Raw genomic sequence first — 72,089 nt, 5'->3', positions numbered from 1 at the left:
CTTCATGGAAAAAGGTACAAAGGTACCGAATGACACTTCCTCCTTTGATTCAAGTGACTGTGAACCTGATGATTATAAAAAACCCAGTTAAAGTAAACTTGCCAACATTGCAACTAAACAACAAACTGCCCTTGAAAAGCTTCAGAAACTGCTACACAGAAGCGATGACTTGTTGAGTGATGAAATAAATCTTACCCAAATACTCATTAAGATATAAACAGTCCTCAGTCCAGATTTGATAATCTTCAAGATCGTCATGGCACACTCCTTGTTGATCATGAGAAACTTTGCTATGAATTTCTTCAAAGGAAACTTGATCTTGAGAAGCTGAGGATGTCTCATGATAATCTTCGAATGGAAAATGATTCATTTCTTGCTAAACAGATCAGTGCCGCTCAGGTTGAATTCATTCCTCCATGTATTAAATGCATCGAACGTGAAACTACCAATTCTTCACCAGAATCATCAAATGCTTCTATTGATGAACTCTTTACCACCCCTTACGATGTGGGTGGTGAAGAAATTGAACTAATCACTTCTGGAGGACAGGTCTCCAGATGAAAATCATCATCTGAAGAATTTGCTGGAGACCTGAGGAAAATGCTTGATAGGACGCAAGCTAACATTGCTGAAATGAAAACATTTCACACGTCCTCAAAATTACTGTTTATGATGAAATTCCTATCTAATGAAATTGATATCATATTCTTCAAGTCTGAAGCATATGAGATGGTAAGATGTACTAATTCATCAACAGGATGACAAACCCAAGAGTACTGAGTGGGTTCTTGATAGTGGCTGCACACACCACATGACTGGTGACAAAATCCCGCTGATGAATATGCCACTAACTCCATCACCACTGAAGCAAATCACTTATGTTGACAAAGGTAAAAGCAAGGTATTTGGACTTGGCAAAGTAGCTATTTCCAAGGACAGGCACATGGACAAAGTGATGCTTGTTGAATCCCTTGGGTTTAACCTCATGTCAGTCTCAATCCTTTGTGATCTTGATATGGTTGTTATCTTTGGAAAATATAGATGTGTTGTCATCATGGAATCTGACAGATCCAAAGTCTTCGAAGGTGTTAGAAGAGGGGATATGTACATTGTCGATTTGTCTACAGGTCCTCAACCAGCCACTTGCTTATTAGCAAAAAGCTCAGAAGGATGGCTATGGCATCGAAGACTTGGTGTGACAGCCCGAGACCGACGTTCCAGAAGATTCCCCCCTTTATTTCTGTTTCCATCGTGTGGCTATTTTATTTTGTTGATTGCATCATCATGTAGTTGCATCATCGCATCATGCATGGCATCTTGCATCGTCTGTTGCGTGGTGTGATCTGAGTGGTGAGTGCTCTCGGAGTCTCGCAATAGGAAACCCCCTTCTCTCCTCTCTCTTTTGTTTTTGTGGTTTTGCTAAAGATTTCAAACTTAACCCCTCTTTTAAAAATTCGTCTTCTTTTAAAAGTCCTTTTATTAAATGCGGGGGCAACCCTTAGGTTTTATTTTATTTCTCTGTTTGTGTTATTTTAAAAACCCTCCCATTTTATTTTCTCTTTTAAAAGGCTTTTATTTACCCTTTAAATAAAGAGTTTTATTTTAATTCTTTTTAAAAGGGTTGTGATTTTTAATTCTTTTAAAAAAGGGTTTTGATTTTTTTTAATTCTTTTAACAAGGGTTTTATTTTAATTCTTAAAAGGGTTTCATTTTATTTGTTTAAAAGTGCCCAAGCTATTTAGAGTTGGGGTATAATTTTCAAAGGGGTGAAACATTTTTTTATTTTGTTAAAAGCCTTACCTTATTTTAAAAATTTCTATTTGAAGAAAAAAAAAGGTTTTAAAAAAAACTTAGAGGGAGAAGAGGCCTCTTGGGCCATAGCCCAGCTGCCCCGTTACCCTAGCGAGCAGGGGGCCTCCCTCGCCTCGTTCCCGTGCATCTCCCTCCTCCCGCAGCGCCGCCTCCTTTCCTCTCTCGCGCAGCTCGTTCCCCCTCCTGTCGTCGCCTCCTCCTCTCGCGTGCTACGCCACCGCCGTGCCGCCCGTCCCGTGCGCTCTCCCCTCGCCTCCGGTCGCCGCTCGCGGGCCCCGCGCGCAGCCGCCTCCAGCAGCCGCTCCGTTCCTTGCCCAGCACCGCGCCAGCAGCCCCGTGCCTCCCGTCGTCGCGCCGCCTCGCTGGCCGTCCGTCGGCGCGCCCCTCTCGCGCCAGCCCGGCCTCCTCCTCTTGAGCCCTAGGCCACCGTGCTCGGCAGCCCCGCCGGCCGCCTCCCTCCTCGCGAGCCGGCTTGCTGCTGCCCACGCTCCCCTGCAGGTGCCGACCTCCTCTGCCTTGTCGTGTTGTTGCCGTTCTATAGCTGTCGGGCTGTAGTTGATAGTTGCGTTGCCGAAGCCAGCTACTGTTGGATGCTTGGCATGCTCGCTGTATGTGCTGTTAGATGCTAGCCGCATATTTGTTTGATGGTTGCTTTGCCAGTTAGATGTAGTTACTTGCTGCTTAGCTGCTGCTAGGAGTGCCTGCCGCCGCTAGGTAGTTGTTGTGCTTGCGTTTTCTGTTGTTGTCCCGTGCTGCTTGTTGCTGTTGCCGCATGTTGCTGCGTAGCCTGCCGAGCCGGTTGCTAGTTTGCGTTGCCATAGTTGTGTTGCTTGTAGCTTTTGCTGTTAGCTGCTATTGCATGCCGCTTAGCTAGCTTGCTTGCCTGCGTTATGCTTGCTTTGCTGCTGCTAGGTGGATTTTGCTAGTTGTTGCCTGCTAGATGCATGCCGTCGCCAAAGACCACGTGCACCATCCTCGCCTTCCGTGGGTCGACGTCAAGTTCGTCGAGCACCACGTCGTCCTCGACGAACCCCCGATTTCGTGTACGACTACCGACGTCGAGAGAACGACTACCGTCGACGAGGCCGTGTACCACTACTTCAACTACCGGCGCGTGTACGACTACTTCCACGACGACCACGACGTCCGCTTCGACCGAACCCCTCCAATTCGCACGCGTCAAAGGTATACTGATGGGACATGTCGTGTACCGTGTGCTAATGATGTACGAATGTATGAGTTGTTCAAGTTGAATGCATGTATGCACTGTTTGTTTGCTCCTGCACGTTGTCTTCCTTTTCGTCGTGCCCTCGACACATGGGAACCCGAGATACGGGATCACCCCATTCTTTATTTAACGTTCCCGCACGAGCTTCAATTCGTTGTCACCGATACCCCGTTGAGTTATCGGGATAGGAATGTTGTCGTGGCATCGTTTCCGTCTTGCCGCCATGGTTCCCTCTCGCTTGACGTGGCGACACATGTTTCTTTCTCTTCTTGCCCATGATGTTTGAACTCGCATGCATGACGCATTCATGGCATATATATATTGTGTTGCATGTCTCTTGGCCGTAGCTCCGATCTATGTTTCGCGTGGTAACCGACTAGGATGACTTGTAGGATCATCGCTTCACCCTTGCCATGTTAAAACCATTTAATATTGCCGTGTAAATAATCGGGAGCGAGCTAAATAATCAATTGTGGAGTTTCGTCGATATGCAACCCGTTGCATATCGAGCTTCACTTAATGTGTAGAGTTTGCGTGAGATGAATTGCCATGCCATCCCTTGCATCTTTGAACTGGTCATCTATCATATTAGGGTGTGCATCATGTCTTGCATTTGCCGTGGTGAATATTTGTGTTGATGTTTGTTTCCGGTTTGCTCCGTCTCGATAGAGTTCCGCAAGCGTGTCGGAATGTGAGGACCCGTTCGACTACGTTGGTTCGCCGACCTCTCGGAGTTGTTCTTCTTCCAAGCGGGATCTCAGGCAAGATGATCATTTCCCCAGATACCATTACTATCATTGCCATGCTAGTTATTTCGATGCTATCGATTATGTCTCATCGCCTACCACTTGTTAAATATCAGCCTCTCAACAATGCCATGATTACCTTCAACCTGTTCGACCTAGCAAACCACTTATTGGCTATGTTACCGCTTGCTTATCCATGCTGTTAGTGTTGCTAGTTGCAGGTGTAGATGCTTCCATGTGATAACATGGGTTCCTTGTCATATCACCATATTTAAATGCTATTTAATTTAATGCACCTATATACTTGGTAAAAGGTGGAAGGCTCGGCCTTTCTAGTCTGGTGTTTTGTTCCACTTTTGCACCCTTAGTTTTCGGCTACCGGTGTTATGTTCCATAAATGAGCGCTCCTAACACGATCGGGGTTGTTATGGGGACCCCCTTGATAATCCATTTTAGATTAAGACTGGTCTGGCAAGGCCCAACTTTGGTACTACATTTGCCCAATCACTAATAAACTGCATAGGGAGTAATTAACCCGAGGAAATTTAATCAACCCCCGGGCCAGTGCTCCTCATGAGTGTTGGTCCAAAACAGAGCACTGTGCGGGGCCACCACGAGGAAACTCGAGCTTTGGCACTTGTACGCGTCGCTTATCCGGCGTGTCCTGAGAACGAGGTACGCGACTCCTATCGGGATCGTTGACACGTCGGGTGGCCTTGCTGGATTAGTTTTACCTTTGATGAAATATCTTGTGCATCGCGATTCCGGTGACGCTTTGGGTAACCTCAGAGTTGAGGTTTTCCACTAGGGAATCCGACGAGATCGTGAGCTTCGTGATTGAGGATTTCTATGCGGCTTGTGGTAATTTGTGATGGACTAGTTGGAGCACCCCTGCAGGGTTAAATCTTTTCGGAAAGCCGTGCCCGCGGTTATGTGGCAACGTGGAAACTTTGTTTAACACTGGTTCTAGATAACTTGAAGTTAATTTAATTAAAATATGCCAACTGTGTGCGTAACCGTGACTGTCTCTTTCGTGAGTTCCTTCTCCGATCGAGGACACGGTGGGGTTATGTCTGACGTAGGTAGGTGTTCAGGATCATTCATTTGATCATCTGTAGATCACGTCCGTTATGCGTAGATCTTTCCCCTCTTATTTCTTGTACTCATAAGTTAGCCACCACATATATGCTTAGCCACTGCTGCAACCTCACCACTTAACCTTACCTCACCCATTAAGCTTTGCTAGTCTTGATACCTTTGGAAATGAGATTGCTGAGTCCCCTGTGGCTCACAGATTACTACAACAAAGTTGCAGGTACAGGTAAAGGTTACTTGGCGCAAGCGCGTTGATTGTTCATTTGGAGCTTCTTCTTCTTCTTCTTCTTCTTCATCGATCTAGGATGGGTTCCAGGCCGGCAGCCTGGGATAGCAAGGATGGACGTCGTTCCTCTTTTGTCGTTTGTTTTCGTCTGTAGTCTGACCCTGCTCTTACTCTTGATGATTATGTAATGTACTGATGTGACTCTGATGTAGCATGTGGCGAGTGTAAGCCAATTCTTTATATATATCTCTTCTTTTCAGTACATGTACTTGTAACGATATCCATTCTTGCGACACGACGAGATGCGCTTCTATCCCTGACGAGGCCTTCATGCCAAATTGAGGATAGGGTCGCATCTTGGGCATGACAAGTTGGTATCAGAGCAAGGACCGACCTAGGAGCCCCCTTGATTGATCGAACATGGCCGAGTCGAGTCTAGTGAAAAACTACTTTGAGTCTAGTTATATATCGGAGAGTAGGATTCTTTTTAATCCTCTTCTATGCTCTGGTGAGGAATCTTGACGTAATAATTTAATTCTACTCCTCTTCTCACTCAAAACTTTTTTAGGATCACGCGGATATTTTTGGAATCTATATGATGCCGATGTGACGGAGTTCTGTCTTGGTGCCTCCTGTCTGACTTGATCTTCTTCCGGGGAGTTGAGCTCCAGGGGATTCTTGAGCACATCGTTATCATTCAGATTTCTTAGTATCTCAGAACGAAGGATGTTCGTAATTGCTTCAATACTAGTAGTGGCGAGATAACCCCGATGTTCCGAGTACTGGTGCAGATTGTTCGGGAGTACTGCCATACTTTGTATCATTGTGATCACGAGGGTCTGTAGTAGATGAAGGTCCGAGATTCTGGTTGTGTGTTGACGGATGTGATACAAGTGACGGGTTAGTATAGGAGTTGTGTGATTATTACTCCTTGTATCCGTGTACCAGATTGCATGACCAGATATTTCAGGAATTCATAGGTGGGAATTCAAGTAGTTGCTTATAGGATAATCTTTCGACAAATGCATGATGTTAGGTTGGGGTTCGACATCTAGTGGATTCGTTTGTTCACGGTCGACTTACACCGGTACACGTTGTGTCTTAAAGAGTCCTGGTAGCTTGCTACGACTCGGGGACGCTTCGTATGTCGGGTGCACTGCCTTGCACTTGATGGCTACTGTAAGATTGAGCCCGTGCGATCCTGTCCACAAAAATATTGAACGGAAATCTTCTCATGAGTTTGTTCTGGCTCGTTTCGTAAGCCTCTCCCTTTGTTTTGTTGATTTTGGTAATTCAAGTTGCTTCGATGTCAAGTGGTGGTTTCAGATCTTTCCTAAGAGGTGTTCTCATAATTTTTATGTGAATGCAAATTCTTTTGCTCTATCAATTGCCTTATCAATTCCTTTCAACCGATGTGTTTCTCTCCAAGTGGATTCAACCCTCTCCAATATTTGCAAGATCATTCTCTCATTTTATTCCGGAGTTCATCTCATCTATCCCAAGTTTTCTTGTTTTTCCCCGCCCTCCCACCCTTTTTTCTTCAGTGATTCAATTTTCATCCAAGAGTTTTCTTTGCATTGTGCTTCCGCTATGTGTTCTTTTATCTCTTATCCGGTGATTCGTTGTGAAGATTCTCAGGAGCTTCGTGTTCATCTTTGTTCATTCTTGTCATCCTTACCGGTGAATTTAATTCGGCTATCCGTGTTCATCATATCCTAATTATCCTTGTAATTCTTTTTCATGTTGGAGATTCTTTCAGGCTATCTTGGTTATTCATTCCTCTCTTTTCATCCGGAGTGTTGAAGATATCTCGGAAGTTTCGTGTTTTCAATTCTTTTAATTATTTCGAGGTGCTCAACCTCATCTAGTTTTCTTTTTACCGGTGCAATATCTCCCGTTCTAGTAATCTCTTCAACGGTGGTTTCTTTGAGTGGGCCCATAACCCACAGGTTCTTTCCCAGGATCTTTCCTGGCTCTTTTAATTCCTTCTCAGAGATCTCTAATTCTTTCAACTATGACGTAAGTATGAATTTCATTAATCATATCCCTTCTTCAAGTTCTATTTGAATTAATTCTCTTATTTGGCTCAACCTTGCATCCTTCTTTATTCCGGAGTGTCTCATTAATTCTTGGTGTTGCTCTCGTCTTCACTCTCAGCTTGCCATTTGAAGGAGTGTTTTTCTCGAATCTTGGTTCATTCTCTTGGATATTCATCATTTCAGCCTTGTGTTATAATCTGGAATTGTTTCCAATCATGAGTGATTAATTTCTTGCTATCCGGTGCATTTCTGAGTTGTTTTCATTCTCGATCCTCCGAAGGCCATCATTTCAGAAGACTTCTTTGTTCTCAGCTTTCAGCTTTCATCCTCAATTCTTCTCAATTGTTGTCCCTTCGTTCGTCTCTCGATTATCCGGTGCCTTGTTCAAGTTTTCTCTCAGGTGGCTCATGATCTCTTCGTTCTCTTGTATCTCCATTCATTCATGGTTGCCTCATTATTTCAATTCTCACCGGTGTTTCTTGCAACAATTCTTCTAGTTTGTGCTCATATTCCTCTTCAATCTTTTCAGAAGAATAAGTTGTATGCTAGATCCGTTGCTTGTCATCAATTTAATTTGATGAAGGATGAGCATAACATAATTCTTATTATTGTCCTTCTTTCTTCCAAGAGATTTCAATCTTTCTTCCGGAGTGGCCCATGATATCAATTCTTTTCTCAAGTGCCTATATTTCTTTTCCGGAGTTCCAAGTTCTTTTAAGTATCTCTTTGTGAGGCTTCTTCTAAATCCTGGCAAGGTCATAATCCTATTCTTTTCTACCTTCATATATTTGCATCATCCTTTTGTCCGGAGGCTCGTCATGGTGGTTCTTCAAGGACGTGATTCATTCTCAAGTGTTCTTCAATATTCCTGTTGGAGTACCTCAGGTATTCTTTCTCTTGCATTTCCGATGCGTTGTTCTCCGTTATCCTTTGAGGTGGTATTATAGCATTCTTGTTAGTGTAGGAGCCTCGAAGAGTTTTCCTTTCAAGAATGAGATAATTAAATCCATCGATTCTTTGATCATGATATATTTTCCACCCATGATTTCTTCATTGAGCTATCTTGGTTTGGATTTCACCTAAAGCTTTTCCTATGGATTGTTGCTATCATGGTGCTTGTCATTAATTCAAGTTCTCAACGTATCCTCTTGGTGTAAGAAGTTTTCATATCTTTGCTTTCATCTATCCTTGGTTTTTGTAGTGGTTGGTTGTCACCTCATAGATGTTGAGATGATTTTCATAAGCCCAGTACTATCTTGTTCTTTTCGTTGTTGTTTTCCAACAACTTCGTTCAATTCTCCTTGCAAGGATGCTTGCCAAGTTCATTTGAGTTAGTAGTGGTCATTCTCTTCTTCCGTATGAGCTAGTTCATATTCTCTTGGTCCGGAGGCCTTGTGTTATTGCTCTTTTGGGTCAATCTTGCTGTTCTACCAAGATCATGGTGTTCCCTTGCTCTACTTAGTTGTTTGTTGTGTATATTGTGTAATTCTCTCTTCTTATCGAATTTTTTGTCCCATTTTCCTACCGAAGTGCTACCGAAATTTTCCGTGAATTCTTGCTTCTTTCTCATATCACTCCTCATCTCTTTGCAACCTTCAAGGTTCATTGTTTTCACTCGTGTGTCAAAGAAGCGACTAAGTTTTACCTCTTGTTCTTTCTCATCCTCTCCCACTTTCATTCTTGGATCTCGGGGCAAGATCTTCTTGTAGTGTAGGAGAGTTGTGACATCCCGAGACCGACGTTCCAGAAGATTCCCCCCTTTATTTCCGTTTCCGTCGTGTGGCTATTTTATTTTGTTGATTGCATCATCATGTAGTTGCATCATCGCATCATGCATGGCATCTTGCATCGTCTGTTGCATGGTGTGATCTGAGTGGTGAGTGCTCTCGGAGTCTCGCAATAGGAAACACCCTTCTCTCCTCTCTCTTTTGTTTTTGTGGTTTTGCTAAAGATTTCAAACTTAACCCCTCTTTTAAAAATTCGTCTTCTTTTAAAAGTCCTTTTATTAAATGCGGGGGCAACCCTTAGGTTTTATTTTATTTCTCTGTTTGTGTTATTTTAAAAACCCTCCCATTTTATTTTCTCTTTTAAAAGGCTTTTATTTACCCTTTAAATAAAGAGCTTTATTTTAATTCTTTTTAAAAGGGTTGTGATTTTTAATTCTTTTAAAAAAGGGTTTTGATTTTTTTAATTCTTTTAAGAAGGGTTTTATTTTAATTCTTAAAAGGGTTTCATTTTATTTGTTTAAAAGTGCCCAAGCTATTTAGAGTTGGGGTATAATTTTCAAAGGGGTGAAACATTTTTTTATTTTGTTAAAAGCCTTACCTTATTTTAAAAATTTCTGTTTGAAGAAAAAAAAAGGTTTTAAAAAAAACTTAGAGGGAGAAGAGGCCTCTTGGGCCGCAGCCCAGCTGCCTCGTTACCCTAGCGAGCAGGGGGCCTCCCTCGCCTCGTTCCCGTGCATCTCCCTCCTCCCGCAGCGCCGCCTCCTTTCCTCTCTCGCGCAGCTCGTTCCCCCTCCTGCCGCCGCCTCCTCCTCCCGCGTGCTACGCCGCCGCCGTGCCGCCCGTCCCGTGCGCACTCCCCTCGCCTCCGGTCGCCGCTCACGGGCCCCGAGCGCAGCCGCCTCCAGCAGCCGCTCCGTTCCTTGCCCAGCACCGCGCCAGCAGCCCCGCGCCTCCCGTCGTCGCGCCGCCTCGCTGGCCGTCCGTCGGCGCGCCCCTCTCGCGCCAGCCCGGCCTCCTCCTCCTGAGCCCTAGGCCGCCGTGCTCGGCAGCCCCGCCGGCCGCCTCCCTCCTCGCGAGCCGGCTTGCTGCTGCCCGCGCTCCCCTGCAGGTGCCGACCTCCTCTGCCTTGTCGTGTTGTTGCCGTTCTGTAGCTGTCGGGCTGTAGTTGATAGTTGCGTTGTCGAAGCCAGCTACTGTTGGATGCTTGGCATGCTCGATGTATGTGCTGTTAGATGCTAGCCGCATATTTGTTTGATGGTTGCTTTGCCAGTTAGATGTAGTTACTTGCTGCTTAGCTGCTGCTAGGAGTGCCTGCCGCCACTAGGTAGTTGTTGTGCTTGCGTTTGCTATTGTTGTCCCGTGCTGCTTGTTGCTGTTGCCGCGTGTTGCTGCGTAGCCTGCCGAGCCGGTTGCTAGTTTGGCGTTGCCATAGCTGTGTTGCCTGTAGCTTTTGCTGTTAGCTGCTATTGCATGCCGCTTAGCTAGCTTGCTTTGCTAGCTTTGCTTGCCTGCGTTATGCTTGCTTTGCTGCTGCTAGGTGGATTTCACTAGCTGTTGCCTGCTAGATGCATGCCGTCGCCAAATACCACGTGCACCATCCTCGCCTGCCATGGGTCGACGTTGAGTTCGTCGAGCACCACGTCGTCCTCGACGAACCCCCGGTTTCGTGTACGACTACCGACGCCGAAGACCGTCTGCCGACGCCGAGAGAACGACTACCGTCGACGAGACCGTGTACCACTACTTCAACTACCGGCGCGTGAACGACTACTTCCACGACGACCACGACGTCCGCTTCGACCGAACCCCTCCTATTCGCACGTGTCGAAGGTATACCGATGGGACATGTCGTGTACCGTGTGCTAATGATGTACGAATGTATGAGTTGTTCAAGTTGAATGCATGTATGCACCGTTTGTTTGCCCGTGCACGTTGTCTTCCTTTTCGTCGTGCCCTCGACACATGGGAACCCGAGATACGGGATCACCCCATTCTTTATTTAACGTTCCCGCACGAGCTTCAATTCGTTGTCACCGATACCCCATTGAGTTATCGGGATAGGAACGTTGCCGTGGCATCGTTTCCGTCTTGCCGCCATGGTTCCCTCTCGCTTGCCGTGGCGACACATGTTTCTTTCTCTTCTTGCCCGTGATGTTTGAACTCGCATGCATGACGCATTCATGGCATATATATATTGTGTTGCATGTCTCTTGGTCGTAGCTCCGATCTATGTTTCGCGTGGTAACCGACTAGGATGACTTGTAGGATCATCGCTTCACCCTTGCCATGTTAAAACCATTTAATATTGCCGTGTAAATAATCGGGAGCGAGCTAAATAATCAATCATGGAGTTTCGTCGATATGCAACCCGTTGCATATCGAGCTTCACTTAATGTGTAGAGTTTGCGTGAGATGAATTGCCATGCCATCCCTTGCATCTTTGAACTGATCATGCATCATATTAGGGTGTGCATCATGTCTTGCATTTGCCGTGGTGAATATTTGTGTTGATGTTTGTTTCCGGTTTGCTTCGTCTCGATAGAGTTCCGCAAGAGTGTCGGAATGTGAGGACCCTTTCGACTACGTTGGTTCGCCGACCTCTCGGGGTTGTTCTTCTTCCAAGCGGGATCTCAGGCAAGATGTTTCCCCAGATACCATTACTATCATTGCCATGCTAGTTATTTCGATGCTATCGATTATGTCTCATCACCTACCACTTGTTAAATATCAGCCTCTCAACAATGCCATGATTGCCTTCAACCTGTTCGACCTAGCAAACCACTGATTGGCTATGTTACCGCTTGCTTATCCATGTTGTTAGCGTTGCTAGTTGCAGGTGCAGATGCTTCCATGTGATAACATGGGTTCCTTGTCATATCACCATATTTAAATTCTATTTAATTTAATGCACCTATATACTTGGTAAAAGGTGGAAGGCTCGGCCTTTCTAGCCTGGTGTTTTGTTCCACTTTTGCCCCCTTAGTTTTCGGCTACCGGTGTTATGTTCCATAAATGAGCGCTCCTAACATGATCGGGGTTGTTATGGGGACCCCCTTGATAATCCATTTTAGATTAAGACTGGTCTGGCAAGGCCCAACTTTGGTACTACATTTGCCTAATCACTAATAAACTGCATAGGGAGTAATTAACCCAAGGAAATTTAATCAACCCCCGGGCCAGTGCTCCTCATGAGTGTTGGTCCAAAACAGAGCACTGTGCGGGGCCACCACGAGGAAACTCGAGGTTTGGCACTTGTACGCGTCGCTTATCCGTCGTGTCCTGAGAACGAGGTACGCGACACCTATCGGGATCGTCAACACGTCGGGTGGCCTTGCTGTATTAGTTTTACCTTTGACGAAATATCTTGTGCATCGGGATTCCGGTGATGCTTTGGGTAATCTCAGAGTTGAGGTTTTCCACTAGGGAATCCGCCGAGATCGCGAGCTTCGTGATTGAGGATTTCTATGCGGCTTGTGGTAATTTGTGATGGACTAGTTGGAGCACCCCTGCAGGGTTAAATCTTTTCGGAAAGCCGTGCCCGCGGTTATGTGGCAACGTGGAAACTTTGTTTAACACTGGTTCTAGATAACTTGAAGTTAATTTAATTAAAATATGCCAACTGTGTGCGTAACCGTGACTGTCTCTTTCGTGAGTTCCTTCTCCTATCGAGGACACGGTGGGGTTATGTCTGACGTAGGTAGGTGTTCAGGATCATTCATTTGATCATCTGTAGATCACGTCCGTTATGCGTAGATCTTCCCCCTCTTATTTCTTGTACTCGTAAGTTAGCCACCACATATATGCTTAGCCGCTGCTGCAACCTCACCACTTAACCTTACCTCACCCATTAAGCTTTGCTAGTCTTGATACCTTTGGAAATGAGATTGCTGAGTCCCCTGTGGCTCACAGATTACTACAACAAAGTTACAGGTACAGGTAAAGGTTACTTGACGCGAGCGCGTTGATTGTTCATTTGGAGCTGCTTCTTCTTCTTCTTCTTCTTCTTCTTCTTCTTCTTCTTCTTCTTCGATCTAGGATGGGTTCCAGGCCGGCAGCCTGGGATAGCAAGGATGGACGTTGTTCCTCTTTTGTCGTTTGTTTTCGTCTGTAGTCTAACCCTGCTCTTACTCTTGATGATTATGTAATGTATTGATGTGACTCTGATGTAGCATGTGGTGAGTGTAAGCCAATTCTTTATATATATCTCTTCTTTTCAGTACATGTACTTGTAATGATATCCATTCTTGCGACACGACGAGATGCGCTTCTATCCCTGACGAGGCCTTCGTGCCAAATTGAGGATAGGGTCGCATCTTGGGCGTGACACTTGGTCATGCAGGTATGAGGAACTTGCACACGTTGGTGAAGAAGAAGCATGTCAATTGCATCGAATCGATCAAATTCCTCAAGGACCACCTCTGTGGTGCTTGTGAGTCTGAAAAAATGACCAGATCCAAACAACCCTCGAAGACTATCATGATTACTACTCGTCCATTTGAATTTCTTCACATGGATTTATTTGGACCTACTCATTATGCCACTCTGACAAATTCAGCATCTCTATACGGCTTTGTTATAGTTGATGATTACTTTAGATATACTTGGGTGCATATCATTCTGTATAAAACTAAAGTGCATGAAGTCTTAAGATGATTTTCCTCAAGGGCCTGGACGAACTTCGACGTCAAGATCAAACACATCAGGAGTGATAATGGGAAAGAATTCAAAAACAATGGTCGTGATGATTATCTTGATAAACTTGGTATTACTCACGAATTGTCTGCTCCTTACACTCCTCAGCAGAGTGGCATCGTCGAAAGAAAGAACAGGACTCTGGTTGAGATGGCATGAACCATGCTTGAAGAATATCAGACTCCTCGTCGTTTTTGGCCTGAAGCAATTAACACTTCTTACCATATCATGAACAGGGTATATCTTCACAAATTCTTCAAGAAAACCTCATATGAACTCCTCACTGACAAGAAACCCAATGTAAGTTATTTCAAAGTCTTCGGTGCAAAATAATGGAATAGAGATCCTCACCATAGCTCAAAGTTTGCACCTAAAGCACATGAGGGTTTTATGCTCAGTTCTGGAAATGACTCGCACACCTAGAGAGTCTTCAACAACTATCACAACAAGGTTGTTGAAACTGTAGATGTGCGGTTCGATGAAACTAATGGCTCGCAAAGAGAGCAATTGCCTCCTGAACAAGATAAATTGTCTCTTGAGGAAGCAATCAACCTTAAAGCTACTGAAGACATTGTTCCGACTAAGGAAATTGCTGAAGAAATCACTCCCAGCACTGATGAAAATCAAGAAGATGCTCCTGTGGAAATTGCTCCAGAACAAATTCCTCAGCCCAGATGAAATCCTCTACCAGCTCATCTGAGGATTGCAAATGAAGTAGAACTTGACAATATCCTCGATGACATCAACGCGCTAGGTCCTCTCACTCGCTCAAAAGCTTCACGCTTAGTTACTTTTGTGGGCATTCTTCCTTTGTGTCAATCACAGAACCTTCAAAAGTTGCTGAGGCTTTCATGGAACCTGAGTGGATTCAAGCCACGCAAGATGAACTTCTTCAATTCAAGCTAAATTACGTGTGGGAGCTCCTCAAACGACCAGATCCTCGCAAGCACAACATCATCGACACCAAGTGGATTTTCCGAAACAAGCAAGATGAGGATGGTCAAGTGGTGAGGAATAAGGCATGAATTGTAGCCCAAGGCTACACACAGGTTGAAGGAATTGATTTCGATGAAACTTTTTCACCTGTTGCTAGACTTGAAGCTATTCGAATACTACTTGCTTATGCTAATCATCATAACATTATCTTATATCAGATAGATGTGAAAAGTGCATTCCTCAATGGTAAGCTTGAGGAAGAAGTATATGTTGCTCAGCCCCCAGGTTTTGAGGATCCAAATAATCCAGACAAAGTCTTCAGACTCAAAAAGGCACTCTATGGTCTCAAGGAAGCCCCTCGGGCATGGTATGATACATTGAAGGAATTCCTCATGAAGAAAGGCTTCAAACCTGGTTCACTCGATCCAACTCCTTTCACAAAATCCTATGACAACGAACTATTTGTGTGCCAAATATATGTCGATAACATCATATTTGGCTGTATTGACAAACGTTACAGTGATCAATTTGCTTACATGATGAGTGAAGAATATCAGATGTCTATGATGGGGGAGCTGAAATTCTTCTTAGGTCTTCAAATTCGTCAACAACGCAATGAGATCTTCATATCACAGGAGAAATACCTCAAGAAAGTTCTGAGGAAATTCGACATGCATGAATGCAAAGGCGCCAAGACTCCCATGCCTACCAACGGCCACCTCTGCACTGACGAAAATGGTAAAGAATTCGACCAACAGGTATATCACTCAATGATTGGCTATTTACTGTATTTGTGTGCATCTAGGCCAGATATAATGCTTAGTGTTTGCATGTGTACACGTTTTCAAGAAAAACCGAAGGAATCACACCATAAGGTTGTGAAGCATATTCTTCGATTCTTAGCTCACTCACAAACACTAGGATTATGGTACCCCAAGGGCTCAAATCTTCATCTTGTGGGATATTCTGATTCTAACTATGTTGGTGACCATGTGGATCGCATGTCAACTTCTGGCACTTGTCGTTTCCTCGGAAGATCATTAGTGTGCTGGTCCTCAAAGAAGCAGAAATGCATTTCTCTCTCCACTGCCGAAGTTGAGTACATTGTTGTTGGATCATGCTGTGCTCAATTGTTATGGATGAAGCAAACCCTCAAGGACGACGGCATCAACATGAAGAATGTGCCTCTCTACTGTGACAATGAGAGTGCAATCAAGATTGCATACAACCGAGTACAACACTCGAAGACTAAGCACATCCAGATTCGTCATCATTTTCTTCGGGACCATGTCCTCAAGGACAATATCCTTATCGACCATGTGAAGACTGACGATCAACTAGCAGATATTTTCACTAAGCGCTTGGATGAGAAAAGGTTTTGCAAGTTGAGGTGTGAGCTAAATATCTTAGAGTCTTTAAATGTTTTGTAAAAACATGCACACATCCTAACACTTATGCAAAATTGATGACTTAGATATGCAACACACGAAGAATCGATTTTCTTCAACCAATGAAGAATATCACCCTTAGTGTGAGGAAATTAAAGAAGAATTTGGTTCTCACAGCCCTACGATAATTGTATGCGGTGCCTGTAATCATCATTCTTATACGATGGGTCACGCCACCACCCAACTTTGAAAATCTTCAAGCTGCTTTTTCTTCAAAGTTGAAATTCATCGATCTGATGCTTTATCACAAAATCCTCAAGTTTTCAAAATCTTCAAAACACTTGATGATTTTCATTTTCCTAGGAATATATATATATAGAGAGAGAGAGAGAGAGAGACTGAGATTTCAATGTCCTCAACAACATTCACTTATAGATATTTCTTCAATCTGATATTTCATCTGAGTGAATGTGATCGGACCCTACTCCCCTTTATGCCATACTTAACCCAGTCTATTCAATTCATCACATGCGTTCTACTTGAAACTTTGTTCAAAATCCTCAAATTTTCAAAATGAATATTAAATCGTTACACAGTAATTGAACCCCACTTCCCATGATCAGATAAGCATGATCTCCACCACTTTAAACTCAGGCTACACGTGTCGTGCGGAGACGAATGGGCAAGGGCAGTTCGGTCCAAAATTTCGGCCGGACATTTTTCAGCTGCGCTATAAATACGTCCTTACCCCCTCTATCAAAACTCTTCATTCTCTCGTCCTTCTCTCTGCCTCAAGCACAAACCTAATGCCACCGCTAGCAATCTCGTCACCGGCGAGGAACATCTTCACTGCCTCGGCCTCTCCGTCGTCGAACTCATGCCGGAAGCGGAACATCTACATCTGCCGCCGTCGTAGCTGTCTTCTGCCGCCAAGTTAGGGCGCAGTGGACTCGAACCGTAGAGCATCTTACTGTTACTACATCTCTTCTTCGTGCTCGCCATCTAGGGTAACTAAAATCTTATTTTACTGTCCCTTTCGATCTACTATTTTACCTTAGATTCGAGAAATCTGTTTTTCCTCAGTGTCTATCAGCTTCGCACACTCTATTCCTCAAACACTTGATGAATTTCACTAAGCCACTAAAATTCTTCACGTGATTCCTCAATTGTGCAAATTTTTGAATCTGCACAACTCTGGAACCCAAGATCAGAGTGCTTAGACAAATTCCTCAACCCATTGGTCAAATTCCTCCACTTTTAAAATTTCAATTTCTTCAAATCTGAGAACGCATATGACCTCTCCAAATTCCTCGCACCTATACTCTGTTCACACGTACAAAATGTCAACTCTCTAGGTTCTCATCAACTTAACACATTTGCAGTGTTCCTCGAAGAAACTTTGCGAGTGTCATAAGAATCCTCTAGAGTGCAAATTCCTCAGCAAAAGCCTCATCTAAAGAAAATGAAAGATGACAGAAAGCAAAAGGGTGCAAAGAAACTTGAACAGAACACTGCAATTGATATCCCTGAGGATGTATACCTTGACTATTGTACGCCACATGAGCAAGAACCTATGGCGAAAAGGAAAATCAGTCTTCAAAGGATAGAACACAGGTGGACTAAGGAGTGGAAGGAATATCGCGTCGTCACTCCCAAGTATGCGAAGAAATTCGCCCTCAAGCCACCTTGCAAAAGACCTCCTCTCGGTGATCATTAGGTAGCACATCCTTCAAGCATCAAAACTGTTGATGATTATCCTGAGGAGAAAGAAAAACACTTGTCTAAACTTCAGAAGAAAGTTGAAGCTGCAGTGAGGAAATTCAATGAGGAATCTGCTGCCACAGCAGCCACCTCTTCTGTTGTTGAAGCCTTTGGTACAGCTATTCCTCAAGTGAAGTCTATGCCACAGAAACAAAAGGCTTCAAAGCCTAAAGAGCAATTGCCTCAGAAGGCTGCACCAGCGCGAAAACCTTCAGCAGCTACACAGGCTTCAAAGCCTGAACACAAGAAAATTGTCAAGCACCAGCCTGCTCACTCCAGCTCCTCTGTTCCATCTGCCACGAGCTCAGAGACAAAGTCTTCACCCACACCTTTGAAGACTAAAATGATTGCTGGAAGGGGCATCAGGCCCAGCCCAAGCAAAGTCATCAATGCCCCTTCTGCATGAGAAAGGAGTGATGAATTTGATGATGAAACTCTTCAAGCCATCATCAGAAACAAGCAGGAACGGGTTGCACAAGATTCAGGCAGCTCTATTCCTCTTGCCATGGATCCAAAGGTTTTGCTAGACTTCATCAATGTCTGGTATGATGACCCAAAGACACCCATTGATGACTTGAAGATTCCTCCCAGGTAACAGTCATATGGTGGCACATTCATCAATGAGTCCAAATGGAAAGAGACGCAAGCCAAGCAAGCAAAGGCTGCAAAACTGAAGAAGGAGAAATTCCTCAGGCAGAATCTCCTCAACCTGCCGCCTGAAGATCTTGTGTCCACCTAGGCTGAACTCAAGACTTTGACCGACAAGTACTCAAAACTATCTGACCGTCAAAGTCTCAAGTCATATTTCATCAAGTTTGCAACTGATGCAGTTAATGAATATAACAAGAAAGTTGCTCCTCGAGCAAAACCAAAGCAGCCTGAGCCCAGCTATTCTGTTCAGCTGACTGAGGAAGATGAAGAAGAAGAACCTCCTGCTGAGGACATGCCTCAAGAAAGTCGAGTTGATGAACCTGTAATTGAGGAAATACCTAAAGACATTCCAGCTGATGAATCTGCGCCAGCTGATGAATCTGTTCCAGTTGAAGAAAATGCTTGAGCTGAGGAAACTGCCAGGACTGATACTGCAACAGCTCCTGAAGAGAAAATTCCTTCACCTCAATCCTCAATGGTGAAGAAGATGGTTTTGTCTGCATCAGATGTGAAGAAAACCAAGGCTGCTGAGAAAGAAGCAAAGAAAAGAAAAGCTTCAAAGAACTCAGAAACATCAGAGGCCAAGCGCCTCAAGACACTCGATGAAACTGCTCTAGTGGATGCTATGTCTCTGAAGGTAGCTCCATCATATTCCCTTATTGCCTTCGGAATGGACTATGTCATTCCTGAAAAAGATGAGGAAATTCCGATTGATGAGGAAATGAAAGAAGTTGATTCTGAAGAAACCATGGATGAGGAAATTCAAATTGATGATATTCCTCAGTCCTTCATTCCTCAGAAGACAACTGATGAACCTGCTCAAGGACCAGCTGCAACAGCTGAAGATTTTGCCTCCTCCTCCAAGCAAATTCCTCAAGACTTCGACTGGTCGTGGCCTCCCAAGAAGAAAGTCAAGCCAATTCCAGTTCTAGAGCTTGAGGGCAGTTCCTTTTCTTCATTCCGCACTGCAGAATCTGATGAAGAACCAGAAGAGACTGCCACTGGCCCAAGGAGGAAGCCCGTCGCCAAGAATCCTCACGCGTCTTCTTCATCAGCCAAGAAGTGAAAGTCTTCACGGGGCGTTAGTCCTTAGTTTTGTCCCTTTTCGTCACTTAATGACAAAGGGGGAGAAATCTGAGAGTTAGTCTTCACGCGGGATATATTTTGGGGATTATGAACTTCATTAAGTTACAAACTCTTGGCTCTTCTGAAGTGTTTTATGTAATGAGTTGTAACTTAAGCCCGATGGTACTCTGACGCTTTTGAACGTTTTTCTTCGCATGCTTATGCCTCAAAATACTAATGCACGCATGCTCAAATTCCTTAGATACCATTTCTCATCATGCATTCTCAAATTCTTCATATTATATGACATATGTATGCATGATTTACAAGATACAGGGGGAGATCTCCATGATATAAATCATCAATGTGCATTTGCTGTGAAAAGCAAATTCCTCAAAGTATGCACATCTTCAGGGGCAGTCTCTGAGTATCTTGATTTTAAGTTCCTCAAATGAGTATTTACACTTCATATTTTTATCCCCGTTGAAAACTTAACCTAATTGTCATCAACCACCGAAAAGGGGGATATTGTAAGTGCATCTAGTGCCCTTTGTGATTTTTGTGGTTTGAAGACTTATAGGTTAAGTATCTAATGTGTTCATGAGTGTACACAGGATCTAAAATTCACTCAGGAGTTTGAGTTATACGATGAATATCGACCCCTAAAAATGTATATCTTCGGCTGAAGAAATTGTTCTGATGCTGAAGATTTGGATCGCGAAGAAATTGCGATGAAATTGATATTCCTCATGAAGATATTGAAGATGAGGAATTCGGTGTGTCCTGAAGAAAATCAGTTCGAAGACTTTGAAGTGTGAAGATTTATTCTTTTTGTTTTATTTTCTACACTCTTGAGTCATAGGAACACCGTATTGTTAGGGGGTCGAGGTAAAACTTCGGATTGAATTTCCTCATGATGCTCAACCGAAGCCTTATCCTACCAAAAGCCTCAAGTGAGGAATATACAAGACATGAGGACTCTCACAGCTGAGGGTCCCGACCGTCACCGCAATTCGCACCACATCACTGATCTTATCCACACCAACGGTCATAATATTTAAGGGCATTTATGTCATGTCATGTCATGTCGGGATGCTCCCAGGCTATAAATAGCCGCCCCCCACAACCATTAGCTGGTTGGCTGCTCCGCAAGAAACTAACACTTGTAATTGAGAGCAACCCAAATTCCTCAGAGTCTTGATAGTAAACCATCAGTGAGGAAATAACCCTAACACCAAACCACAAACCAAAAACCCAGTGATTGAGCATCACTGAAGAATTTGTTCCTGTGTGGAACTAAGGCCTTTTACCTTTGAGGAGTGCATCCTCCAGACGGTTAGGCGTCATGGTCTAGAGCAATCCAGCAGTCAATTGTGGATCGCCAGGTGACCAAGTTTGTGAGGGTTTGGAAGTCTGCCCTGAAGACTTACCACGAGTATTGGGCGAGGACTGTGTGTCCTTAGCCCAAGGAGACTACGGTAGGGACTGTGTGTCCCGGGAGTGTGTGTCTTTTGGTTTCAATACCAAGCCACTCCGAACCAGACGTACGACTGTCACAGCAGTTGGAACTGGGTCATCAACCACTATCTTCACTGTGATACGGGTTCTATTTCTTCAACTATTTCAATTCTCAATATTGTATGTTGAAGATGTTCATTGTATCTGTTTGAAGAATTTGCTAAAGACTTTCTGTGAATTTCCTCAACCTCAAATTCTTCACGCTAGTTAATCCTCACCTACTTACTGTGTCTGCGTACTGTGCAAACTGTTTTTCATATTCCTCATCGAGAAAACTGTTGTGGTGATACTTTGCACCACTGATCCTTTGTTGTCTCTGTTGCAAGTTATTCATCAGTGAGGTATTTCCTCAAATGGAATTTCCTCAGCGATGAAATTCTAAAAATCTCCTATTCACCCCCCCCCCCTCTAGTCGATATAACGCACTTTCAGAAAGTAGAAGCTGAAGTGAAGAAATTCAATGAGGACTCTACTACTGCTGCCACTGCCGCCACCTCTTGAGCTGTTGAAGCATCTGGTACAGATATTCCTTAGAAGAAGACTGTGCCAAAGAAACCAAAGGCCTCAGTGCCAAAAGAGCAATTGCCTTAGAAGGCTGCACCAGTGCCAAAACCTTCAAGAGCACCATAGTCCTCACAGCCCGAACAAAAGCACATAGTTAAGCATCAGCCTGCTCATTCCAGCTCCTCAGTGCCATCTGCCACAAGCTCTGCTACAAAGTCTTCACCAACTCTTTTGAAGACTAAAATGACTGCTGGAAGAGGCATCAGGCCCAGTCCAAGCAAAATCATCAACATTCCTTCTGAATCACAAGGAAGTGAGGAATTCGATGATGAAACTCTTCAAGCAATCATTAGAAACAAGCAGGAACGAGTTATACAAGCCTCAGGCAGCTCTATTCCTCTTGCCATGGATCCCAAGGTTCTGCTGGATTTCATCAATGTCTGGTATGAAAATTCAAACACTCCCATTGATGACTTGAAGCTTCCCCCTGGTCTCAGCCACATGGTTACCACATTCATCAATGAGGCAAAATGGAAAGAACAGGAAGCCAAGCAAGCAAAGGCTGCTAAACTAAAGAAGGAGAAATTTCTCAAGCAGAATCTCCTCAATCTGACGCGTGAAGCTCTTGTTTCAACCCAGGCTGAACTGAAGACCTTGACACATAAGTACATGAGTCGATGTGATCGTCAAAGTATTAAGGTGAATTTCATCAAGTTTGCAACAGATGCAGTTGATGAATACAACAAGAAAGTTGCTCCTCCTGTGCAGCAAAAGCTACCTGAGTCTAGCTATTCGGTTCAGCTGACAGAAGAAGATGAAGCTGATGAACCTGCTGCGGAGGAAATTCCTCAAGATGCTCCAGCTGATGAATCTGCTCCAGCTGAAGAAAATGTTCCAGCTGAAGAAAATGCTTCAGCTAAGGAAACTGCCAGGACTGTGTCTACACCAGCTCCTGAAGAAACAATTCCTTCACCTCAACCCTCAAAGGTGAAGAAGATGATTCTGTCCGCATCAGACGTGAAGAAGATGAAAGCTACTGAGAAAGAAGCAAAGAAGAGAAAAGCTTCAATGACCTCAGAATCCTCAGAGGCCAAGCGCCCAAAGGTCACTCAGACAGAATCTTCAACTACCCAAGTAGAAGCTAAGCCTCTGAATGTAGCTCCATCCTACTCACTGGTTCCCTTCGGAGTTGACCATGTCATTCCTGAGGAAGATGAGGAAATGGAAGATGGTGAAGCTGAAGAAATCATGGATGAGGAAATACAAATTGATGACATTCCTCAACCCTCCATTCCTCAAAAGACTTCTGATGACATTGACTGCACCACTCGAGTTTTTTGTGATGACTTCTGGGAAGAGACTCATCGCTCAAGAAGGTCTACCCAAATCCCTCCTACTCCTGCTGCAACAGAATTCCTCACAGGATATGATGGGAAGACCGTCTGTGAAGAATCTGATCAACGATCAGCTGCATCAGCTGAAGATAATGCAGCGACCAATGCTACAATTGTCTCCTCCACCAAGAAAATTCCTCAAGCTGAGGAAAATCCTCAACCTGAAGAAAAAGGTCAGAATGAAGAAAATGCTCCAGCCCCTAACACCGAAACTGCTATTGTTGTGGTCAACACAGAAACAACAATGATAGTAGCTCCTCCTCAAGAACAGCAGCATAATCTTCAACCATAGCAAAATCAGCCTTTTTCGATGAGGCCAAAGTTTCAAAAGGAAGCATTCTATGAAGAATGGATGTACTTCACAGGCGCAAATCCTTATGATAAGCTTCGCATCACACACCGGAAAGTCTGGACGAGAACTCAGCTTAACTACCATGCCTATGTGCTCTATGGGAGGAACAAAATATTTTAGCACAAACATATTCCTCACGTTGCCATGGAAGAAATTCCTTGCTTCACTCCAGTCCTCAATGTTCTTCACAAAGTTGGACTGCTCCCTCTCTGCACTGACATAGGTGACTGGAACTGCGACATAATTCTTCAGTTCTACGCTACTTTGCATATCTCTGGAGACTCGAAGGATGTCAACACTTGGGTGTTGGACTGGATGACTCAGCACACGCACTACAAAGCGCCTGCCACTGAATTGCTTCATGTGCTTCCAGTCTCAATTCCCTTAGAAAATGTAGTGCTAATGTATGATGAACGGGAGCTGCCCAATAGACTGATGGAAGTCCTCATGAAGCCTTTGGCCAAGGACCAACCTCCAAGGACTCGCTTTCTGATTCAAGACTTGAAGTCTGAACCACGAACCGTCTACAGAATCCTGGTCAATGGCATCGCTCCTATCAAAGGACATGATGATGATGAAGATGTCGTGGGCATCATGAAGAATATCCTCTTCAATATAATCCATGGCATACCAATAAACCTTCATGACTTCTTCCTGAGGACATTGGCTGATAATGCTTTGTCGCCTTTCGACATGAAGATTTATGCTTCGTGGATCATGAGATTCATCATAAGCAGGTCAGGCATCAACTACCATGTTGATTTTCCTAATCACATTGGATATCTGCCGCCCATGAGAGTCATCAAGAAGACATTTGAGCCTGTTGAAGGCAAAGGAAAATCTGTCATTGATAAAGGAAATCAGCCCCTTGATGGCCAGTTTCGTGAAGCAGAAACATATTCTTCATATGATGACACTGCCACTCAAGATCCACCAAGCCCAACTGCCCCAAGTGTAATGAACAACAGAGAGCTACTCCTCAGTCTTCATCAGAATGTCGATCGTAATCACAAATGGGTCAAACGTCAATTCAGTGCCATTGTGAAAACCCTCAACGAGACTCAGAATGCAGTGAGGAAAAATTACTATTATCTTCATGAGGTGTTTGATCGTAACTGGGACACTTTGGCTCATCTGAAGATTCAAGAGGAACTTGAGAAATTGGAGTTTACTCAGGACTTTGACTGGTCGTGGCCTCACAAGAAGAAATTCAAGCCAATCCCGGTTCCTGACCTTGAGTACAGTTCTTTTTCTTCATTCCGCACTGTAGAGTCTGATGAAGAACCAGAAGACACTCCAACTGGTCCAAGGAAGAAGCCTGTCGCCAAGAATCCTCAAGCCTCTTCATCAGCCAAGAAGTGAAAGTCTTCATGGGGCGTTAGTCCTCAGCTTTGTTCCTTTTCGTCACTTGATGACAAAGGGGGAGAAATCTGAGTTAGTCTTCATGCGGGATATATTTTGGGGCTTATGAACTTTATTAAGTTACAAACTCTTGGTTCTTCTGAAGTGTTTTATGTAATGAGGTGTAACTTAAGCCCGATGGTACTCTGACGCTTTTGAACGTTTTTCTTCGCATGATTATTCCTCAAAATAGTAATGCACGCATGCTGAAATTCGTCAGATACCATTTCTCATCATGCATTCTCAAATTCCTCATTTTATATGTCAAATGTATGCATGATTTACAAGATACAGGGAGAGATCTCCATGATATAAATCATCAATGTGCATTTGCTGTGAAAAAGCAAATTCCTCAAAGTATGCACATCTTCAGGGGGGATCTCTCAGTATCTTGATCTCAAATTCCTCAAACTCGGTATTTACACTTCATATTTTTATCCCCGTTGAAAACTTAACCTAATTGTCATCAACCACCAAAAAGGGGGTGATTTTAAGTGCATCTAGTGCCCTTAGTGATTTGGGTGGTTTGAAGACTTATAGGTTAAGTAACTAATGTGTTTATAAGTGTACACATGCTCTATAAGCCGCTAAGTAGTTTGAGTTATATGATGAATATCGACCCCTAAAATTGTATATCTTCGGCTGAAGAAATTGGTCTTATGCTGAAGACTTTGATCGCGAAGAAATTGTGATGAAATTGACATACCTCATGAAGATATTGAAGATGAGGAATTCGGTGTGTCCTGGAGAAAATTAGTCTGAAGACTTTGAAGCATGAAGATTTATTATTTCTGTTTCATTTTCTTCACTCTTGAGTCATAGGAACACCGTACTGTTAAAGGGGGTCAAGGTAATACTATGGAATGAATTTCCTCATGATACTCAACCCAAGCCTAAACCTATAAAAGCCTCAAGTGAGGAATATGAGAGACATGAGGACTCTCACAGTTGAGAGTCCCGACCGTTGTCGCGATTCATGCCACTTCACCGATCTTATCCACACCAACGGTCACAATATTTAAGGGCATTTATGTCAAATCATGTCAGGATGCTCCGAGGCTATAAATAGCCGCCCCCCACAACCACTAGCTGGTTGGCTGCTCCGCGAGAAACTGACACTTGTCATTTAGAGCAACCCAAATTCCTCAGAGTCTTCGAGAGTAAATCATCAAGTGAGGAAATACCCAAAACCAAACCACAAACCAAAAACCAAGTGATTGAGCATCACTGAAGAATTTGTTCCTGTGTGGAACTTAAGCCTTTTACCTTTGAGGACTGTGCATCCTCCAGACGGTTAGGCGTCATGGACTAGAGCAATCCAGCAGTCAATTATGGATCACCGGGTGACCGAGTTTGTGAGGGTTTGGAAGTCTGCCCTGAAAACTTACCATGAGTGTTGGGCGAGGACTGTGTGTCCTTAGCTCAAGGAGAATACGGTAGGGACTGTGTGTCTTTTGGTTTCAATACCAAGCCACTCCAAACCAGACGTAGGACTGTCACAGCAGTTGGAACTGGGTCATCAACCACTATCTTCACTGTGATACGGTTCTATTTCTTCAACTATTTCAATTCCTCAATATTGTATGTTGAAGATTTTTATTGTATCTGTTTGAAGAATTTGCTGAAGACTTTCTCTGAATTTCCTCAACCTCAAATTCTTCATACCAGTTAATCTTCACCTGCTTGTTATGTGCATGCGTACTGTGCAAACATTTTTCATAATCTTCATCTAGAAAATTGTTGTTGTGATCTTTGCACCTCTCATCTTGGGCTGTTTTCGCTGCACATTACTCATCAGTGAGGAATTTCCTCAAAAGGAATTTCCTCAGTGATGAAATTCTAAAAATCGCCTATTAACCCCCCCCCCCCTCCTAGTCGATATAATGCACTTTCACAATGGCACTCATGGTAATGATGATGATGACAGTGGTCTCTGAGTGTGTGGTGGCATGACCTGGTCCTTCCCTTTTTCGGTACTTGATGCCAAAGGGGGAGGACATTATCTTAGCTTTCGATTTGTTACCCTTAATGTATGGATGATAGAGTATGCTGAACTATTATGATGTGTTATCATGTAATGCTACTTATGGATGATGTGTTATCATGTTATGCTGAACTATTATGATGTGTTATCATGCTTTTTTATCGAGTCATATGATGATGTGTTATCGTGCTACTTTATTGATCCATATGATATATTCGATGCACTCATTATCAAGTAAGGGGGAGCTCCTGGCCATAATTATTTTACCATTTATATAATCAGGGGGAGCCCCATAACAAATCTCTCCTAAGCTACATATGTTTATTTTTTGAGAGCTATATGTATGTTGTCATCAACTACCAAAAAGGGGGAGATTTAAAGTGCAAGCATGCCCTTAATCATATTTTGATGTTGCTGACAACACACATATAGGAAACTAATCATCTTAACTGAGTGTATCTCAAGTTTTGTTCCCATAAGATTTCTGTGTGGATCATGACTAATGTGTTCAGGAGGCTCAAGAACGAAGAAACAACACGAAGTGGTCTATCATTTTATTTGTCGTTTTTGAGTGTAGGGACCCCGCACTATTAAGAGGTGATCACTAAGTCTCGAGAGAAACTTGCTCAAAAATATTAGGAATGCCTCTCTCTATCTCCATATTGATCTGCTCATGTCTGGTCGTCCAGTGGTTCTCGGACGTCCGGACCCCGGATGTCCGACGCCTTGCCAAAATCCTGAGCCAGCCAACAGATCTAAAGTGTCGGACTTCCGGTGCCCTCCGGTCGTCTGAGGACCTGGCGTCCGGGCACCGTCAGATTTCTGGTGCCACCCAACACATCCAAAACGTCGGACTTCCGACCATTCGGGGCGACCGTGCCCCGGACGTCCGTGCGCTGCTCATTGCACCTCATGGTAACCTAATATTGTCTATGTCTTCGGACGTCCGACGAGCTCAGGACGTCCGTATGCTGATCACCTGTACACCAAGGTAACCTCATACTTCCTACATCTTCGGACGACCGACCACTGTCGGACGTCTGACCCTTCGTGGCTGTCCGAACAAGTGTGATCTGCTGGACGTCCGGCAACTGCACAACATAAGTGGCTCCAACAGCCACTTTTCTACCACCAGTATATATAGTCTTCTGCCACCTCGTGTGGGAGTGGTTCAACACAGCTGAAACACTCTAAGAATATCTTTCTCTCTCACTCCCACTTTCTTACACCAAATCCTAGATCCCAAGAGCATTTGTGAGCCCCCTTGAGTGTTGTTTCAATCAAAAGATAGATCATCTCTTTCTTCTCCTCTCAACCCAAGCTATTTGTGATTTGAGCAAGTTTTGAGCCGTCCCGGTGATCTTGTTACTCTTGGAGGTTCGAGACTCCTAGGCGGTACGAGTTCTTCGGAAAGGAATCAAACCATTGTGATTTCCCCCGGAAAGTTTGTGAGGGTTTGAAATCAACCTCAAAGGCTTACCACTAGTGGTTGAGAAACGCCTTCGTGGTGTTGTCTCAAAGGGAGAATAGGGTGAGCCTTCGTGGCGTTGGTGTGCCTTCGTGGTAACATCCACCTCTCTAACGGTGACGTAGCTTCCCTCCAAGGAAGTGAACATCGGGTTACATCCTTGTCTCTTGGAGTTGCGGTTATCCCTAACCTTAACTTCCTACTTGTGCTAGTCTTTTGATTACATACTTGTGCTTTATTATATCCTACCTGTTGCCTTGCTTAGTTCATAAAGCTTATCCTTCACCCTTGCAATTGTTAGGCTCATTTTCATATTCCGCATTATTGCCTAAAACTGCTAAGTAATCGATAAAATTTGGAACTGTACCTATTCAACCCCCCCCCTCTAGGTCCATCTCGATCCCTTTCACTAGCACCAACTGGTTGCAGAGGGTTTAACTAAAGGGACAGGAGCCATTGAATGCTCCATACATTGGCCAGGGGGAGAGAGAAGTGAGAGAGAGGGGGAAAAGATGTTGTCCAGGGGCTTGCAAGTGGGATTTTACCCATGCAATCATGGATCTGGGTGCTAGGAAACTTACTGGAGATGCTCTAGGCCTCATGGGAGTTGTGGCAATATCTGGAGTGAACGAGAATAGGGGAAGGGGTGAAAGCAGCAGTTTTATCAATTCACCAGAAGGTGTCTGTTGCTGTTTTGGGCAAGATCCCTTTGCCCAACTGCTGTGAAATTTAAGAGGATAGAAATTTGGGTAAAATAGAGATCGATCACCAAGTTTGAGCTCATTTGAGATAAGTTCGCAATGCAAACTTGCAAATCCCTAGACATGGTTAGAATCAGACTCCAGAGGACCTAGGTGATCAAATCAACTCCCACAAATGCACAACTTGGTGTAACATCATTATTTTGGGTCTAGATCACCTCTGCAAAGTTTGGTATCAATTGGATAAACTTGGCAATGCAAAGTTTGGTATCAATTGGATAAACTTGGCAATGTAAAGTTGCTCAAGTTTCGTTCTGGAAAGAGAGGTTTTGTGTTATTTTGGTTGACCAAACATCTTAGATTGATATGAAACTTTGCAGGACAACCACATACAACATGTGTGACATGTTAGAATTTTCCTGAGATTTATTGAGAATATTTCATATGGGAATATTTAAAAAGCTTGAAATAGGCAGAAAGGGTTTTGAGGTTTTTTTTCTCCAATATTTTCAACATGACCATGTGTTGAAACTCTTATGTATGGTAAATATATGTCTACTGAGTTTCCCGCAATTTTCTCAAATATTTTTAAAGCAAGAAAATATTTTTATCCATGAAAGATCATTTCTGGTCTTAGAGAAAGGTATTTAAATAAAATAGGAAAATAAATTTTGAAATAATTATTTTGTGGTTTTGGGAAGTCTATTTGATAATAGAATCCAAATAAAATCGTCGGGGTGAAACATCCCTCCTAAGTTGTGGACTTGTAGTACTAATCCCAACTCAGGGGTTTTTGAAAGCTTAAAATAAATAAATGTATTTTTGTTGAAATAATATTTATAAAATTGTTTGTGATCCTATACACATGTCATGATCATTGGACAAGGGTTTGGGGTTAAGGAGAGGAGATTTTGAGGGGGGAATAATTTCTGTGATATAAAACACAATCAAGCACACAAGCAACTAGCAACCAAATCAATCATCACAAGCACACTAAAAGTTTTAATTGGTTCCAAATGTTGTGAAAACACAATGTGGCAAAGTGGTACAAACACATGGTGTGACATGTGTCCATAAAAAACAAGTGTTTCTCCGATTCCAATAATCTAGCTCGCTCCTCCAAGGCCACCTTCCTCTCCTCAGCCACAGCCGGACGCCTTGCAAGTTTCTTCTTCGACCGCTTACTAGCGCCAGCGCCGTCAGTTGCCCTCTTCTTTCGGGACGTCGTCTCCACTGTCGCAGCCGCCACATTCGATCGCTTGACAGCGGGCGACGACGTGACGACACCCATCACGGTCGGTCGTGGCGCCATGAACAAGGTGCGCGCGAGGCCGCAGCTTGGAGGAGCGGCGCCGGTGTCGATGACGACGATGCTCAGCTCCGCGCTAGGATTTGCGACGGCGTCGGCGATGGCGGGGGAGGGGTCGCGGGTGTAGGTAGGGGTGAGTGGGATGTTGCCGACGCGCTCCATCGGGCGATTTCTCGTGCGGCAACGCGGGGCGAGGCGCAGGTGGGGCGGGAGAGAGGGTTGTCTTGCGCGCGCGGGAGAGAGCGTTGTGATGCGCGCACCCAAAATAATCAACGTGGGATGGCATTTCATTCGGTGTGCGCAACTTTAGCACCTCTACTGGACCGGCCGACGCTGGTGCACACATGCAAAAACGCTATTTTTCCTGTGGGTCGCTTAGATAGAACGCGTGTTGAAGTTGCTCTAAGAGAGTCATTCCCACTAGCTTGTTTATCTCAACATGCAAACATGCCATCTCACCATACAATTGTAAATAAGATTAGGGCCACCTCTACATGCAATCATGCATGAAAAAGACCCTCCACTATATTCAACCATGCATGTGATTTTTTTTTCATTTAATTATACTTTATAGTCAATAAAGATTCTTACCACTATACATACATAATAAAATATAGTAAGTCATATGTATTTCAAATTTTGGTTCTCATGTTCTTTGAGGGAACTTCTTTTTTAGAGATTTTGATTCTCGTGTTATCAATCCAAATTTTTATCAATCAATTTTTGCTGCAACGCGTGAAGAATTATCTAATTTAACTAGCCACTGGGACGAATAAGATCATTTCTAATTGGTTATGCGCACAACTCGTATCCCAACCGCTAATGCTGCGTGTGGATCCGAGCACCCTGGCCCACAGGGTCCCATCCTTAAAGTTCATTTTCACAACTTCCGTTTTCTTATACAGTGGATACAGTCACATCGTATCTGACTCCCTGCCACCATACCTGCTCCCTCCTCCCCCCGTCCCCCGCACAACATTACTCTTCCCCAACTTCACAATTTGAATCATGTCCGATTATATCTGGTTGGGCTTCGTCTTCTCTAAGGAGAGCAGGCAGCTACCACTTTCGGAGCCATGTTCGTCGTCGCCGGAATCAAGACAAGGAGCATCGGCCCGTCCGGCTCACAGATCTGCTCTTCGGGTTCGTGCTCGTAGAAGTCGTACGGATCCGCTGGTTGCAACTATTTTTAACCCGGAAACGTTCCATTGCATCACTTTTTGTTTACGTGTACAGTGATCTGGTATGACAATACGAAGCACTTTATATGAGTATTTAAAACGTGCAGCTAATTAATTAATAAATCTTGATAATAAACATACATCTAAGTGAATAAAGTTTGGTAAATTATACACCTAACAGTTACATGTAGCAGTTTCAGTGTGTCTAAAAGAGCGCAACGTGCATAGGTATGGAGTAAAGTAGATAACATGTGTACAGAGGAATCTGAAGACATGGACCCACTAGATGTCCAATCAGATGAAATACAACTTCATTTAAAAGAGTGAAATATTCCCAAATACACTAAGAGCCTGACAGCTGTGTGGGCCCTAATGATTTGACCATGGGCAGGATCCGTGGTCTGAATTCAAGTCACAGCGGGTTAGACATGCATGTGATTTTTTTTATTTAATTATAATTTATAGTCAATAAAGATTCTTATCACTATACATAATAAAATATGGGAGCTGCTACGCGTAAGCCGACAGATTCTTCGAAAAGATCCGTCACCTCCTAAGTCGTCGGATCTCACGAATCGAATAGCCGAGCATCATCATGTACTACTGCAACATAGGTTGTGTTGCGGAAACATGGGTCATGTTGCAGATTTTTTTACGACATAGATCAAGTTGCAGATTTTTTTTTATTGCAATAAAGGTCTTGTTACAATTTTCTTCGTGCAACAACAATCTTGTCAAAGAAATTTCTGTAACAAAAGTCTTGTTACAAAAACTTTACCGATGTTAGAAAATTTGCAAAAACATTTTGCAACAAAGGTCTTGCTGCAGAATTATTCTGCAACTAAGATCTTGTTGCAGAAATTTATATCCTTTTCATAATCGATGTCCGTGCGAGCCGTGGCCCTGTTCCTGGATAAGATGAAGGTGTTTCTAAGAAAGGAAAGGTAGACACGTGGTAGACGATGGAGGCGGTTGACGCCTAGGAGCAATCCGCCGGTAGATACTAATCATTTCTCATAAAATATAGTAATTCATATGTATTTCAAATTTTGGTTCTCAAATTCTTTTAGGGAACTTTCATTTTAGAGATTTTGGTTCTCATGTTATCAACCCAAATTTTTATCAATCAATTTCAGCTGCAATGCGCGTGGAATTAGATACACACAACGAATTTGCGATGTAGGTCCAGTGCTTTCCAATTAGACCGGACACACAAAATGATATGCCACATCAGTCTGCAACTCCCAATCCGTAAGGTCCAGACCGCAAGTCCATGGTGGTCCATGTGTGTACTGGTAGGAACGCCATCACCGTCCACTGATGCTGCTGCTCAACACCAAAGTTCCTGAAGTCGAAGGATTAGTCGGCGGCCCATAGGTAGCCACCGGCATCCTCGCCGGGAGGCTCGGCAACGGCGCTTCGAACCGCAGCACGTTCATCGCTTGCCTGATGGATGGACGCATGCCACGGTCAGGGTGCGCGCACCAGAGCCCCACGACCATCACACGCTCCATCTTCCTGCCCTCAAACTCCCCACTAAGTCGCTTGTCGGCAGCGTCAAGAATTAAACCTCTGCCATACAACTCCCACAGCTGTACACATCCGACTCTACGCTCGCCCTGCCGGTTAGCACGCTCTCCGGATCGATGTACCCCATCGTGCCGGCAATGCCGGTCGTGTGCGATCTTCTGCCGTCATTGATGAGCCTTGCGAGCCCAAAGTCACCAAGTTTGGCGGTGAAGGACGTGTCCAACATGATGTTGCTTGGCTTGATGTCCCTGTGCACCACGCGCTGCTCCGTGTCTTGGTGCAGGTACAGAAGTGCCGAACCTACGCCCAGCACTGTCTCATACCTGAAGTTTTTTAGAAGTATCAAATGCTCCCTCCGTTCCTAGATATAAGTTTTTTTAGAGGTTCCACTAAAAGACTACATTCAGATGTATATAGACATATTTTAGAATATAGATTCATTCATTTTGCTTCGTATGTGGTCTTCTAGTGGAATCTCCTAAAAGACTTATATTTAGGAACGGAGGGAGTAGAAATGAGCAATTGCATGTCCCTTCTCCGTTTCATGATTCTTGTCGTGGTTTTAGTTTAATTTGACCGAAAAGTCTGAAACCAAGACAAGAATTATGAAACGGAGGGATTAGTAAATTGTTGTAAGATTTGTTCAAATGGTTGATTAACTAGCAACATACCTAACAGGCCATGTCAACACGTAGTCAGATCTGTACAAATGAGTGTCGAGGCTGCCATTGTGCATCAGCTCGTAGACGAGGAGGAGCTCGTCGCCGCCATGGCACCAGCCAATGAGCTGCACAAGGTTCCGATGCCTGAGCCGACTAATGATCCGCACCTCGGAGACGAACTCCTTCCAGCCCTGTCGAGAGGTTTCAGACACCCTCTTAACAGCAACTTCGTGGTTCATATCGCTCATAAACCCTCGGTACACAGAACCAAAGCCTCCTCTCCCGAGCGCTCTATCATCAGAGAAATTATCGGTCGCGACCGCGAGCTCGTTATAAGAAAATCGTCGGGGGCCCTCAACTCCTTGGTCGAGTTCTTCGTCGACAAGTTCACCATGAAAGAGTGTTGTCCCCCGTTTCAAAGCTCGTTTTGTTTTTTTCATGGTATTACGGCGAATGAGGAAGGAAGCCGTTATGGAAAGAGAAAGTAGGAACACAACGGAAACAACAGACGTCAACACGGCTACTGGTAGTTGTTTATGCTTCGAGCTAGAAGCTGCATGGAAAGTATGGACCAAATGATGAAAGACCATCATACATGCAGAAAAGTTTAAATTAACTCAGATGTAGCAAGTCAAGACTTACCGAGGTAGCATCCGTCGCCGGCCATGAAGCCGTCGCCGGCCATCCCTGCCACGCACGCGCACCGGTGCCCCATGTCCCCGTTGGGCGTTTGTACATTGGTGCACGTCGCGTTCGCCGCGCAACCGTCGACCCCGCCGGCGCCGCACGTCTAGTTGAGCCACCATCCCAGCTCCGCCACGCCGAACTCCACCATAGCCATCCCCTCCGCCGTGAGCAGGAACACCTAGGAGGTCAGTGTTAGGTTGATCTCTCACCGCGTGGGCCCAACGGCCCACCGGGCCTTGATCTATGTGCCTTGATCGGGGGTGTCCAACCCATTATGATTGGTGCGCCCCTGTGACCCGCGCTATATAAAGGACGGTGGGGTGCCGGGGCACAAACTAAGAGATTCGCCGCCATCACACCCTTACCGACATACCTATCTGATCTAGGTTAAGCGCGGTGCTCACGAGAAGTTCCACCCACGCCTAACCCTTCTTCGTCATCACCGCCGTCGCCACCACACCGATGGAGAACGGTGCGGGCTCATCCGGCTCAGGACAAGAACTACACGGGTTTGTACCAGATCAATCTATGCCTAGTTGATCCACGTTCAATCAATGGTATCATGAGCCACTAGGCAAAGATTCATTCGGTTGAAAGAAATCGAAAAGAAAGTTTCCCCTTCCCCTCCCCACATGAACCCTAGATGGGCAAGTACCGAAGACGGCCTAGGGCCTCGTCGGAAAAGAAGCGCCGCCGCAAGGCCGCGCCTGTTCCTCTCGATCCCCACACGCATCGGCAAGCCGAGGTGCGGGGAAGAAGAACCTACCTCCTCGGAGGCAAAGTACGGATCAAGATCCAACAAGAAAAGCACTCAGATCCCATCCGAAAAAGGCAAACCAAGAAAAACAAAAAATAAAAGAAAGGGGAGGGAACCATCGGCACAAAGTATTAACGGGACAAGGGAGACCCCGCTCCTCCGCTTGACGGCGACGCGTTCACCATCAAGGTGTTCGCGCACACCGGCAAGAGGGAGAGGGAGGCCTCCCTGCCTCGACGAGCCAAACGACAGGGCGTTCAGCCACCACTCGCTGCTAAGAAGAGCCTGAAGGCCAGTGGCTAAGGAAGGGGCGAAGGCAACCGCCAGAGGCCTCGGCAACCACGGAAACAGGGCCCCTCTCTCGGACTACAAGCGCTGGAGAGAGGCTCGGCCGCCGTGGCCACCGAAGGCCCTGGCCTTGTGCGCATGAGGTGCGCCGGCAGGGCATGTAAGCCACCTAGGAGGGGCTGGGCCGCCGCACCTAGGAGGCGCTCGGCCGCCGCGCTAGGAAGGGGCCCGGCCGCCGCACCTAGGAGGGGCTCGGCCGCATGCGCTAGGAGGGGCTCGACCCTGCGGATACTTCTCGCCGAGAGAAGAGGAAACGAGAGGCATCGAGCGGCGCTGTAGGGAAGAAAATGATTAGGTTTTCGGGATGGGGTGGTTGCGGTTCCTTTTGTTCAAGCGAGGGACGCGGAGAGCCGTCGGATGATCTCCAACGGCCAGGGTTCCCCTGCCAGTAGACCCTAGAACCGATCGGGCCATTGGGCCACGAAAGGGGCAGGCCAGCACAGGCCGAGAGCCAGCGAGGCCGAGGCCAGGAGGGGCTCCAGCGCCTGGAGCGGTGGCTTTTTTTTTGGCCAGCGGGAGCAGGCCGCCCCAAATCCCAGGCCGGCCCAAGCAAGTTTTCCTTTTCAAGAAGGATTTTTATTTCTGTCCTTTTGGCAGATTTAAAATAGTTTTTCCCTAGCCATTTTTCCTATGAAAATATGCTTAGAAAAGGGAATATAAAATGTTCCAACTTTCTGTTTTAATTAACACAGTGTGATAGTATTTTTCTGAAAAAGAAAAATAAAGGTATCTCTGAAAATTGAGTAGTTTTTCAGAAAAGGAAAAAGTAGGTGATCTTTATAAAATGCATTAATAAAGTTCATGAATTTTATTTTAAATGTTAGAATTATTTTCTAAAAAGTTAAGAGGCATATGAAATTTTATTTCACGTTTTCCACTGCTAAACGAAATATGGAATATGGTCATGTTATTATTCTGACCAACGTTGTTTAGTAACATGATCATGTTGCACATTGCAAAATGATGCATTTATTTCTATCATTTGCCCAACGGTAATGTAGATTAATTTGCATAGGCAATTGTATGATTATGTTAACCCACGTTATTTACTGCATATAATTGTCGTACTGACTTCGCTTATGTGGTGATTTGAGGAGGTTTTCATCTGATGAGTTGCCTCAAGGATGTTCCTACGCTCATAGGGGATAATTACTCTGAGTGGAGGAAGAAGGTTGATATGGCTTTGTGCATTGCGGAGGTGGACTGGGTTCTGAAGGAACCACAGCCAGTTGCACCCGCAGATCCAGTCAGAGATGCTGACGAGGATGATGAAAGCTGGGAGAAAAAGCAATGGGACTGTGGCAAAGAGGAGATGTCCTACTCCATTCGTAACAGGTTATGGATAAATGCCAACAAGAAATGTTTGACATTTATTAAGAACACTATTGAGACCACCATCGTGGGCTCGATAGCAGAGTGCCCTACGGCAAAGGAGATGCTCAACAAGATAAAGAGTCAGTTTACTGGCTCTTCTAAAACCTATGCCACCCAGTTGATCAAACAACTGGTGACAGAGAGCTGTAATGGAGGTGGGCATGGCATAAGGGAGCACATCCTTAGGATGAGCAACACTGCAGCCAAGCTTAAGCCTATGGATGCGTACCTGGAGATTAAGCCAGCTCTCCTCGTGCACCTGGTCATGGCTTCGTTGCCTAAAGAGTTCGATACCTTTGTAGTCAACTACAACATGCAGCCCGAGACTTGGGATATTGAAAAGGTCATCGCAATGTGCTCACAAGAGGAGGAGAGGATTAAGGCTTCACATGGTGCCTCCCTTAACTATGTGAAGGAAAAGAAAAAGGTTTTCCCACCTAATCAGAATTCTCCCTCCAAGCCACAGAACAAGCTCCAAGGCAAGGCTCCCGTCTATTATCAGCCAAAGCCAATAACAGTAGACAAGGACACCTGCATGTACTGCAAGAAAATCGGGCACTACAAGAAGGACTGTGCTGTTGGGGAATGTCGCATGGGAAACAAAAAATTTCCTACGCGCACGAAGACCTATCATGGTGATGTCCATCTACGAGAGGGGATATTCGATCTACGTACCCTTGTAGATCGCACAGCAGAAGCGTTAGTGAACGCGGTTGATGTAGTGGAACGTCCTCACGTCCCTCGATTCCGCCCCGCGAACCGTCCCGCGATCAGTCCCACGATCTAGTGCCGAACGGACGGCACCTCCGCGTTCAGCACACGTACAGCTCGACGATGATCTTGGCCTTCTTGATCCAGCAAGAGATACGGAGAGGTAGATGAGTTCTCCGGCAGCGTGACGGTGCTCCGGAGGTTGGTGGTGATCTAATCTCAGCAGGGCTCCGCCCGAGCTCCGCAGAAACGCGATCTAGAGGTAAAACCGTGGAGATATGTGCTCGGGCTGCCATGGCAAAGTTGTCTCAAATCAGCACTAAAACCTCCATATATAGGGGGAAGAGGGGGAGCCTTGCCTTGGGGTCCAAGGACCCCCAAGGGGTTCGGCCGAGCCAAGGGGGGCAACCCTCCCCTTCCAAACCGAGTCCAACTAGGTTTGGAAGGAGGAGTCCTTCCCCCTTTTCCCACCTCCTCTTTTTTTCTCTTTCATTTTCTTCCTATGGCGCATAGGGCCTTCTTGGGCTGTCCCACCAGCCCACTAAGGGCTGGTGCGCCACCCCAAGGCCTATGGGCTTCCCCGGGGTGGGTTGCCCCCCCTCCCCCCCCCCCCCCCCCCCCGGTGAACACCCGGAACCCATTCGTCATTCCCGGTACATTCCCGGTAACTCCGAAAACCTTCCGGTAATCAAATGAGGTCATCCCATATATCAATCTTTGTTTCCGGACCATTCCGGAAACCCTCGTGACGTCCGTGATCTCATCCAGGACTCCGAACAATATTTGGTAACCAACCATATAACTCAAATACGCATAAAACAACGTCGAACCTTAAGTGTGCAGACCCTGCGGGTTCGAGAACTATGTAGACATGACCCGAGAGACTCCTCGGTCAATATACAATAGCGGGACCTAGATGCCCATATTGGATCCTACATATTCTACGAAGATCTTATCGTTTGAACCTCAGTGCCAAGGATGCATATAATCCCGTATGTCATTCCCTTTGTCCTTCGGTATGTTACTTGCCCAAGATTCGATCGTCAGTATCCGCATACCTATTTCAATCTCGTTTACCGGCAAGTCTCTTTACTCGTTCCGTAATACAAGATCCCGCAACTTACACTAAGTCACATTGCTTGCAAGGCTTGTGTGTGATGTTGTATTACCGAGTGGGCCCCGAGATACCTCTCCGTCACACGGAGTGACAAATCCCAGTCTCGATCCATACTAACTCAACGAACACCTTCGGAGATACCTGTAGAGCATCTTTATAGTCACCCAGTTACGTTGCGACGTTTGATACACACAAAGCATTCCTCCGGTGTCAGTGAGTTATATGATCTCATGGTCATAGGAACAAATACTTGACACGCAGAAAACAGTAGCAACAAAATGACACGATCAACATGCTACGTCTATTAGTTTGGGTCTAGTCCATCACATGATTCTCCTAATGATGTGATCCCGTTATCAAGTGACAACACTTGCCTATGGTCAGGAAACCTTGACCATCTTTGATCAACGAGCTAGTCAACTAGAGGCTTACTAGGGACAATGTTTTGTCTATGTATCCACACATGCACTGTGTTTCCAATCAATACAATTATAGCATGGATAATAAACGATTATCATGAACAAAGAAATATAATAATAACTAATTTATTATTGCCTCTAGGGCATATTTCCAACATGTGCTGCCTGGCTAAAGGTCTTCATGGCAAAGAGAGGTAACTTTATTGTTTCCTTAGTAAACGAATCTCTGTATGTAAAGTTTTTAAAATCTACTTGGTGGATTGACTCAAGTGCGACTGTTCATGTTGCAAACTCTTTACAGGGGTTCAGTTCGACGAGGACCATGTGCCAAAACGAAAGAAGTATTGAAGTCGCGAATGGTGTCCAAGAAAAAGTTGAAGCCGTAGGTGACGTCTCCTTGGAGCTAACCGAAGGATTCAAGCTTCTGCTTAGTGATGTTCTTTTTGTGCCTTCATGTAATAGGAACTTAATAAGTGTGTTGTGCTTAGACAAAGACAATTATCAATGTGTTTTTGGACATGGTAAATGTACCGTGTGGTACAATAATGATTATGTAGGCAATGCCTTTCTTCATGATAAGCTTTATTTGTTATCAATTCGTGATAAAGTGAATTATGCAAATAATGTGAATGTGCCAAGTTCTTCGTCGAACAACGAGCAAAAGAAAAGAAAGAGAACTCACGACTCCTCGAAACTATAACACTGTCGATTGTGCCATATTTCCAGGGGGGGAATAGAAAGGTTAATCAAAAGCGAAATTCTTCCAAAGTTGGAGTTATCTCGCTTAGAGCAATGCGTAGATTGCATTAAAGGAAAATATGTAAAACAGATAAAGAAAGGTGCAAACTGAAGCAAAGGAACACTGGAAATAATCCACACTGATATGTGTGGACCGTTTCCGGTGAAAAGTGTGGATGGTTATGATTCATTCATAACATTCACACACGATTACTCCCGCTTCGGTTACATTTATCCAATCAAAGAAAGAAACGAGGCATTGGATAAATTCATGATATTCAAAACTGAAGTTAAAAATCAGCTTGACAAAAAGATTAAGATTGTGTGGTCCGACCGTGGGGGGAGTACTACGATCGACACACACCATACGGCCAAGTCCCTGGATCTTTTGCAAAGTTCTTGCAGGAGCCTCGCATTGTCGCCCAGTATTCAATGCCGGGCGAGCCTCAGCAAAATGGAGTACTGAAAGGCGCAACCGTACCCTCATGGATATGGTGCGCAACATGATGAGCTACTCCGACATGCCATTGGGATTGTGGATGGAGGCGCTTAAAACCGCCATTCACATTCTCAATAGAGTACCAAGCAAGTCGGTGCCCAAAACACCGCACAAGCTATGGACAGGAAGAGTGCCATCCCTGCAACACTTCAGAGTGTGGGGATGTCCAGCTGAGGCCAAAATGTTTAATCCAAACATTGGAAAGTTAGATCCAAAGACGGTGAGTTGCCATTTCATTGGCTACCCTGATAGATCAAAAGGTTTTCGTTTCTAGTGTCCAGACAAATTCACAAAGTTTGTAGAAATGAGACATGCTGTCTTCTTAGAGGACCTAATGATTGGGGGAGCATGGTAGCTTGGAAAATTGATCTTGAGGAGAAAAGGGTGCATGCACCCATTCTGATGATTCAAGAGCCATTTTTCTCGCTACCAGCTGTGACTCCAACGATGAAAACTATGGGAGAAGACCCGGAACCTGTCCTTCAGGAGCCGACTGAACCTGTTGTTGATCATGCAAGGGAATTGCAGCAAGAAAAAGTAGAAAGTGTGCCAGACAACGAGGCACTTAGAAGGTCTAATAGAACAAGAAGACCTGCTATTTCTACTGATTATAAAGTCTATAACACGGAAATGGTTCATAAGGATGGTGATCCCACCACATACGAAGTAGCCGTTAAAAGCCCTTACTCATCAAAATGGCTAGAGGCAATGGAAGATGAAATGAAATCGATGAGTTCCAATAATGTTTGGGACTTAGAGATCATTCCTACAGGAGCAAAGACAGTAGGATGCAAATGGATCTACAAAACAAAGTATGACTCTAATGGGAATGTTGATAAGTATAAAGCCCGACTTGTGGCAAAAGGATTCACGCAAAGAGAAGGAATAGATTACAATAAGACTTTTTCTCCAGTCTCTTGTAAGGATTCCTTCAGAATCATAATGGCATTAGTTGCTCATTTTGATTTAGAGCTGCATCAAATGGATGTAAAGACAACATTTCTAAACGGAGATTTAGAAGAAGATGTATACATGAAACAACCCAAGGGTTTTATGATGGAAGGCAAGGAAAACATGGGATGTCGCCTAAAGAAATTCATTTATGGGCTAAGGCAAGCATCTAGACAGTGGTACATAAAGTTTAATGATACTATTAAAAGGTTTGGATTTCAAGAAAATGTTGAGGATAATTGCATTTATGCAAAGTTTAAACATGGGAAACATATTTTCCTAATCTTGTATGTGGATGAGATCTGGCTTGCAAGCAATGGTATTAGTCTACTACAAGAGACAAAGAAGTTTTTATCCTCGAACTTTGACATGAAAGACCTTGGTGATGCATCATATGTTTTGGGCATTGAAATTCACCGAGACAGGAAAAATGGAGTCTTAGGACTTTCACAAAAAGCATATTTAAAGAAAGTTCTCCAAAAGTATAACATGCACAAGTGTAAAGCCACGCCTGCTCCAATAGTCAACGGCGACAGTTTTGGGAATCACCAATGTCCCAAGAATAAGTACGAGCTCGATGAAATGAAAATAATACCGTATACTTCGGCTGTTGGAAGTTTACAGTATGCACAAGTGTGCACACGCCCTGACTTGGCATTTATCACCGGGGTACTCGGTAGATATCAAGCAAATCCAGGCCAAGAGCACTGAAATATGGCAAAGAAAGCTCTGCGTTATGTGCAAGGCACAAAAGAAATCATGCTAACATACAAGAGATCTGAGTCCCTAGAGATAAAAGGGTACTCAGATGCAGATTTTGCGGGAGATAGAGATGATAGAAAATCCACGTCTCGGTACGTGTTCACTCTCGCAGGGGGAGCTATTTCATGGAAAAGCTCCAAACAGACCATAGTTGCATCGTCCACGATGCAAGCAGAGTTCATAGCATGTTTTGAAGCCACCGGGCAGGTGATATGGTTAAAGAAATTCATACCCGATTTGAAAGTGGTGGATTGTATTCACAAGCCACTAAAGATATACTGTGACAACCAGCCCGCAATATTCTATGCTCACAACAACAAGTCTAGTAATGCTTCCAAGACTATAGATATAAAGTATTACGTTGTGAAAGATAAAATCCAGGATCAAACCATAAGTCTCGAGCATATAAGTACAAGGTATATGCTTGCGGATCCGCTAACGAAAGGCTTCCCACCCAGTGTGTTCAAGGAACACTTAGCCGGCATGGGTTTGTTGGAAAGCCTATGATCCATGGATTATGAGAGGCCCAAAAGTAAATGAATTTGTTTCAAAACAAAAGTGTGTTGTAGCTGTATGATTCTATCAGCAATTGAGCTGTGACGATGAGACATGCTCTACATGCTTATATGTGATGGAACCAATGACAAGTATAAAGTCAAAAGTAAAAGTCGAGATCAAGGAGGGAATGTTAGTTTCATCTCTCACCGCATGGGCCCAACGGCCCACGGGGCCTTGATCTATGCGCCCTGATCAGGGGCGCCCAACCCATTATGGTTGGTGGCCCCTGTGACCCACGCTATATAAAGGACGTTGGGTGTCGGGGCACGAACTACGAGATTCGCCGCCGTCACACCCCTACCGACATACCTATCTGATCTAGGTTAAGCGCGGTGCTCACGGGAAGTTCCACCCATGCCTAACCCTTCTTCGTCATCACCGCCGTCGCCACCACACTGATGGAGAACGGTGCGGGCTCATCCAGCTCAGGACAAGGTAACTACACGGGTTTGTACTGGATCAATCTATGCCTAGTTGATCCACGTTCAATCAGTCAGGCCGTCATCACACCTTTTCTTCTCGACCTTCTCCCACCGCAGAAGTTGGTCATGCACCGGGGAGTTTGCCACAGCGGAAGCGACACACACCACAGAGGCGTCGTTGCCGAGGCCGATGCACCGCGCCGTGCGGAGCAGCCTGGACATGGCGTCCACGGGCATGCTGCATCCGGCGCCCGCCGACGCGTTGATCCCGCTGCAGCCGCCGCGAAGGAAAAGACTGGTGCTGGACGACACGTCGTAGTTGCCCCTCGAGAGCTCCATCCTGGCCTCGGGGACGCTGCGGCTGCACGACGGAGGGAGGCCGACAAGGACCGTGGAGGTGGTGGAGTTGAAGGCAATCATGCGGTATGTGGTGCCGTTGTCTGCTATGTATGGGAGGATTTGGCGTGAAGGTGCTGGCGTCGCAGGACAGCGGGATGGGATAGTCGGGGGAGAAGCCAAAAGGATAGGAACACTGGCGCTGCCGCACCGGCGTATGCACTGGCCGCCGCCGCCGTCGGAAGCTGCGGCCGCGGAGTAGGTGGTTTCATCTGAAAGCAAGAAAATGAGGAGGGAGAGGACGAGGAACAAGTGGTGCACGAAAAATGTTGCATCTACGTATGCTTTACAAAACTAATGTAAGTTTCCTAACTAATTAACTTCGCCCTAATTAATTAACTTGGCCCCCCTTGATTTTCAGGACAATAATACTACATCTACGAACAGCTACGTGCAGTGTTTATGTAACCTTCCTTCATCCATTCTGTCGGCCCCCTGAATTGCAACGAGGGTGGGCCTCTCCTCCCCCCTACTTCCAATCATAGATTGCCAAATGGCCATTTATGTAAAACTGAACGTAACTGTGCGTATGTGTAGCATTGCTCTTTTCAGGGGATGGAGGCGCTTCATCCTCGAGACTTTAATTTAATTGGTTCATGTAACACATTACGTAAAACATTTACGTAGCATTACGTTGATGTAGTATTACTCATATTGGATCTCTCGGTGCTAGAACAAGATGGGCACAATAACGATCAAGTCAGTCTTTGTAGGCGAGTCTTCTAGGCAACGAATAAAGTCAGTCAAAGTATTTTAAAAAAACCCGATAAAGTCAGCCTTCTAGCTAGGCGATTCTTGTAGGCATATACCCACAAATTACACTTATTTTTCTCAGCTAGACGTACAAGGCGATCGTTCAGTTGATGAATAGTCGCCCTATGTCCTTTTCAGAAATTTCAGGCAAGTTCGACTTCAGCAAGTTTGACAGACCGAAGTAGCCGGCGCCCGCTGCCGGGCATCTTCTCCGGCAGGCGGCAGCGGTGCCTCGAACGGACGCAGCACATCGATGGGCTGTCGGGCAGCCTTCCTGTGCACATGATGGCCGGCCATGCCATTCCAGCATCAGAACTCAGGCGTCCCACATACACAAGTTATGCGTCCTAAGATTCTCGATCAAGCAAGCCTGACGAACATGATCACACAAAACGAGAGCTCCCTCCCATACGAAGGCAACAACAACAACTCAAGCGAGAAATCAGGAGTACCTTCAAACCAATCGAATTACATTCTCATCTGAATCGAATGAGAAAGCAACCGTGTGTCATCATCCTCAATTTGCGCAGAAGCAGAACCGCACATGCTTGCATTCTTTTGATTTCTGGAGTAGCTCAAATTGTCAGAGCTTGGTTAATCCAAGCATACATTAAACGTACAAAGTGATTTTATTAGTACTTGGAAATTTCTGAAACGATCCGAAAGGCCCATTTCGGCGATGCCTCGACTTTGCCCTGAGCTGAATGAGTCAAACCGGCCTCCACGCTGTCGCTGGCCACCGATGAGCCAAAAGAATCATCAACCAGCGGCAAGCGGTGGTTGATGTGGATGAGGTTTCATGAGGAAGCAAGAACCTGATGAGGAAGAAGATGAAGAGTTTCTTTGCAAACAAAGACGATCCGGCAATATACATGGTGTGCTCTGTAGATGTCCAACTGCGGCAACAATTTATATCTGCATTGTTCGTGGCCGATTTTATCATAATGGAGAACTTAACTATTGTTCTGGTGGGAACGCCATCACCGGCCACTGACGCTGCTCAGCGCCAAAGTTCCGGAACTCGAATGGTTAGTCGGCGGCCCATAGGTCGCCACCGGCATCCTCGCCGGGAGGCATGGTAATGGCGCTTCGGACAGCAGCACGTTCACCACTTGCCTGATGGATGGTCGCATGCCACGGTCAGGGTGCGCGCACCAGAGCCCCATGACCATAACACGCTCCATCTCCGTGTTGTCAAACTCCCCCCTAAGTCGCTCGTCGGCAGCGCCAAGAATTGATCCTCTGCCATACAAGTCCCACACCCATTGGACCAGGTGGACGACATCACCGTCTTCCTGGACCAGAGCTGGCCGCCGCCCACATGCAACCTCGAGAAGGACGACCCCGAAGCTATACACGTCTGACTCGACGCTTGCCCTGCCGGCCAGCATGCTCTCCGGATCGATGTACCCCATCGTGCCGGCTATGCCGGTCGTGTGCGATCTTCGACCATCGTTGATGAGCCTCGCGAGCCCAAAGTCACCGAGCTTGGCTGTGAAGGAGGCGTCTAGCATGATGTTGCTAGGCTTGATGTCCCTGTGCACAACGCGGTGTTCCGTCTCTTGGTGTAGGTACAGAAGCGCTGAACCTACACCGAGCAATATGTCATACCTGAAAAATAGTTAATTAAGTAAAAAGCACCAAACATATTTCAACCTAGGAGTATATTTTTTTTCAAATACTCCCTCCTACCCATATTAATTGTGGCAACTTTAGTACAGAGTTATACAAAAGTTGTGAGAATTAACACGGATACGAGGGAGTAGTTAATTATTAAGTAAACATACCTAACAGGCCATGTCAGCATGCAGTCTAGTCCGTGGAGATGAGTGTCAAGGCTGCCATTGTGCATCAGCTCGTAGACGAGGAGGAGCTCGTCGCCGCCGTGGCACCAACCAATGAGCTGCACTAGGTTCCGGTGCCTGAGCCGACTAATGATCCGCACCTCTGAGACGAACTCCTTCCAGCCCTGCCGGGAGGTCTCAGATACCCTCTTGACAGCCACTTCCTGTTTCATGTTGCTCATAAACCCTTGGTACACAGACCCAAAGCCTCCTCTCCCCAGCGCCCTGTCGTCGGAGAAGTTGTCGGTGGCGATGGTGAGCTCATGGTAGGTAAATGGCCGGGGGCCTTTAGCTCCTTCTTCTAGCTCGTCCTCTACGAATTCACCGTGGAAGTGTGTCACTGCCTTTTTCGGGATCTGATTGGTTGTCTTCGTTGTGGCATTGCGTCTTCTCCGCCGGTGTGTGAGGAAGAGGGCCAAGATGCCAAGAGAAGCCAGGAACGCGCCAAACACGCTGACCAGCAGAATTAGTTTTTGGCGCTTTGAGCTTGAGACACCACGCAGGGATGCACCTTCTCCATGAAAAGATGGGAACAAGCAATAGCAGACGTCAAAAGTTAAGCTTCTCAACTGTATTGTAGTGTTTCTACTATTGCAAACTAATGGATGAAAGGTTTTGCTACATCTTAATCGCTTGAGATTTTGCTATTTCCAAATTCTTGCCGAAGCCTTCCGATGTTGGAGATTTATACAGGGATATGGCCAAAATCAAGATCAGACAGGACGGCTAGCATCACTAGCTAGATGTAAGGAACTCTCATTAATTGTGATAGTGTTATCCTGGGAAAAACGATTAATTAGCGGCTTACAACTTAAGAAATCATAGTTACCACTTCTCTTCTACCAAGCCGATGTTTAGCGAAATTTGCTTATGCTTCTTGTACCCCTCCCCAAATTCTTGGTGAATGCCATTGCAAACGATGTAACTATATTATCAATCCGATAAAGTAGCCATGATGGCATTTCCTTCTACCAATTTCGGACGCTCAACAGCGAAAACGAGCATCCCAATGGCGGTGCTTTCTCTGAATTATCAAAGGCAGGATGCATTGGGCATGGCGGGGATGCACTCCATTCGGAAACGATCGATGTGCGTGATGGGACCCAAGTTGCACAGAAAGTTGGCAGGCATTGGCCGGGTGATTATTTCCACCGATTGCCAGACTTTGAAGCAAGCTGTCAGCTCAAGGGCGTTTGACTGTTTCTTGGTATTGAGTTCCAACTTCAAACCAGTTACTTTTTGCACACATGCAAAGAATCCTTTTAGCTACTCTCTTTGTATCTAAATAATTATAGTTGAAGAGACCTAGTCTTCTCCAACTACAATTATTTAAATACAGAACTATAATTATTATTTTATTTAAAAAAGAACTATAATTATTTAGATACAGAAGGATATTTTTTACCAGAGGCTTGTGGCTGTGTAATAGATCAGCTCACGTTTTAGCAGCTAGGGGTTGCAGGGGAGGCAAGTGAAAGGAGTCCTCACCGACGTAGCATCCGTCTCCAGCCAAGAACCCATCGCCGTCCATCCCTGCCGCGCACGTGCACCGGTGCCCCACAGACCCGTTCGACGTATTTACATCGGAGCACATCGCGTTGGCCGCGCAACCCTCCCCGCCGCCGGCGCACGTGCCGTTGAGCCACCACGCCAGCTCCGCCACCTCGTTGGCGAGCGACAGCACCCCGTCCACTATGTCCAGACACACCCCCGATGCCAGCACGTCGTCGCAGCTTGCCTTTTCTACGTTTTCCCACCGCAGGAACTGCCTGTACGCCAACCCGACGGAGGCGTTCGGTGCAACGGAGGCGACGCACTTCACGGAGGCATCGCTGCCGTCGCACCGCGCCTTGTCGAGCAGACTCGTAATGAAGCCCGCGGGCATGGTGCAGCTGAAGGCCGACGCGCCGTGGCACCCGCGGATGTAGAGCATGGTGCGCGCGGAGACGCCGTAATTGGCGCCCGAGAGCGCCCTCCTTACATCGGCGACGCTGCGGTTGCACGACGGAGGGAGGCCGACCATGACGGTGGAGATGGTGGAGTTGAAGGAGACAACGTGGTACGATGTGCCGCTGCCTCCTCCTTTGTACGGGAGGGTTGGCGTTGAGGTGTTGGCGTCGCATGACAGGGCGATGGGGCAGCCGTCGGAGAAGCCGAAGGGGTAGGGGACGGTGGTGCCGCCGCACCGGCGGTTACACAAGGCGGCGGCTGTTGTGCCGGAGAGGATTTCATGGGGAAGGAAGAAAATAAGGAGGAAGAGGGAGAAGGGGTGCATCTTCGATCTTTCGGTGCTAGAAGAATATGAGCACTGCATCCATGCATGAAGTCAGTCTTCTAGGCGAGCCTTGTAGCCACAAATTTACACCGATTTTTCTCAGCTAGAGGTTGAAGGCGATTTTTCAGTTCATTTGTAGTCATCCTGTGTCCGTATTTGAAATTCAGACCGAAGAGCTGGCAGATGGAGACAGGGGGTGACTTGGACTTCAGGAAGTTTGACGGACTGAACCCGCTGCCCGGCATCTTCTCCGGCAGTGGTGCCTCAGACAAACGGGGCGCATCACAGCCGGCCATGCCAATGCACCGGCAGGACCGTCCTAAAATTCAGGGCAGGCCATAGATGAAATGAAATGAACTCCAAGCTGAACCTCGCATTCTCGATCAAGCAAGCATGATAAGGATTCATGAATACGCAAAACTAAATAAGAAGGCAACACCAACAACTCATACCTGCACACAGAACGGATCGAATTTCATCTCCATCTGCTGAATCGAAAGGAAAAGCGACTGTGTCATCATTGTCAATTGGTGGGAGATCCTAGATGCAGATGCATGCATTACTTTGAAAGTAGCTCAAATTTTGTTAGAGCTTGGTTCAGTCCAGGCATACATTAATATTAATATTATTCATACGAAGTGACTTTTTTGTTACTAGCAGTAGTAGCAGGTAAATGAAAATTTCTTAAAACGAAATAAAGGCCCAAATCGGGGATGCAGTTGTCTCGTCTACTCGACTTTGCCTCGAGTAGAATGAGTAATGCCGGGGATCACGGATGGCCGCATGGGCTGGGTCATCTCGTTGCTGACGGTGTTGCCGTCATAAAGTGGGCGGCCTGGGTAGGAGGGATTTTTTCAAGTTTGAAGTTGAGCATAAAATGAATCCAGTTTGAAAAGTTTTCACGATCTAACCTTTTCTGAAACATCATAAGCCGTGACGTTTCTGCCCCATCAAGAAACGCCAGTCTAGTACGGCGTTTCCTACCACCACCAAAACGCCTGTCCACTGTGGCGTTTCCATTTCCCTGAAACGTCATGCAACTGTGGCGTTTCTGAGAAGAGCTGCAACGCCTTTGCTGTTGGCGTTTCTTAACGACAGAAGCTCTCAACATCGGTGCCCTTGGGCGTTTCTGGAAGGTATCTGGCGTTTCTTCCTCACATCCAAACGTCATGTTGGCTGGCGTTTTCTAAGAACAGAACACTTCAGAAGAGGATTCTCCTTGACAAATAGAATCTGAATGATTCTCCTTGGCAAACAGAGCACGGAACAAATAGAATCTGAATGATTCTCCTTGGCAAAGAATGATTCTCCTCAACATCGAGGATCCGGATTTTTATACTTCAACAGATAAATTCACAACACCATAATTTACAGCATAACACAATAATTCACAGCATAACACCATAATTCAAAGCATAACACTCAGCATAACATCATAGTTCATAGTTCAACAGACATAGTTCATACTTCATACTTAAGAAGATAAAAACTTCATAGTTCAACAGACAACATCATAACACTCAGAATACTACATAGGTCATAAAGGCCCAGATCGGGGATGCAGTTGTCTCGTCTACTCGACTTTGCCTCAAGTAGAATGAGTAATGCCGGGGATCACGGATGGCCGCATGGGCTGGGTCATCTCGTTGCTGACGGTGTTGCCGTCATAAAGTGGGCGGCCTGGGTAGGAGGGATTTTTTCACTGTTCTGACCTATGGTTTGAAGTTGAGCATAAAATGAATCCAGTTTGAAAAGTTTTCACGATCTAACCTTTTCTGAAACGTCATAAGCCGTGACGTTTCTGCCCCATCAAGAAACGTCAGTCTAGTACGGCGTTTTCTACCACCACCAAAACGCCTGTCCACTGTGGCGTTTCCATTTCCCTGAAACGTCATGCAACTGTGGCGTTTCTGAGAAGAGCTGCAACGCCTTTGCTGTTGGCGTTTCTTAACGACAGAAGCTCTCAACATCGGTGCCCTTGGGCGTTTCTGGAAGGTATCTGGCGTTTCTTCCTCACATCCAAATGTCATGTTGGCTGGTGTTTTCTAAGAACAGAACACTTCAGAAGAGGATTCTCCTTGGCAAATAGAATCTGAATGATTCTCCTTGGCAAACAGAGCACGAAACAAATAGAATCTGAATGATTCTCCTTGGCAAAGAATGATTCTCCTCAACATCGAGGATCCGGATTTTTATACTTCAACAGATAAATTCACAACACCATAATTTACAGCATAACACAATAATTCACAGCATAACACCATAATTCAAAGCATAACACTCAGCATAACATCATAGTTCATAGTTCAACAGACATAGTTCATACTTCATACTTAAGAAGATAAAAACTTCATAGTTCAACAGACAACATCATAACACTCAGAATACTACATAGGTCATAAAGGCCCAGATCGGGGATGCAGTTGTCTCGTCTACTCGACTTTGCCTCGAGTAGAATGAGTAATGCCGGGGATCACGGATGGCCGCATGGGCTGGGTCATCTCGTTGCTAACGGCGTTGCCGTCATAAAGTGGGCGGCCTGGGTAGGAGTAGGAGAAGCATAAGAAGACGAACGCATGAAGGTGAAGCCATGAGCCATGGCCAGCCAGCAGAGGTACTGGTGAACTTTGGTGAGTGGTGCGCCGCACAATCACACGGGACACCCCTTGAGGCCTTGATAAAGGCACATGTACTCCTATATACACAGAGAGCGAATATGTCTATGCCCAACTGGTTGTGCACGCAACTTCAATCCCTGTCGTTGCTCCTTCGTATAGATGCGAGCCTTTTGCATGTGCATGGTTCTTCTCTATCCCTCTTAGCTGTGCACACTGACACATGCATGCCTACTTTATCTTTTCTCTCTCCTCTAACTCTATCACTTTCATTTTTTTCATAATTTAGATGGCTCATATCTTTTAGATCAAAAACATGTTTCTGAAACTCTTTTACATATTTGAAATCATGACGCCAAGCCCTTTAGAGAAAGATCAGTCTTGGATACATTTGAAACACTTTTTTGGTTGGAACAGTGAAGAACTTTCTAAATAACAGGCATGTACTTTGTTAGAAATATGAAAGGACTTTGCTAGAAAATGTATTTAAAACTGAAGAATTTTATAAACAGCTTGCTAGAACTTTGATGAAAAGTTTATGGAACTTGTTTGAGCCGCACACGATATTAAAGAACTTTGCCAGAAAATGTATTTATGATAAACTCAAATAAAAAAATCAAACTAATTCAAATATATTCAACATTGGTCTTGTTCTAAATGTCTTTATGCCAGAAGTTTAAATATATACAAAAAATTAAATTTGAAATATTGGTTTAGAAGATATAAATGATTTAAGTTTAGAAAGGAGTAATAAAATGATGAATTTGTTTGGGAGAGAGAAAAAAGAGGTACAGAAAGTCTGTTGATTTCACATGCATACAGAATACTCCCTCCGTTCCTAAATATAAGTCTTTTAAAAGATTTCACTAGATGACTACATATGAAGCAAAATGAATGAATCTACACTCTAAAGTATGTCTATATATATCCGTATGTAGTCCTTTAATAGAATTTTTATAAAGACTTATATTTAAGAACGGAGGGAATAGTTGGTTCGACGTGCACGCAGGATGGATAGATCGGATATGCGTTGCACGCAAATGGTTCGACAAAATCTGTGTCCCGGAGAGAGCAGCCATGCTAGGGTCTGACGCAGAATGAGCCCCGCTCCATGTTCAATACTCCACCGGCTTGTGATATTTCTCGTAGTATTTTCGGGATCGACTACGTACAAGGTCGGTCAACTTTGGTGGGCAATAAGAAAATGTACATCATCTGCCTACGTATTAAGTGATTGAGAGCCGAACCTTGGTTACAACTATTGCAGGACACGGAATTGGTCAAGACTAATTGACACTACAAAGTTGAACTGAGTTAATTGCAAAAGACTACCATAATTTAGGCCGTATTTATAAGTTGGTGCCATCTTTTAAATTTTTTGCAAATACGTATCATGGACGAATTTAGGGGGGACGAGGGGGGCTAGACCCCCTAACAAATTGATTCTTCTACTATGATTATGGTTGTTGTAGTCAAAAAATTTCATTTTATATGAACTTTGTCTCTTCCATGAACAAACTTGCTCCCTCTATGCATGAATGCTGGCTCTGTTCCTGTACGTACTAAAATACAGGCTGTATTTTGCAGATCTTGTATTTCTATGTATAGATGCTCTTTCTGACACATATGACCCACATGTCAGTCTCTTACAGAAAAAACCGACCTAAACCGCTTTGGCCAGGGGAAACCGGCTCTCTCTCTCCATGCGGACCGGATCCAGCCGCACTCGCGCTCTCTCCCAGCCCGACTCCCTCTCCTTTCTGCAGCACGGCGGGCAGTACGGCAGCCACCACGGCGCAGGGCAGCAGCAGCACGGGCGCGGTCAGATGGGCATGCTGCAGGAGAAGGGCCGCCGGGGTCGCAGGCGCTGACGATGGCGACGCTGTTCCCGCTGGGCCGGCTGTTGCTGGTGCTGTCGGGGCTGGCGCTGGCGGGCACCGTGGTGGGGCTGGCTGTGGCCACGCCGGTGTTCCTGCTCTTCAGCCCCGTGCTGGTCCCGGACGCGCTCACCATCGGCATGGCCGTCATCGGGTTCCTCGCTTCCGGCGCACTCGGGCTGGGCGGCCTCCGTGAGCATCTCGCCCAGCCGCTGGTTCTCCTCGCTCACCCGCTGTAGCTCCGACTCAAGAACCGCAACCTATACAAAAGAAAGACACGAACATTCAGCTGCAGCTCATGTATAAATATAAACCCAGGCAAGCAGCTATGGCAGAATCAAAACCATGGCGTCTCTGCATGGCCGATTCGAGCACAGCGGCGGCTGGATCCGGGCGCTCATGGAGGAGGCCGAGAACCTCATCTGCGTCACCACCATCGCCGTCGCCTCGCGCAGGATGGGCGGGGGCGGCGGGGCTGTCCCCGCGATGCGCCGGAGCCTGTCCCACGGCGGCCGCCGCATCCGCGACTTCACGCGCGTGCTGCTCGCCCGCACCGACCGGTTCCAGGGCCACCCGGATCTCGGCTCGCCCGACGCCGCGGCGGCCGTCGCTGCCTGTGGCGGGGACTCCAATGGGCTGCAGTGGGCGCAGGCCGCAGGGCAAGGCCGGCGAGGACCGCGTCCACGTCGTCGTGTCGAAGGAGCGCGGCTGGGTGTTCGTCGGCATCTACGACGGCTTCAACGGCCCCGACGCCACCGACTTCCTCGTCTCCAACCTCTACGCCGCCGTGCACCGCGAGCTCCTCTCCTCGGCCTGCTCTGGGAGCAGTCCCAAGAAGACCAGCTGTTGGAAATAACCACGACGTGGTTTGTGTCCGATTAGTACACGCTCAATCACCTAGTTGTGTAGTTGTAGTAGGATTAGATTTTCTAGCCGAGTTTGACTAGATCGGATCGGTCCTAGCTGCTCCTATATATACATCCGTATACCATGTACTTTGTACATCGTGAGTTCAGATCAGATCACAAAGTAATAAAATCATAGGGGAACGCTACGCGTCCGTCGGAGGATTTTTAAAAATTATCCGCCACTTAGCTAGCCGTCGGATGCCGATCTAACGCCCCGCGTCCCCGCCGCATGGTCAGTAGTTATTTCCTGAAACGACGTTCGAGTTGCGGAAACTTTCGCTTTATTGCAGGATCCGTTAATTCCTGAAACAACTGTCGAGTTTCAAAAACAATTTGCTTGTTGTAGTTTTTTTCTCTTCGTCTTTCTGTAAATCCTTCGTGATGCGGCTTGCCGCGTGCGGAGGCCGGCAGGCGTCGGGGCCGAGCGGCTGGCGGCGCGGGGGGTGGGGAAGGGTGGGGGGAGGGGAGGGCCGGCCGACATCGGGGGCGGAGGGGCTGCCGGCGGGAGCGGCTGACTGCGGCGTGCGTTGGGCTGCCGACGTCGGAGGCGAGCGGCTGGCGGCGCGGGGGTGGGGGTAGGGAGGGCCAGCCGACGTCGTGGCGGAGGGACTGCAACGGGAGTGGCCGGCGTCAGGGGCGGTGGGCCGGCCGGCGTCGGGGACGAGGGCCGCGCCGTCGCCCTCCCAGATCCGGTAGCCGCCACCTCCTTCCAGCGATCGCGAGCGTGCCCAGCTTCAGGACCGTTTCCTGAAACAACGCTCCAGTTTCAGGAAATGGTCTCGGTAGGTCTCTGCTCCGTTGGCGCCCGGGCACGATCTGTTCCGTCGGATGAAGCAAGATCAACAGACGAGGAAGCGGCGGATAGATCACTCAGATCAGCCGGTGGGAGGTAAGAGTTTCCTAAAATCATAGGTGCGACACGCACCTATTGACCATCAAGTCGCCTCGTATTCTCTCGTGTGTTGACTAGCCGACGACTCGTTCAAGCTAGCTACCTGCCTTAGCTAGTATCCATCCAGCTGCTAGCCTGGGTGCTTTGCTAGCTTGCTACGTGCACGTCAACCAGCTTTGTATTGCGGTGCGTCTCGGCGTAAAAGTAATTCGTCGAGTTAGCCAGCGTTGCTTCGTCGTCGGTCGTCGCGTGTCGTCGGAAAGTACTTCACGACACAGTCTGGGCCAACAATTGGTATCTAGAGCAAGGTTGATCTTCTAGTAAGGGAAGATCATGTCGGAGGACGACAAGGCGAAGCAGCTGGCGGCGTACTCCGGTGCGGCTAAAGTATTTGCTGCTCCGACGAGTTCGTCGTACCCACGATTTGACCGCGAGAACTTCAGGGTCTGGAAGGCACTGATGGAGTATGGTCTCCGCGCCAACGTGTTGTGAGACGCAGTCGATCCAGGAGGCGACGCTTTCAAGAAGGGGGGAGCCGAGCACTAGAAGGATCGGCAGGCGGCATCGGCGATTTACTCGGTGATGTCAATGGATGTCCTCCAACACCTGATCGCCAAAGAAACAGCGAAAGAGGTGTGGGATACCTTGAAGCTCATGTTCGAAGGACACGACCGCGTCAAGCAAGCCAATCTCCAAACTCTCTTAAGGAACTATGAGACTTTGGTCATGGACGACAATGAGTCTGTGGACGTGTTTGCTTCACGGGTAGCTACTCTCGTCAATCGGATCCGCGCACTTGGAGAGAATCTAACGGAGGCCTCGGTTGTCCGCCGGTTCTTGCGTGCGGCTCCTTCCCGGTACCTGCAAATTGTCACGGCGATCGAGCAGTGCGTCGATCTTGCGACTCTCTCCATTGATGATCTCGTCGGACGCTACAAGGCTCACGACGAGCGTATGAGGTACAGTCTCGGGGATGGGATGAACGATGAGCATGTCATGCTCACGCGGGCTCAGTGGCAGGCGCTGGACTCAAGGAGAGAAGGTGAGGGCTCTAGCAGTTACGCTCGCCAAGATCGTGTGCCAAACGAACAAAGTCAGAAGGACGTCAACGATGGCGCTCCGAAGAAGAAGAAGAAGTTCGACAAGCGCAAGATCAAGTGTCACAACTGTGGCATAATGGGGCACTTCAAGTCGGAGTGCAAGAATCCCCCGAAGGAGAAGGCGCTCATGGCCCAACAAGGAGATGAAGGTGATATGATGTTGATGTGTGAACTCATGGACGAGGAGGATCCAGTTCTTCAAGTGTCGGCTAAAGAAATTGCCGCACTCCATGAAGGAAAAGTTTGTTCTCAACATCATGGTTCAGAAACCCGTATCAATGCTACGGATGCGGGGGGTGAATCCGAAACTTACACCAATGCTACGGGTGTAAGTGCTATCTTTGCTGGAGCGAAGGAAGCGCTCATTGCATGCGCTCGGCCGTGGAGAAGCGGCCTTGTTACAAACATGAGGGGTGATTCCAAAACTCGTGTTGAAGCTACTAACGCGGGACTTAATTCTGGAATTTGTGTCAATGCTACGGACACAAATATCACTCCATCTGACAAACACAAGACGACGTCAGAAGTCCACGGAGAAGCAAGGCGTACTTGTGATGTGTCGCTAGACAAGATGGATGGCAAGGCGGATTTCTCTGGTGAAACGAGTGCTGCGTGCACTCGACCAGGCGACGTGGTGGTCGGCCAGGAGAGCGAGAGCCAGCAACAGCGATGCGAGGCCCACAGGCTGGGACAACAGGGAAGTGCTCCTTGGAGCCTTCAAAGCAGTCAACCAATACGATGAGACGAGGCAAGGCATGGACCGGTAAGTGAAGAAGCAGGTTGCAGCCAACATAGTCCAGCAGGAGAAGAAGTGCTAGGAGGTGAACGTGGTGGACTTAGTCTATCACAAAGAAACTATCTAGCGGACCTTTCCAGCAGGCCAGAAGTGAGGTGCAACCCAATAATCCTACCGGAAAGTCCATGCGGAGTTGAGCTTGGTTTTGGTGGAGTAGGTCGGGCTTTTGATCTACCAGGGAGATCAGAGGTTTTGTCAAGTGCAGTTTTGCCAAATTTGGCCACTGCAACGCCGGGAGGCAGGAACGACAAGGTAACGCCGATACCCATGAAGGAGGAAAGGACACCATCACCTATATCCATAAAGCTACTGCCGATGTTACACACATATTCGGAGGATACTCTTCGGACAATTGACCCGGTAAAGATCAAAGGAAGTGGGCGAAGGTGTCTAGCAATTGCCGAGAAACCGGCAGATTTTAAAGACGCAAATACGAAGGAGTGTTGGCGTTATGCTATGAAAGAAGAGTTGGGGTCGATCCACGACAACAATGCATGGGAGCTTGTGGATCTTCCCAACAATGAAAAAACCATGGAGCTCAAGTGGGAATTTAAGATCAAGAAAGAAGCTGAAGGAAATTGTGCAAAGCACAAAGCGAAGCTAGTAGCCAAAGAGTACATGCAAGATGAAGGTGTGGACTTCAAAGAAGTGTTCGTTCCCGTTGCACGGATGGAATCGATGAGATTACTCATCGCTCTCGCGGCTCAAAAATCATGGAAGATACATCACATGGATGTAAAATCCACGGTTTTGAATGGAGGAGATGTGTATGTGAATCAACCACCGAGTTTCATCAAAGAGGGAGAAGGGCATGAGGTATTGAAGCTACACAAAGTCTTGTATGGGCGACGACAGGACCTTCGGGCATGGAAAATTAAACTTGATCAGACTATGATTTCTCTTGGATTTGAGAAAGCCCCAATGGAGCATGCAATGTACAAGAGAGGTGAAGGAAGGGATCGTCTACTAGTTGGCATTTCCGAAGACGATCTATTGATTACTGGAGCAGATGAAGAGGTGATTGCAAAGTTCAAGCTACAAATGAAGGAGCTTTTCAAGATGGATGGTCTAGGTCCTTTGAGTTGCTACCTCGGGCCAGAGGTACATCAAAATCCGGAAGGGATCACACTCTGTGAGGAGGCATACACAAGGAAGGTACTTGAAAACTGTGGCATGAGAGATTGCAATCCAATTGATGCTTCAATGAAACCTCGTCTTGAGCTGAGCAAGAAGAAGATGGTGAGACTACTCGGCTACAGTGGTAGTGATAAGGAAGGAATTGTTGACGACCGTAAGAGTACCTCGGACTTGGCATATTTTCTTGGTGGAAGCGTAGTAAGCTGGTTATCACGAAAGCAGAAACGGATGACATCGACTTCAAGTGAAGCAGAGTGTCAAGATGTGTGGCTAAGGCTACACGGTGATCTCATGGATCGAGATCCGGAACAAGTGGTGCTCAATGTTGACAGTGAGTCTATATTTTTTCTACGTAAGGATGCAGTGCGGCGTGATAAGAGCAAGCACATTGATACGATGTATCACTACATGAAGGATGCGTGGAAAAAGAGAAGACAAAGGTCAACTACAATCGCACCGATGATCAGCTAGCGGACTTGCTGACCAAGGCTTTGGATCGAGACAAGATTCTAAAGACGCGAAGAAGCAATGGCGTAGGAGCGGTGACATGACAACGTCATGTTTAGGGGGGTGATTGTTGGAAATAACCACGACGTGGTTTGTGTCCGACTAGTACACGCTCAATCACCTAGTTGTAGTTGTAGTAGGATTAGATTTTCTAGCCGAGTTTGACTAGATCGGATTGGTCCTAGCTGCTCCTATATATACATCTGTATACCCTGTACTTTGTACATCGTGAGTTCAGATCAGATCACAAAGTAATAAAATCATAGATGCGACACGCACTTATTGGTCATCAAGTCGCCTCGTATTCTCTCGTGTGTTGACTAGCCAACGACTCGTTCAAGCTAGCTAGCTGCCGTAGCTAGTATCCATCCAGCTGCTAGCATGGGTGCTTTGCTAGCTTGCTACGTGCGCGTCAACCAGCTTTGTATTGCGGTGCGTCTTGGCGTAAAAGTAATTCGTCGAGTTAGCCAGCGTTGCTTCGTCGTTGGTCGTCGCGTGTCGTCGGAAAGTACTTCACGACACGGTCTGGGCCAACACCAGCCAGGCTCACCGCCCGAAGGGCTGGAAGCTTCAAGACGTTTTCCCAGCCTATCCGGTCCGCGTGGAGAGAAAGAGCCGGTTTCCCCACCAGCCGAAGCGGTCGAGGTCGTTTTTTAAAAGAGACCGATCGGTGGGTCATATCAGTCAGAAAAAGCATCTATACGTAGAAATACAATGATTGCAAAATACTGCGTGTATCTTGGTATGTATTTGTAAAAAAATTAAAAGATGGCACCAACTTGCAATACGGCCGAATTGTGGTAGTTTTTTGCAATTAACTCAGTTGAACTTGACTATATATCGAGGGATTTATGACCCGATTTAGATAGAGATTGCTGGAAAGTGGAAAGAGAACTCAGGCTATATGGAGCCTTTTATTAAAAAGGAAAATAAACTACGGGTTTGTTCATCAAATGAATATATGATGCAATAAATCGGCTAAAAAAGAACTTTGCAATAAACTGGATTTGTTTATCATATGGTGCAGAGGCTGGGAGGGCTTCCTCTCTTGCATTATAAATAAATGAAATAGAAACAAAACCAGATTTGGAGGTTAATGAGATATAGACAAGTTCCGTCGACTGAACTTTGAACTATCCCGGTCAGAGCATTAGCAAAACAAAAATCGGTCGAGAAAGGGGATTCCTACCATGTGTGATACGATGAAAAAGGGTTTCCTCCACTTTGTACAAAGCAATTAACAAAAATCGTTCTGAGGTCGAAGAAGGGGAACCGAGCGCGCTGGGAAAGGAGGGCTCGCCGCCGCCGGCACCACCCGGGCCAGCGCCGGGGGCGCCCGCCGACGACGGCGGGGGAGGGGAGCCGGAGGAGGAGGCCGCTCGTGGGACAAGAGCTTGCATGCCGCCCCGGCCACCTCCCGGGAAGGCGGCGCGAGGCCGATCCAGGAGGGGGGGAGGGAGGAGGCGGGGGACGGCGGCGGAGGAGGAGCCTGACCGACGGAGGGCCGGCGGCGGCGGAGGGGGGAGGGGGAACCCTAGGTGTCGCGGGAGCCTCGGGCTGGGATTGTGGACCGATTCACCATGTGTGATATTGAACTCCGAAAGCGACTATGGCCATTTCACATCATTCATTTGATCTAACACCGAAACGGGCTCCCATAGCTAGCTCCAACCGGGTCTCCAGTCGCTGTAAGGGGTAGAGACTAGGTCTAAGTGCTTGCGTGGATCATATGAGCCAAACGTGGATCATATGAGCCAAATGAGCAGGTGCCCGCATCGTTCAAGGCACGTTGAAATTTCCACAGATGATGAAAGAGATCATACATGATCAATAGTTGCATACAAAGACTAAAATGTTGATGGCCGACGTATTATATTCTAGCTAAGCTCCCTTCCAACCGACGCGGGGCAACGGGCTCCTAGGGCTCCTCCCTCTCCTTCACCCCCGCCACCAACTCCCCTAGGTCCTCCTCGCCGTCGCCGGCCGCCGGCCGCCCCGCCACCCCCTCCTCCCCCTCTCCCCCCCTCCCGGATCCGTCCCTGCACCGCCTCCTCGGGAGGTGGCCGGGGCGACGCGCGATCGCCCTCCCCTTCGACCGTCCTCCTCCCCCATCCCTCCCCGTCGTCGCCAGCAGGCGACCCCGGCACAGGCTCGGGTGGTACTGGCGGCGGCGGGACCTTCAGTCCCCGCGTACGCGGCTCCCCTACCTGGGGCATGGGGCGGCGGCGGTGCTCCTTGGCTTGGCGGCGGCCCGATCACCCGACGGTGGTGTCCGACAGCGCGCGAGGTGGTGGTGTGGCCATTGGCAGCGAGGCGGCGTGGTGGTGCGAGATGGCCGACGGCCCGCCCCGGCCCAGATCTGGGCCCTACGGGCCCCATCTGGGTCCTAGCGGACCGGCCATCGATGTGGCTCCATCGTCGTCTGTGTGGTGAGGAGCAGCTCGGACGGGGGCGGCGACGTCGATGGCGTGCCTGTTGCAGCGAGACATCAGGAGCTTTACGGGCTTGGAGGGCCCGGCCAGGCCTGTGGGCTCACGGGCCTGGTATGCTCCTGCTATTGTGTCCGGTCGGCTACCGTCGTTGACGGTGGAGGTTGAGCCCTCCCGCGTGTCGACGGTGTTGCTGCCCCTAGTCCCGGCTCCAATTCGTCACCGTGCAGAGCTCACCTCGTGGTGCCGTGGTGAGACGGTGTGGAGGCTTCAAGACCGCTTTGGCCCAGGATGATGGTCGGTCTGGTGGCGGGCTCCGAAGCATCCGAGGTGAATGTTGGGATCGGGGAAACCCTTTGTCGGCCTGGCCGACATCGATGCGGTGGTGCCTGTGAGTGCCGTCGGACCTTCCTGGAGGACATCGGGGGCTACCCTTCCTCTCGCCTCGTCGCCTCCGAAGGAAATCCTTGGCAACAACGTCGTCATCGTCGCGGTCCTTCTTGAAGGTGTTGATTGGTGTTGGCGCTTCGGAGCCTTGGAGCTTGGTGGGAGATCTTCGGTGGGCGCAGTGATCGCGAAGCTTCTTCGTTTCTGTTGATCCGTCGTTGTCGGTATTTTCTTCTTTTGTTTTTTCTCTTTCGTTTTTTTGTGTGATTGTGCTGCTTCCGCCCCAGCGCCTATCGTTCACTGCATCGGTTGGTTGCTTTGTAATACAAAGCGGAGGGAAACCCTTTTTCGTGAAATGTTGATGGCTTAAGTGGCTTTGCACTTCAATAGCATGCACTAGATTTGCGAATTCTCAAAAACTCCAATGTGCCTTGGCCGGATAGATATTGGTGTGAACACTTTCCTCAACTTACACCTTAGTTTGACTGACCTTATACTTCCTTTTTTACTTGAGCATAGGCCTCCCATGTTTTCATATAGTACTATATGTCAGTTTAAAAAGAAGCAGGTTTGATAAAGGACTAAGGACTCACCTTTGCTCCTGGCTGATCCTTTCTGCTACTGTGTGCAGATTTTTTTCTCCTATATATGGTGAAGCACATGACGAATTCATTCAGTTTTGCTACATGCTGATGAAAAATAGTCCATGATGTTTTAATGATTTATACCTGCACCAAGTGTGAGATACACGTCCAGACTCCAGACGTCCTTGCCACCGGCTAGTCAAGGGGTAGTAGTCGTCGTCGATAATTCTGACCATGGCTACGAGCCCATATTGGGTCCCCAGTCACCTGAATTTTTTCTGCTTGAGCTGTCAAGGAAAGAGATAGATGACCAAACCCCGATATATTGAATCTGTCTCATATCAACTTGCTGAGTTTAATAAACCATAATATGTATATCCTCTCCAGACCAGTCACACAAGGTAGAACATTGTTATTAGTAAACAACAATCGCTTAGTGCCTCTTTGATTCGTGGTAGGATTAGTAAGGAGTGTTTGATGTCATAGAAAAAACAAAGAAATTATAAAAAAAGGTTGGAATGGATGTTAGATTTCCTATGAAATGTAGTACAAAAGATTTTACAGGAAAAAATTATATGGAATTAATCCAATCCAATGAATCAAATGACCAATATAGAAAAAAAAACTAAGGATATCAATCTTCCAAAATTTCTATGAAATTCCTTTGAATCAAAGGGGGCCTTAACAGCAAAACACACAGAAATAATGGTGTCAATGGAACAAGGCTTTTATTTTAGTTATTCTATTTTGATAAATATTCTTCACCAAACTCTGGCAATGCTATCTGTCTAGATATACCTAAGTTCATAAAAAAACATGACTTCCTAGAAAGTGTACCCAAGTTGTAGATGCATGCAATTCTTTTTGAAATATATTCAAGTGGGGAGTCTCCCCCGCTGACCGTTTCAAAAATAAATAAATTATCGGGAGCGCTAATTTCATCCGGATGAAATTTATTAGCTTCCATCTATTTTCTAAGCCGTGCGATTCCAATCGAGATTCGTACAGTTCTTCTATTTTCTCTCAGCGCGCGTGTCTTTCTGATTGTTATCGGGCCTCCACACTGTTCCGAGAGACCCGCTAATATCGTGGGTCGTGTCTCCTGGTCGGATCCGTAAGGAGTTTGAGCCCCGGCGTGCTCAGTTGTTTGCTCGTGGCCGTATCTCTCTCATGGAGGCGCTTTCTGAGATTCGTGCTGAGGAGACTCGCTTACGCGGTGCTGGTTTGCTGGAGGTTCCCTCGGTATTCGCTACTCGGGCTACTTCTAAGCCATCTGCTGCACCGACCCCTTCTCGCTCGAGTGCTCCGCCGCTCTTGCCCACACCTTTTGGAGGCTCAAGTCGCCTCCGTCCACATTGTGGCTACTGCAACAATGATGGTCATATTAAGTCCAACTGCTACACGGAGAAGAAACACTTGCGCAAGGCGCGCTCATCATCTACAGAGACCTCGACAGCTTCAGCCATCGTTTTGACTAAGCAGGATATTCTGAGACTTAAGCGTTCGCTCGCTGCTTCAGGTTCTTCCTCGACGGGTACTGTTGGTTCTGTGACTGAGACTTCCCGCACTGAGCAACCACCTTCTACACAGTCAGGTACATCCCCATGGGTTCTGGACTCTGGAGCTTCCTTTCATATGACTTCTAATTCTTCCACTCTGTCGTCCCTTCGATAGCTTGATTCTCCTGTTTATGTCCTCACCGCTGATGGTACTCCCCTTCCTGTCGTTAGTAGAGGCACTCTTACCACTCCTTATTCTGTTCCTGATGTTGCTCATGTTCCTCGACTTACCATGAATCTGTTTTCCGCTGGTCAACTTGTTGATTCTGGTTGTCGTGTCATCCTTGACCTTGACTCTTGTTCTGTCCAGGACCGTCGCACGCACATTCTGGTTTGGGATGGTCCTCGCCGCCGTGATTCTGAGGGTATTTGGGAGTTGGACTGGCTTCATGTTCCTTTCGCTGCCCGCTCTATCGCCAGTTCTTCCGCTTTGGTCGCCTCGGCTACCAGTTCCTTCCAGCAGTGGCATCATCGACTTGGTCATCTATGTGGTTCTCGTTTGTCGTCATTAGTTGGTCGAGGTCTTCTGGGGTCTGTCTCAGGAGATGCCTCTTTAGAGTGTCAGGGTTGTCGTCTTGGCAAGCAGATTCGGTTACCATATCCACATAGTGAGTCAGTGTCTAAGCGTCCTTTTGATTTAGTTCATTCCGATGTATGGGGTCCGGCTCCCTTCGCTTCGAAAGGGGGTCATAAATACTATATTATTTTCATAGATGACTTCTCTCATCACGCATGGCTTTATTTCATGACCTCTCGTAGTGAGGTGTTGTCCATTTATAAGCGTTTTGCTACCATGGTTCATACTGAGTTCTCTTCTCCCATTCGTGTGTTCCGTGCTGACTCCGCTGGCGAGTATATCTCTAAGATGTTGCGTAGTGTTCTTGCTGAGCAAGGGACTCTCTCTCAATTCTCTTGTCCTGATGCTCACGCTCAGAATGGCGTGGCTGAGCGCAAGCATCGTCATCTTCTTGAGACGGCTCGTGCATTGATGATTGCTGCCTCTCTCCCGCCTCATTTTTGGGCTGAGGCCGTCTCCACCTCCACCTATCTCATCAATTTCCAGCCTTCCGCTGCCCTAGAGGGTGGTGTTCCTTTCGGGTGTCTTTTTGATCGTTCTCCCGATTATTCGATGCTTCACTTGTTTGGTTGTGTTTGCTATGTTCTTCTTGCCCCCCGCGAACGCACCAAACTGACCGCTTAGTCCGTTGAATGTGTCTTCTTAGGCTATAGTGATGAGCATAAGGGCTATCATTGTTGGGATCCTATCGGTCGTCGGATGCGTATCCCTCGAGATGTGACTTTCGATGAGTCTCGTCCCTTCTACCCACGCCCATCTTCCTCGACTTTTTCAGTAGAGGATATCTCTTTCCTCACTTTTCCTGACACACCTATCACACCCGTCGAGCCTTTGCCTATTCGTTTCGCTCTCTTTGCTTCTCCACCTCCAGTTGATTTGTCGCCACCATCTTTCACGGTGTCCTCGTCGAGCATGTCACCGGATTCTACACCTTCATCTCCGGTGACTTCTTCGTCGCCACTCCCCCATTCTACATTGGCGATTCCTCCTTCCATTGTTCCATCTTTTCCTCAGTGTTACACTCATCGTTCACGTTCTGTGGATGCCTCTGTGGATGTGTCGTCATCCTCGTCTCAGCCTACTTATGGCTTGCGTCCTCGTCCTCGTCCGCCTGTTGATCGTTTTAGATTTTCCACCGCTGGTGCTGCTGTTCTTGAGCCGACTACTTATCATCAGGCTATTGTTTATCCTGAATGGCAGTTTGCGATGGCAGAGGAGATTGCTGCTCTTGAACGCACTGGTACGTGGGATCTTGTTTCCCTTCCTCCCGGAGTCCGTCCCATCACTTGTAAGTGGGTCTACAAGGTTAAGACTCGCTCCGATGGTTCTCTTGAGCGTCACAAAACTCGTCTTGTGGCTCGTGGTTTTCAGCAGGAGCATGGTCGTGATTATGACGAGACTTTTGCTCCTGTGGCTCATATGACCACTGTTCGTACACTTCTTGCCGTGGCCTCTACACGCCACTGGTCTATCTCTCAGCTTGATGTTAAGAATGCTTTTCTTAATGGTGAGCTGTGTGAGGAGGTGTACATGCAGCCACCACTTGGGTATTCTGTTTCTGATGGCATGGTATGTCGTCTTCGTCGCTCTCTTTAAGCGTTTTGCCTCTGTGGTGACTGCCGCTGGTTTTTCACCCAGTGTTCATGATCCAGCATTGTTCATTCACCTTTCTCCTCGTGGTCGGACTATTCTTCTACTCTATGTTGATGACATGGTCACCACTGGGGATGACCCCGAGTATATTGCTTTTGTTAAGGCCCGTCTTAGTGAGCAGTTCCTTATGTCTGATCTTGGACCTCCGCGCTACTTTCTTGGGATTGAAGTTTCTTCTACCTCTGATGTCTTCTTTATATCCCAGGAAAAGTATATCCAGGATCTTCTTGCTCGTGCTGCTCTTACTGATGAGCGCATTGTTGAGACTCCTATGGAGCTCAATGTTCACCTCTCTGCTACTGATGGTGATCCCCTGCCTGACTCGACGCGTTATCATCATCTTGTTGGTAGTCTTGTTTATCTAGCTGTCACTCGTCCGGATATCTATTATCAGGTTCATATTCTGAGTCAGTTCGTCTCTGCTCCCACATCGGTTCACTATAGTCATCTCCTCCGTGTTCTCCGATATCTTCGGGGCACGATCTCTCACCGTCTATTCTTTCCTCGCTCCAGTTCTTTACAGCTTCAGGCCTATTCGGATGCTACGTGGGCTAGTGATCCTTCATATCGCCGTTCACTTTCTGCTTACTGTGTTTTTCTTGGTGGTTCTCTCATTGCCTGGAAGACAAAGAAACAAATTGCAGTTTCCCGTTCGAGTGCATAGGCTGAGTTGCGAGTTATGACTCTTTTGACGGCAGAGGTGACTTGGTTACGGTGGTTACTTCAGGATTTTGGTGTTTCTGTCACTACACCGACTCTGCTCTTATCTGACAGTACATGTGTTATTAGTATTGCGCGCGATCCTGTGAAGCATGAGCTCACCAAGCATATTGGTGTTGATGCTTTCTATGTGCGCGCTGCTGTGCAGGATCAGGTTGTTGCTCATCAGTATGTGCCTTCCGAGTTATAGTTGGCGGATTTCCTGATGAAGGCCCAGACTAGAGCACAACATGAATTTTATCTCTCCAAACTCAGTGTTGTTCATCCACCATGAGTTTGAGGGGGGGGGGGGGTGTTAGAGTTATAATATAAGTCATGTACCCTTTTGTATTTATCCCAATATATAAGGGGTTTCCTCATATAGTCCATCACCTGTACATGTATATATACTGGCATATGGCCTCATGGGAATACAAGTTGCTTATTCCTAACAATATCTATTTAAGTTTCACTGATATCCCGGTGTAACTTACAGTGTAGATGGTAGTACATTTTAACTAAATTGTGTTCTTCCAGCATTTTGTACTTTTGTTTACATGATGGTAGTACCATTGTTTCTAAAATACAGTCATATATTCACAACTTTATAATGAAATCTAATATGCCATGTCTATACAGTCATAGATTCATAGATACAAATGTCCAGACATGATCAATAGTATCTGAACAATTTACAGTTACTCAGCACCAATGTTTCTGAAATTACAGCAAAACTACACTTTTTGTTTGAACAAGTTTTTCCTAAATGAAATTCATAGCTTCCTGAACATGCCCCCCTCTCATCCCCAAACTTTTTTGGGCCCTGTGTTGTATCTATAGCTGTGAATTTCGAAGCACTAATTTTGCAACTGGTTTTTGAAATCTAGTGTTCCAAAGTGTTATTCATCTCACCGCAGACTAGTAGTTTGCGTGTCCTTAGTCTAGTTGTTCCTAGGGTTTCTCCTGCTTCGTGCTATCCTTTTTACCTGTGTTCTAATCTTTGTTATGTTAAGTTGTGCTCTTCAACATATCTGAATGATCCTCATAGGGAGCTTGATCTTCTTTCAGATGTCATGAGGTAGGAAAGATATCTTGGAGGGGTAAATGCATAAGAGGGGGTAGTCACTTGTGTTTTTCTGCATCTCCAGCCAGATTTGTGTCCCAGATCATGGCGGAATTGCCCTCTCTCGTGTGCACCCGTTCAAGTTCATGTTGTTGGTGTCTTTGCAATGTGTTTTCTTAGTGGATTTACAATGTTTGTAATTCCTACTGATTTACAGTGTTTTTCCTAGTGGATTTTCCGTGTAATTCTAAGTAGATTTCCACTGTAATTCTAAGTGGATTTACACTGTAATTCCTACTGGATTTAAAGTGTTTTTCTTAGTTGATTTCCACTGTAATTCTATGTGGATTTACAGTGTAATTCTAAGTGGATTTGCACTGTAATTTCTACTAGTTTTACAGTGTTTTTCTTAGTGGATTTGCACTATAATTTCTACTAGATTTACCGTGTAATTCTAAGTAGAATTACACTGTAATTCCTATTGGATTTACAGTGATTTTCTTAGTGGATTTCCGCTGTAATTCTATGTGGATTTACACTGTAATTCCTACTGGATTTAGAGTATTTTTCTTATTGGATTTCCACTGTAATTCTATGTGGATTTACAGTGTAATCCAAAGTGGATTTGCACTATAGTTCCTACTAGATTTATAGTGTTTTTCTTAGTGGATTTGCACTGTTATTTCTACTAGATTTACAGTGTAATTCTAAGTAGAATTACACTGTAATTTTTACTGGATTTACAGTGATTTTCTTAGTGGATTTTCACTGTAATTCTAAGTAGATTTACACTGTAATTCCTACTGAATTTAGAGTATTTTTCTTATTGGATTTCCACTGTAATTCTAAGTGAATTTACGGTGTAATTCTAAGTGGATTTACACTGTAATTCCTACTAGATTTACAGTGTTTTTCTGAATGGATTTTCACTGTAATGCTTAGTGTAATTATTTAGTATAAATTATTTGGATTGTTAGTGTATTTTTAGCGGTATTCACAGTGTAAATCTTAATGTAATTTCAGTGGATTTTACATTGTAATTCTTAGTGGACCTAAAGTTTTTTTACAATGCATTTTTCAGTGGATATTACATTGAAAATCTTTGGTGTAATTTTAGTTCTTTTCTAGTATGTATTTTGTCATTTCATTGTGGTCCTTTCTTCCCTTTGTTAGCTTTAGCTTAGTGGACATAGGAAAGCTTGGCTGTAACGTTGGGTGCTTTTCTCCTTTTTTGCTTCTTTCTGTTCGGCTTGAAAAAAGTTAAGGTGACCCGTTAAGATCATCCTGTAACAGATGACAGGGACACGGGACAAATACGAACTAACAAGAGGGCAGGGGACACAGGATAGGGGAACACTTGTCATCCTGTAGTTGGAGGAAAAATATGGCTGAAACGAATTCGTTTTTATCCGAATGTATAGTAGACAGTCCCTAAATTGTTTCAAAGCGACCGTGTTATCATCGTCAATTGATATAAGATTATTCTGAGGTAGCTCAAATTATACTAGACTTCGGTTCCGTCCAATCACAAGTGATTTTTTGTTACTAGCAAAAGAGCCCGTGCGTTGCAACGGAAGAAAAATAATTATAATCTTCAAGGATGCTGATCATATCATGTCCTTAAAATTTTAGGACAATTCTTGAAATGCATGAACATTTTTTGAATTACTACCTTCGCACGGTTTAGAATGCACAATTAAGTTTGCGTGCATTTCCAAAACACACAAGGCTTAAGGCGCATTGCATTTACTCCTAGCAGCTAATTACTACTCCGTTGTACTATTTCTATATGCATGCGTAGTGTGAATGTTATTTTTTAACTCATTTTACAGCCAATCAATAACCGTCTAGGTTCTAGAGAATTTGCATGCACGCCTTCTAAACCGTGACGGAGGGAGTAGCAAACATTTTTTTCAATTGCACTCAAAAAATAATACACAAAACTTTTTTCTCAAAATCATGGGCTTTTATTGTTTTCACCAACATTGTTCTCAAAATTATGAACATTTTTCTGAATATGGGAATACTTATACAAATATCCTGAGCATTTTTTGAATTCAAAAACATTTTTATGTTTTCTTCAAAAGTCTATTTCAAAATTCTCAGTTTTATAAGTTGCAAAAGTTTTTCAAAAGTCGATATTATTTAAATTTTAAAAAATGGAACAGAAAATGAAAATAAAAAATGAGACTAAAAACAGAGGCACGAACTGTTTTTAAGATTTTTACACGGACTTTTGTTTAAAATTATTGACTTTTTTCATTTTACAGACATTTTCTAAAAATTTAAACATTTTTTTGTATATGCAAACATTTTTCAAAACTGCTGAGTAGTTTCTGAATTCTAAAAAAATATGTTTTTTAATATTTTATTTAAAAATTCTCAGTGTAACATCCCAAATTTGGGAATGTTAATATAATCATTAGATTGATTGTTTGTTTGTTTTGAGTGATTGAAACTTGAGTGAAATTTAAAAACTTTTTTAAAACTTGCGAATGAGAGGGAATAAAATGACTTTCCCCCTTTTCGGTGAATTCAAAATTCATCCATGAGAGAAGATGACATGACTTCTTCAACTATAAAGAATTTGGATGGAGCTGGCATTTGAATTTCTTTCGGTTTTGATTTGCAATTCTATTTTTTTCTTTTCTCCACTCAAGAAATGCCGGGAAATACATTCTGTCAAACAGAAAAGAGAGAAGGAACATGACCCTCCAACACACGGGCATTTTGAAAGTTATTTGAACCCTAAAACTTAGACGGTCATTTGAACATTATTTGCAAAAGAAAATAAATCTTTTAGGCAATTTTGTGAAAATATTTTTTTCTGAAGCTTTTATTCTGGCAGTGGAAAAATGTTAATCAAATTCTATATTTTCTTCTGATAATCTTGGTATATTATATTCCCATTTTTGGAATTATTTTGATCCCTAAAACCTTCCTTTTCTTTCCTGTTTTTAGATAAAAGGAAATTTTGCTTTAATAGGAAACCGCCCTAGAGCGTTTGTTTCTTTTTTCTGGGCCAGATCCCACCGGGACCTCCTCCCCACCCAGCGCACCCACCCCCTCTTTTTTTCTTTTCTTTTCTTTCCTTCCTTCTTCTTCCTCTTTCCTTCTTTCTCCCGTGCCCCCTTCCTTCCCCAGCGCGCCTCCCCTTTCCATGGCGCCACCTCCTGGATCACGAGATCACCCCCCCTCCCTGATTCTCTCTCCCCCTTCCTTTCGCCGAGCTCCCTCGCCCCTATATAACCACCGCCTCCAGCCCCCCCCCTCGGCCCCAACCTCCCCACGCCAGATCGCCCCCACGTTCACCTCGCTGGAGCCAGACTCCAGTAGAACCTCGCCTCGCCACCCTGCGCCACCCCCTCGCCGCCCCAACCACCCGACGCCACCGGAGAAACCCCCATCGCCGCCGCGCTCCATTTTCCCCTATAGACCCCCCCTTCGCCGCTCCACGCCGCTGCACCTCCCCTCGCCGGAGTTCGGCCGGCACAGTAGCCTCCCAACCTCCCCGAGCCCTTCCCTGGCCACGAGAAGCCTCGTCGGTGCCGCCATCCGACGGAGGAGACCCGCCGCCACCTCCCCAACACCTCGGACGCCGTCACCGACCACCGCCGCGACGCCGACGACGAGCACCACTTCCTGCCTCGCCGGAGAGCCTACTGCCACGGTGAGCCAGATCCGTGAGCCGTTCGATCTAAGTCAACGCCTGAGATTAGACAAGAAGATACCCCTTCGGTTTTGTTAAGAAACCCGTTCGTTTTTCTATTAGTAATCTTTAGCCGAGCAGTTTTCTTTAGTTTTCGACCATTTGTTGGATTAGCCACGCAGCACACACCCCTTAGCGAATCAGGAGTTGACACATACCCCTCCCGTGTGCTAGTTAATTTATTCTGTTTTTCAGTTTTAATTTAAAAACAGAGAAAGTTCCAATACTGTTTTGATCATAACTTTTGATCTACAGATCCAATGAGGTTGATTCTTTTTCCAGTAGATCACAATTTTTCTGTAGTTTTTAAAAACATATAATATGTCTATGTTTGAAATTTTCAAATTTGAATTATATCAGATTTAGTTTAAACCTTGTTTTGCCTATTCCAGGAGTCTAAAAATAGCTTTTAATTTGATTCTTTTTTATACTGATCACTAGTGATCTTAATTATCAGTGGTAAAAATTTCAGAATTATTTGAGTATTTTAGCTCATTGTTTCTTGTGAAACAATTTCTGTTTCACCTCTTTTAGGATTATGACTATATTTCTTTCTTTAGTTGTTTTTAAATTATTTTCTTTTATACTTCAGAAATATTATGTTTTGTTTCTGTTAGTTAACAGTAGGTTTGCAACAAGTTTTGATTTTTATTTTTATATGTTATCATGAAATCAATTCAAGTTCTCTAATAACTTGCAATTGGTTTCTCCACTGTTTCAAATTCCGTTTGGAAATAATTTCAAATAGTTTTGTGAAAAATACTTTATTTTATCTTAGTTAAATTTATATCTTAGTTCCCTGTTGTTTAAGTATTTTATTTTCTGTTAGACAAAAACTATTTAGTGTTGATGTAGTGAAGACTCCCTCGTCTTATTTGAAGTTTCTTCCGGATTCTTAATTCACTCTCTCTTTTGTTTTGATTGCTAGAATGATTGCTAGTATGAGTGCTTATGTGAATGATATGTTTGTTATATAGATTTCATCGGAGAGTGACGAGTAGTCTATCAAGTTATTTCTCGAGAAATTCTTCTTCGTCAACATCGCCAGGCAAGTCATTTGATCATGTATCACCTATGTTTTATGCATCGTAGTTCTACCATCCTATGCCCAATTGCATGCTGAGTAGGTACTTGGAAATTATGGTTACATATTGTAGTATCATGTGGTAGGCATCCAACAACCCCGTAACTTGGTCCGGGACGACAAATTTCATATTGCTATGCTTGAGCAGACGGGATTCTGGTTGAGAGTTTATCACGACTGAAGCGAGGATACTTTAATAACCAAGACCGGTTAAATCAAGATTTTTCAAGACCTCGTAATGCAATGCAACTCTGGGTGAAGGACGGTTGATCGGCTCCCTGGAGAAACCAGTGGATGACCCGGGATGCTGGAGACGGCCATGACATCTTGCGGAAAGCTTCACCCAGGCTCAAAGAGACGGATGGATATTTTCAAGACCCAAGGCCTACCTGCACAGCCACAAGTCATTATGGGCTCTGGCTTGGTTGGACAACGCGGCGACTCTGGACAGGCGGTGCTAGCAGATGTAGAAGAACGGTAGGAATGGATGGGCACCGACAGGGATTCAGAGGGACCCGTTGAAAGACCATGT

At 45.8% G+C, this 72,089-nt stretch overlaps 1 protein-coding gene and 2 pseudogenes across 1 annotated transcript; 1 reads left to right on the top strand and 2 right to left on the bottom strand.

Annotated features, from left to right (window-relative positions):
- Positions 1–32,485: 32,485 nt before the first annotated feature.
- On the bottom strand, positions 32,486–43,528 carry LOC123396252 (annotated as a pseudogene).
- A 1,314-nt stretch (positions 43,529–44,842) lies between these two features.
- LOC123396251 (L-type lectin-domain containing receptor kinase IX.1-like) lies at positions 44,843–48,020 on the bottom strand. Its single transcript, XM_045091250.1, has 3 exons — positions 47,195–48,020; positions 45,650–46,220; positions 44,843–45,473 (listed from the first exon to the last, which is right to left on the bottom strand). The coding sequence occupies exons 1-3, from the start codon at positions 48,018–48,020 to the stop codon at positions 44,843–44,845; spliced, it is 2,028 nt and encodes a 675-aa protein (XP_044947185.1).
- Positions 48,021–52,299: 4,279 nt separating this feature from the next.
- On the top strand, positions 52,300–52,712 carry LOC123396250 (annotated as a pseudogene).
- The last annotated feature ends 19,377 nt before the right edge of the window (positions 52,713–72,089 follow it).

The sequence above is a fragment of the Hordeum vulgare genome, chromosome 5H, assembly GCF_904849725.1.
Source record: "Hordeum vulgare subsp. vulgare chromosome 5H, MorexV3_pseudomolecules_assembly, whole genome shotgun sequence".
Lineage (NCBI taxonomy): Eukaryota > Viridiplantae > Streptophyta > Magnoliopsida > Poales > Poaceae > Hordeum > Hordeum vulgare.
This window is presented reverse-complemented; position numbering and strand designations above follow the sequence as displayed.

Excerpts from the sequence above, each read along its gene's own strand:
- LOC123396251 (XM_045091250.1), bottom strand. The coding sequence starts at position 48,020 with ATGCAGTGCTCATATTCTTCTAGCACCGAAAGATCGAAGATGCACCCC. Across the intron at positions 46,221-47,194 it reads TGGAGACGGATGCTACGTCG|AAGGTGCATCCCTGCGTGGT; the intron begins GTGAGGACTCCT and ends CTTTTCATGGAG. Across the intron at positions 45,474-45,649 it reads ATGCTGACATGGCCTGTTAG|GTATGACATATTGCTCGGTG; the intron begins GTATGTTTACTT and ends ACTATTTTTCAG.